General features: G+C 51.7%; 3 protein-coding genes across 4 annotated transcripts; 2 read left to right on the top strand and 1 right to left on the bottom strand.

Moving 5' to 3' along the window:
• The first annotated feature begins 3,528 nt into the window (after positions 1–3,528).
• On the top strand, positions 3,529–3,949 carry LOC133061261 (small ribosomal subunit protein uS10-like). Its single transcript, XM_061149250.1, has one exon. It carries the CDS (start codon positions 3,552–3,554, stop codon positions 3,909–3,911), a length of 360 nt encoding a protein of 119 aa, XP_061005233.1. The 5' UTR covers positions 3,529–3,551; the 3' UTR covers positions 3,912–3,949.
• Positions 3,950–4,846: 897 nt separating this feature from the next.
• Positions 4,847–10,483, bottom strand: RDH8 (retinol dehydrogenase 8). Its single transcript, XM_061149249.1, has 6 exons — positions 10,381–10,483; positions 7,626–7,787; positions 6,801–6,980; positions 5,718–5,811; positions 5,173–5,356; positions 4,847–5,062 (listed from the first exon to the last, which is right to left on the bottom strand). Exons 1-6 carry the CDS (start codon positions 10,481–10,483, stop codon positions 4,847–4,849), a joined length of 939 nt encoding a protein of 312 aa, XP_061005232.1.
• A 2,338-nt stretch (positions 10,484–12,821) lies between these two features.
• Positions 12,822–57,092, top strand: COL5A3 (collagen type V alpha 3 chain). 2 transcript variants are annotated; one of them, XM_061150256.1, is made up of 67 exons: positions 12,822–13,028; positions 16,973–17,131; positions 17,215–17,404; positions 17,480–17,636; positions 19,174–19,278; positions 19,589–19,741; positions 22,372–22,485; positions 22,591–22,737; positions 24,267–24,323; positions 24,396–24,437; positions 24,755–24,817; positions 25,318–25,392; positions 25,494–25,577; positions 25,945–26,001; positions 26,100–26,153; positions 26,673–26,726; positions 27,790–27,843; positions 27,926–27,979; positions 28,162–28,215; positions 28,789–28,833; positions 28,945–28,998; positions 29,196–29,240; positions 30,094–30,147; positions 30,285–30,329; positions 31,465–31,518; positions 31,620–31,664; positions 31,802–31,855; positions 33,544–33,588; positions 33,698–33,751; positions 33,890–33,997; positions 34,422–34,475; positions 37,867–37,920; positions 38,847–38,891; positions 39,072–39,125; positions 39,250–39,294; positions 39,695–39,748; positions 39,840–39,893; positions 40,144–40,197; positions 40,332–40,439; positions 40,616–40,705; positions 41,061–41,114; positions 42,176–42,283; positions 42,378–42,485; positions 42,569–42,622; positions 43,284–43,337; positions 43,960–44,067; positions 44,144–44,197; positions 44,554–44,607; positions 44,714–44,767; positions 44,895–44,948; positions 45,753–45,860; positions 46,525–46,578; positions 46,753–46,806; positions 47,078–47,131; positions 47,331–47,384; positions 47,794–47,901; positions 48,076–48,129; positions 48,801–48,854; positions 49,051–49,158; positions 49,425–49,478; positions 49,563–49,598; positions 50,022–50,075; positions 50,620–50,827; positions 50,911–51,023; positions 53,408–53,476; positions 55,745–55,984; positions 56,088–57,092. In XM_061150256.1, the coding sequence occupies exons 1-67, from the start codon at positions 12,941–12,943 to the stop codon at positions 56,232–56,234; spliced, it is 5,247 nt and encodes a 1,748-aa protein (XP_061006239.1). In that variant the 5' UTR covers positions 12,822–12,940; the 3' UTR covers positions 56,235–57,092. The 2 variants fall into 2 exon arrangements, with proteins under 2 accessions (XP_061006239.1, XP_061006238.1); XM_061150255.1 differs by having other exon boundaries at positions 16,970–17,131.
• Positions 57,093–57,455: the final 363 nt, after the last annotated feature.

Below are 57,455 nucleotides of genomic sequence, written 5' to 3'. Positions count from 1 at the left end.
TGGAGTGGTTTGCCATGCCCTCCTCCAGGGGATCTTCCCGACCCAGGGATCAAACCCACTTCTCTTATGTCTCCTGCATTGGCAAATGGGTTCTTTACCAGTAGCGCCACCTGGGAAGCCCAATGTTTATTTATCTATTTATTTTGTCTGGCTTCACCAGGTCTTAGTTGTGGCACATGGGATCTTTTAGCTGTGGCATGAGGGATCCAGTTCCCTGACCAGGGATCAAACCTGAGTCCCCTGCACTGGAAGATGGATTCTCAACCACTCAACCACCAGGGAAGTCCCTCACCTATTATTTTTAAAATTTAATTTAATTTAAAAATCGACATAGGAAACTCTATACAATGCTGTGTAATGACCTATGTGCTTAGTTGCTCAGTTGTGTCTGACCTTTTGTGACCCCGTGAACTGTAGCCCACCAGGCTCCTCTTGTCCTTGGAATTTTTCAGGCAAGAATACTGGAGCAGGTTGCCGTTTCCATCTCTAGGGGACCTTTCCGACTCAGGGATCTAACCTGGGTCTCTTGCTTTGGCAGGTGGATTCTTCACCACTGTGCTGCAGGAACAGTGGTTAGTATGGGCTCATACTAACCTTTATAGACATAGAATCTGAAAAAGAATGGGAAAAAAATTAAAAAATAAAAAAGAATATGTATATGTATAACTGATTCACTCTGAAGTGCGGCAAAAACTAACACAACATGTAAACACAACATGTAAACCAACTGTGTTGTTGTTTAGTCACTAATTTGTATCTGACTCTTTTGTGATCCCTTGGACTGTAGGCTGCCAGGCTCCTCTGTCCATGGGATTTCCCAGGCAAGAATACTTTAGTGGGTTGCTGTTTCTTTCTCCAGGGGATCTTTCAGACCTAGAAATCGAACCTGCATCTCCTACATCTCAGGTGAATACTATATTCCAATAAAAACTAATTAAAAAATCAGAATTCAGGTCACGTGAGATGAAATTACCGGGATGAAAATGGAAGTGTTAGTTGTCCAGTCATGTCCAACTCTTTGCGATCTTATGGGCTGTAGCCTGTCAGGCTCCTTTATCCATGGGATTTTCCAGGCGAGAATACTGGAGTGGGTAGCCATTCCCTTCTCCAGGGGAATCTTCCCAACCCAGGATGGAACCTGGGTCTCCTGCATTTCAGGCAGATTCTTTACCATCTGAGCAACCGGGGACGTCCACCATATGCATGTGGGGATCATGTGCAGCATGATGGGGATCTTAGTCCCCTGACAAGGGGTCGAACCCTCGTCCTCTGCAGATAGACTCCAAAAATTTTTTTTTTAAATTGAGATATCATTTATTTGCCATAAACATTGTCTTGTTTAAGTGCACAATTCTGTGGGTTTGGGTGGATTCATAATCTTGTGCAACATCACTGTTATCTACTTTCAGATATTCTTTTGCAGGTATTTCAACATTGCTTCGAAAATCCAGTACAGAGGAAGCAGAAAGGAGGAACTGATTTGAAAAAATATTGAGTAGCCGCTGCACTGACTCAAAGAGATCTCTTCTGAGGGTCCAGGATTTCTCTTTTCAGTTTCCCTTTTCCTAGAAGAAGTTCTAAAGACTAGCACAGACCCAGTTGGATGGCCTCAGACTAGATTCCTGCCTTTCTCCACTCCTCCCCTCTGTCTCATGAAACTGGGGATATTCTGAGTGACTCCATCTCATAAGGCTGCCGAGCAAACTTTAATTAAAAAACTTTGCCTGGAGCCTGGCATTCCAAGCTGGTTATTGAACCCAAAACCACAAGTATTCCAAGTGAAATGAAACAGTCCAGAGGACCTGGTTTCAGCACTTTATTGCTAGTCTTGCTTGGTAGAAGATGACACCAGGGGAGTCACCTGCCCAGGGCCACCCATTGAATGAGAGGCAAAGTCAGCATTTACACCCAGGGTCCATTTGCTTCCGAATTCTCAAGAGGAGGGTCAAGAAACCTGGGGGACACTTGTCTCAGGGTTCAGATGGAATACTCACTGGTTTAAAAAAATTTAAATTGTGGCAAAGGATATACAATACAAAATGTGTCATCTTCACATTTTTTTTTTTTTTTTTTTGGCCGAGGCATGCAGGACCTGAGTTCCCTGACCAGGGATCAAACCTGCACCCCCTGCATGGAGAGAGCATGGGGTCTTAACCATTGGGCCACCAGGGAAGTCCCTCTTCACTATTTTTAAGTGTATAGTTGACTAGGTTTTTAAAAAAATGTACTCATTTATTTTTGGCTGTGCTGCATTCATTGCTGCGTGCAGCCTTTCTCTAGTCGCAGTGAGCAAGGACTCCTCTCTAGTTCTCTCTAGTTGTGGTCCTTGGGCTTCCCATTGCAGTGGCTTCTCTTGTAGAGCATGGGCTCTAGGGCTCTAGGGCTTCAGAAATGCTGACTCCCAGGCTCTAGAGCACAGGCTCAACAGCTGTGGCACACAGGCTTAGTTGCTCCGTGGTGTGGGGGATCTTCCCTAATCAGGGATTGAACCCATGTCTTCTACATTGGCAGGCGGACTCTTTACCACTGAGCCGCCAGCGAAGCCCCTACAGTTCATTAGTGATAAGTACATTCACACTGTTGTGTAACTGTCACCACCATCCGTCTCCAAGAACTCTCTCTTCATCTTGTAGAATTGGAACTCTATCGCCATTAACCACTAACTCTCCATTCCCCTTTTCCCAGCCCCTGGCACCCACCATTCTACTTTGTCCCTTTGAATCTGACTCCTCTAAGGACCTCATATAAGTGGAATCATACAGTATTTATCCTTTTGTGTCTGGCTTCTTTCACTCAGCATAGTGTCCTCAAGTTTCATCCATGTTTTAGCATGTGTCAGAATTTCCTTCCTTTTTAAAGCTGAATAAATATTCCATTGTATGGATGGATCACATTTTGTTTATCCAGTCATCTGTTGATGGACATTTGGGTTGGTTCCACCTTTTGCCTATTGTGGACAATGCAGTTCTGAACATGGGTGTACAATATCTCTTCAATTCTTTTGGGTGATACCCAGGAATGGAACTGCTGAGTCATATGATAATTTCATTTCATTGTTTGAGGAACTGCCATATCACTTTCCATAGTGGCTGCACCATTTTACATTCTTACCAACAGTGCCTGCCTAATGCCTAATGTGCGATGTGCTCAGTTGTGTCCAACTCTTTGAGACCCCATGTACTGTAGCTTGCCAGGCTCTTCTGTCTATGGGATTTTCCAAGCAAGAATACTGGAGTGGGTTGCCATTTTCTTCTCCAGGGGGGTCTTCCCGACCCTGGGATTGAACCTGAGTCTCCTGTGTCTCCTGCATTTCATGTGGATTCTTTACCTGCTGATCCATCTGGGATGCCCACCAACAGTGCACAGGGTTCCAATTTCTTTACATTAATGCAAACACTTGCTATTTTCTGGGCATTTAAAAAAATGTAGTCCTCTTTGAGGAAGACGCGGTCACTGCTGCAGCGGAGCTGAGTGCCCCCCGGTCTTGTTCCTGACTCACCGCTGTTCGCTCACGCCGAGGAACAAGTCGGTCAGGAAGCCGAGCCGCAACCATGGCCTTTAAAGACACCGGCAAGACTCCCGTGGAGCCAGAGGTGGCCATTCACCGGATTAGGATCACCCTCACCAGCCGCAGCGTGAAGTCTCTGGAGAAGGTGTGTGCTGACTTGATCAGAGGCGTGAAGGAAAAGAATCTCAAAGTGAAAGGACCAGTTCGGATGCCTACCAAGACTCTGAGAATAACTACAAGGAAAACTCCTTGTGGTGAAGGTTCTAAGACTTGGGATCGATTCCAAATGAGGATCCACAAGCGACTCATTGACCTGCACAGCCCTTCTGAAATTGTCAAGCAGATCACTTCCATCAGTACTGAGACAGGAGTCGAGGTGGAAGTCACCATTGCCGATGCCTAAATCAATCTTTTTAATAAATCGATAATCAGTTGTTAAAAAAAAAATGTAGTCATGCTAATAGGTGTGAGAAAGGCCCTATTTCTTTTTAATGTTTTTATTTATACATAAGAAATTGAGCTTTATTACTTACAGTGGTTACTATTAGTTGCAAATATATATTTTATGAAAAAATATACATACATTGCTGATGTGTTTGCAAACACATTTTACTGATGGAATGCGTGCATGCTAAGTTGCTTCATTCATGTCCAACTCTTTGTGACCCTACTATGGATTGTAGCTCGCAAGGCTTCTCTGTCCATGATGATTCTCCAGGCAAGAATATTGGAGTGGGTTGCCATGTCCTCCTCCAGGGGATCTTCCCAACCTAGGAATTGAACCTGCATCTTTTACATCTCCTGCATTGGCAGGCAGGTTCTTTACCACTAGCGCCACCTGGGAAGCCCTCCTGATGGAGTATGTGACCAGGAAGTCTGGAAACCCCTTAGTCAAACTAGCTTTGAGTGTGTGTGTAGAAGGGGAGGAGGGATGGGGATGTCTGGATCATTCCTAAATCCCCAGACTGAAGATAATGAAGTCCAGAGGTTGACTGAGACAGCCTGTTTCATCCTTCAAGGTCCAGGGACAATGCCCCCTCCTCCAAGAAGCCTTCCTTGCCTCCCGGACACAGGTCCAGCTCTCTGATCTGGGCTCCTCAGCCCAGGATGCCAGGATCCCAGGGTCCGCTCTCTCTGCTCCTAGCCTTGACCACAGAGGGGTCTGTGCCTGGAGGCTGGGTGCTCTCTGGGGTTCCAGCAATGCCCAGACACAAAAATATGTCAGGCAGAGTTTGTTGAATGAATGAATGCATGAGTGAAGGGTCGTATATCCAGAGAGGGGTGTGAACTAAAGAGGCTTGGTTGTTGGGGGGTGAGGAGGGTTGGGTGAGGCTCTGTTCATCGGGGCCACACTGGGGTGCGGAAGCAGCTGCAGGCCAGGCACCGAAGGCCAAGCTTGAGGAGGCGTGGCCAGCGGAAGAGCAGGCGGTGGGAGGTTCGCACATACAGGCTGCCGGAGGGATCCATGGCCTTGAGTGCGGTCAGTGGAGTGTAGCGGGTGTTGGTCTGTCGGCGCAAGGGTGGTCTGGCCGAGCCGATGACCTTGACGATGACCTGTGGGGTGGAGCCCTGAGCTCTGGGGCCCAAGGAGGGGCAGGGTTTCTGTAGGGAGGGGCCCCCTCACATACCTGAGCCACGTCTTGGGGCTCCGGGCCCCACCTCACCTTGGCTACATCCTGTGGGCTCTGTCCCACGTTGTGAAAGAGCTCCCTGGAGGCTGGGAGGTACAGATCTCGAAAGTAGCTCAGGGTGTCAGGGTCGGTGCCTGGGAACTCGGCTGTGGAAACCTGCTCTAGGAGCTTGCCTTCAAATTCTGTGATAACCGGGCCTGGCTCCACCAGGGAGATGCTGAGAAAAGGGGGAGGGGAGAGAGTCTGGTGCCCCCCAAATGCCGGATACCCCATTTTGCCTAATACTGTCTCTCTCTCTCTGGGGTTTGTTTTTTTTTTTTTTTTGTGGCTGCATGGCATGTAGGATCTTAGTTCCCTGACCAGGGATTGAGCCCATGCCTCCTGCATTGGAAATGAAGTTTTAACAAACTGGACTGCCAGGAAAGTCTCCAATACTGTCCCTCTTTTCTCCTCACTTCTCCATGTCTCCCATTATTTCACACCTCCTTGCTCCCACCCATCTCCTCTGCTGCTCCTCTCTCCTTGTCTGCCCCGCCACTGCCTCCATCCTCCCATCACTGTCCAAATGCCCGCCTCACAAGATGTTGAACTGTAGCAGCTGGACAGCCAGACTTTCGAAGAACCCCTCCATGGCAAACTTGGAGGCCGCGTAGACTTCGTTGAACGCGACACCTGAGAGGACGGCAGGAAGGCGGGCCCTTTGGGGGTCTGGGGGGTGGGCTTGGTGGGTCCAGAGGGATGGGGTCTTGGGAGACAGAGCAAAGAGGATTTAGGGGTCAGAGGATACCTGGGGCCAATGTGATAGGTGTATGGTAGTGTGTTATGGGACCAGGTAGGGTCAGGATGAAGTTGGGGTGCCTCGTCCCACGTCTTCCTTGCAGTGTTCCATCCATCCTTAGTCCAGGGAACTCTCCTATTTCCCTCTATCCTCTAAATGCTTGGGCCGCTTGGTCATGGGATTCCTGGGGTCCCCAAGGACAAGCCCCACTCACCAGGGTCTTTATTGGCCCCTGTTGAACACTGAACGTGTCCCCCCCAAAGTCAGGGAGTGTAGCTGGAAGAGGGGCCAAAGAGCTGGGTAAATGTAGATTTTCCATGTCAGGGTTACAAGTAGGGTGGATTCCTCAGAGGGCTGCTGGCGCGAGGGGCAGCTCCAAGGAAATTTCCAGGGAGAGGAAGGAAGTTGAGAGAGGCTTGAGGAGGAAGGAGCCAGGCACAAGGATGGCAAGTAGGTGGCCTCCATAGAAGGCCCATAGCAGACATCTCTAGTCAATCACCACTCTCTTTCCTGCAGGACCTCAGGGTCCCAGATCTAGACATCTCTGGGGTCTGGTGGGGTCTGGCAAGAAGGAGTCTCAGGAGGAGTTCTGATGGTTCCTTTGAGTTTTGTGGGATGGTTGGAAGAGATTTTCGGAGGTCTCCAGAAGTGGGGTTGATAATGGATGTGGATGGTCACTGGCAGCATGTATACCAGCCCTGTCTACTCCCGTACCATGGTAGACATAATTAATCTATCCCAGAACTTTTTCCTCCTGAAGTTCAGTATTCTTCTCAATGCAGGCCTATTTAGGGAATATGAGTTAAAACCTAGTTGCCATCCTTCCAGCGGGGGGAGGGTCAGACACTGGGAGGATTCCCAGCATTGGATCCTCAGGACTCACCCTGCAGCCCCATGACGCTGCTGACCACCACGATGTGGCCCTGTCGCCTTCTCTTCATGCCAGGAAGCACAGCCTTGACCAGACGGACAGCCCCAAAAAAGTTGGTATCAAAGATATTCTGCATGGCAGCTAGGCTGAGCCCTTCCAAGGGCCCCACCAGGCCCACTCCAGCATTATTCACTAAGGGGGGTAGGGGTGAAGGTTACTTTGAAGTCCCCCAACCCTTCTAGGGTCACTCTCCCAGGGACTCTTGCTAAATCGTCCCACCCCTCCCCCACTCCAAATCTGGGGTTAATCCAGGGTATCTAGGGCGGACAAATGTGGAGCCTTGAAAATCTTTAAATATGGTTTAGCGTTTGTTATAGGGGACTCTTAACCCTGGGTGGGGAAGAAGACTGCTGGGAACAGCCTCCCCTTCAATGCATGAGCAATTCAGCTCTGACCCCAAATTGCATCAAAACAGCCACATCCACCCTCCTTAGAGGACCATTTAGGGACCATGAGTTGCTTCTTCATCATGCTCCTTTCCCTCAATGATTCATCAAATTAATTCCCCCAACCACGTATGGTTTTCTTCATACATGAGAAGTTCCATTCAAAAAAATCCACCCTATTCCCAGGTCTCAATTTATTTTTTGTATCTCTAATAAACTGAATGGTAGCCTGGGCTCTTAGCCAACTGGTTTACCCCTTCTGTACAGAGTCAGCGGTTACTGGTGAAACAAGAGGGCTGGTTCCCAGACACTGGAGAGGGCTTGCTGTGATTGAGGATCTCTGCTTAGGCCACAGAGGAGGAAAGTGGCCCCAGGGGATGCTCAGACTCACCAAGCACGTCCACTTCCCCTCCCTGGATGCAGCTGAGACACTGGGCCACTGACTCGTCACTGAGCACGTCCAGCTGGGCCACGGTGAGGGTCTGACCCAGAGCCTCCCCAGCAGCTGCCTCCAGTGTCCCCTTCTTTCCCAGGTCCCTCATGGTGGCCACCACTGGGAACAGAGAGCAGAGCTGGAGCAGGTACTGGGTTCCTTTACCCTATGAGTGAATGTCCATGTTCCTGTGATACTGCATGAGGAATGTCACAGAGGAATGGAGACCCATAGGTTTATACATCTACATTCACCATACAATCACAAGTGCATACTTATGTACAGACATTTATATGTACCTCCATCCATCCATCCATCCATCCATCCATCCATTCATCTAGCAAACATGTATTGAGCATCCACTCTACCCTATGCCTTATTCGAGGTGCAGAGGCTATGACATGAAATAAGATAAAGTGCATAGCTATGTGGAATTCAAAACCAGTAGGTAAGACAATAAAATAAACATAGAACAGATTGGTTTGAGGAAAGAAATGCCTGCACATCTAAAGTCAACATATGCCTGTTATACAGAGTGAAGTAAGTCAGAAAGACAAAAACAAATGTTGTATATTAATGCATATATATGGAATCTAGAAAAATAGTCCTGGTAAACTTATTTGCAGGGAAGGAATGGAGACACAGACTTAGAGAATGGACACAGTGGGGGAAGGAGAGGGTAGGGAGAATTGAGAACGTAGCATTGACATATATACACTACCATGCGTAAAATAGATAACTAGTGGGAAGCTGCTATATAACACAGGGAGCCTGGCCTCCATTCTGTGATGACTTAGAGGAATGGGAGTGCAGAAGGAGGGGATATGATATAATTGTGGCTGATTTGCATTGTATGGCAGAAACCAACACAACATTGTAAAATCATTGCACTATGCTAAGTCGCTTATTGCCCAACTCTTTGTGACCCCATGAACTGTAGCCCGCCAGGCTCCTCTGTCCGTGTGATTCTCCAGACAAGAAGACTGGAGTGGGTTACCATTTCCTTATCCAGGGGATCTTTCTGACCCAGGGATTGAACCCGTGTCTCTCACATCTCCTGCATTGGCAGGTGGGATCTTTATCACTAGTGCCACCTTTTCCAATAAAAAAATAAAGTCAACATATGTGCAGATATGCACATGTAAGTATGAATAGCCACATTTACATCATCAGCATAGATTCCAATTTATTGAACGCCTACTATGTGCCATATACTATGCTAAACATTTTTAAATAAGTGCTAACTCTAATCCTCACAGGACTCCTATGATTAGGTCTTTGACTTATTTTCCAAAGATGGCCACAACATCTTTTATTGCTCATGCTCTTCTAGAATGTAGCTTCTTACCCAGCAGGACATGAAATCTGATTCTTGAATCCTGTGACTAGCTGGGAACCAATAGGCTGTGGTAAAAGTAACACTGTGTGGCTTCGGAGATTAGGATGGAAAAGATGTTGCAGTTTCTGCCTTGCTTGCTGGAATGCTTACTCTTGAAGCCTTTAGCCACCCTATAGCAGCCCTGTCCTGAGGCCACCATGCTGGGAGGAAGCCCAAGCCAGCCCAGAAAGAAAGACCACATGAAGCAGCCCTGAGATGGCTGGAAGGGAGAGAGATGTCTGCCCAACCCTGACTTGTTCCAGTCTCGTCTGTTCTCATTGTGGCCTTTGACCTTGAGCCTGAACTGCCCAGCTGAGCTCTTCCAAGTTCATAACCTTTGTAAATCTCTCAAAAAAGGTGATTGCAGCGGTTGTATGCCATACATTTTGGGGTGCTCTGTTTTTACCAGTAGTAATCAGAACACATAGATAATATTATCCCCATTAACTCACCAAGTCTCAACAAAATGAAGTTTCTTGCCTAATTTATCCTTGTTGTTTAGTTGCTAAGTCAAATCTGACTCTCTGAGACCCCATGGACTGTAGCCCGCCAGGCTCCTCTGACCATGGGTTTTGCCAAAGTTGTGCATGTCTCTAAGACAGCAGAGCCCTGGGAGAAGCAACCTTGCCAAGTGGGGCAATGTCCTCACCCTTGCATCCTTCTATTAAGTAATGGCCCTTTGGCTGCTTCGACTCTAGTGTGCTCTGGGTCAGAGGTTCTGGGTGGGGTGCAGATTGGGGCCATTGACTCCAGAGCTGTAGAAGGCCAAGTCTTTAGACCTACAGCTGCGCCCCGCCCCCCCCACTCCAAACCCCCAAGGTCAGGGTCACTTAAGAGGCTTATCACTGAGTAGTAATCTGGGGAGGGGTGGGGGAGGGGAATCTTCAGGGAATGCCTAAGTGAAACCTCAGAGAAGTCCTCCCCAGCCAGCCCTTCTAAAAATATCACACACACGCATCCCACTTCCTTTATTTTGCTTCTGACCAGTCAGCACTGGCCATATAATGCAATTAAAATATCTGTCTAGTATTTGTCTTCCCTCTCCTCCCCCACTACATCACTGCCCACAGCAGAGATCTTTGTCTACTTTTTTTTTCATAGCTGTATTTCCACACCTAAACCCTGAGACCCAATAGGTGCTTTCTTTGGATGGGGGATGATTCACAAGCAGAGGTGGGAAGGGGGCCTCTCGGTGTTCTGGGGTCTCCCCAAGCTCACCAAGGCAGCTGAAGGCATGGACTAGTGGAAATAGTGCGGGGAGAGCTGAGGGGTCCTGGGAAGCCATACCCACTCCTGTCTTTCCCGGCCTGTCCTCCCCACCCCCAGGCCCCTTACCCTGGTAGCGCTGCCTGGGGTCATGAGCCAGCTGCACTGCCAGCTCCAAGCCAATCCCAGAGGAGCATCCTGAGATGAGTACAGTCCGGGGTGCACCGGCCATGTTGATTCTTCCCCGGACGCGTGACCTCCACTGGCCAGCACCTGACTCCCGCCACCTATCATCCGCTCATCTGCTCTCTCCTAAGCACCCTCCACCTGGTCCCCAGCAGCATGAAGGAACCCTGGGATTCCTCAATTATGAACTGACCTTGCACAGGCAGCCACGGGGTGGGGGGGCGTGGGGGGGCGAGAATCCCTTAATTTCAATGCAGTCCTTTCTTTTTATCTGTCAAGTATTTCCTTTCCTCCCCAATACACTCATAACTGGGGGCTTTTGTTATGATGATAAGTTAATCAGGGCTGGGGGGGGGTGTTTGGGGTGCATGGGAAATGAGCAGGGGTGTTCTCTGGCTGTTTCTACCCTAGGCAAAGAATCTCTGGTGGAGAGAGTGTGGTCCCAGAAGGGTCCTTTCAAAGAGAGAAAGGGCATAGAAATGGCAGAAGATGGGGTTAGACTACAGGAAGAACTTCCCAACAAAAGAGGGCAGGGCAGGAGCTTTCAGCTAGGGAAGTCTTAGTCTCCGGAGTCCCTGAAGAGAGAATAGAAGTGACTTGAGGAGATTCCCTCTCCTCCTCCCACTCAGGGCCTCCCCACCCTCAGGCCAGATGGGTCCCCACCCCCTCCTCCCCAGGGACACACAGTCTCTTTGTCTAAGAGTCAGAGGCCGGGAGGGAGGCTTCTCCCTCTTCCCCATGGGGGGAGGGGCGGGGCAGTTCAGGGCCCGGGACACGCCCCTCGGGTTCCTCCCTGCGGAAGCTCTCTCAGATCCTGCCAGTCTGCACTTGTTCATTTGCACAGAGAGCTCCGCCTGACCTGTGCGGAGCCGACCACACTAGGGTGGGGGAGAGTTCCCAGTGGGGTGAAGGGAGCGTTCTGCCTCACCCCAGGAATGGCAGGGGTCCACCCCTCCCTGCGGCAGTGCCCTGCTTGAGGGTAGGACCAGACTCCCTGATTTAATGGGGAAATGTGTGAGGATTTGGGGGTTTGCCTGGGACATCCCGCTGGGACCTGAGTCTGGGAGAAGAGCGCCGAGGATGAAGGTGGGGGGCTTTATTTGAAGATTAAGAGTTTGGGCTTCCCTGGTGGCTCAGACAACAAAGAATCTGCCTGTGATGCAGGAGACCCAGGTTTGACCCTGGGTCAGGAAGATCCCCTGGAGAAGGAAACGCAACCCACTCCAGTATTCTTGAGTGGAGAATTCCATGGACAGAGGAGCCTGGCGGGCTACAGCCCATGATGTCTCCAAAGAGTCAGGCGTGACTGAGCACACACAGAGGGGAGGCAGGGAGTGAGGCTGGTACCTTATTGTGGGGTCAGGCAGGTGGGTGAGGATTTAGCATCAGGCTGGGACCCCAGCTGGGGGCCTGACTGAGACAAAAGATTTGGTATAAAGCTCTACCCTCTAATTCCAGGCCCTAGATGGAGGCTGCAGGTTTGAAAGGGACTAAGGTCTTCAACAGAGTCTGTTTGGAGAAAAAGTCTGGGACCCTGGAATTTAAGGCTGGGTGGGAGTGACCCTACTCTGCTACTGTTATTGTTCAGTCGGACAGTTGTGTACGACTCTTTGGGACCCCATGGACTGCAGTCCACCAGGCCTCCCTGTCCCTCACCATCTCCTGAAGTTTGCCCAAGTTCATGTCCATTGCATCGGTGATGCCATTCAGACATCTCATCCTCTGATGCCCTATTCTCCTTCTGCCCTCAATCTTCCCCAGTATCGGGGACTTTTCCAGTGAGTCGGCTTTTCACATCAGATGACCCAAATCCTGGAGCTTCAGTTTCAGCATCAGTCCTTCCAACGAATATTCAGAGTTGATTTCCCTAAGATTGACGGGTTTGATCTCCTTGTTGTCCAAGGGAGTTTCAGGAGTCTTTTCCAGCACCACATTTCAAAGGCATCAATTCTTTGGCATCCTGCCTTCTTTACCATCCACTATCACAACTGTACCTGACCACTGGGAAGACCACAGCCTTGGCTATACGGACCTTTGTCGGCAGAGTAACGTCTCTATTTTTCACTGCACTGTCTAGGTTTGTCATTGCTTTCCAGCCAAGAAGCAGTCGTCTTCTGATTTCATGGCTGCAGTCATAGGGCCAAGTGCCATGATCTTAGTTTTTTATAATATTTAGTTTTAAGCCGGCTCTTTCACTCTCCGCTACTGTGGGGTGGGGCAAAAAGGGCCCAGCTCCCGGCCCAGGGCTCCACCCTTGGCCGGCCAATCAGCGCTCAGCACAAACTTTCCCAATTCCCCACACCAGCTGTCAGCTGCCCCCCCTCCCTTGAGCTCCGCCTGGCCCGGCGCTGGAGCGCAGGGCGAGGCCAGGGCGGGGTCTCGGGCAGTCTCCTGCGGATCCCGAGTGGAGTCGGCAGCGGAGGGACTGCACCAAGCCGGAGGAGACGCCGCGCCCTACAGCCGCCCGGGCTGGTCCCCCGCCTTGAGTGTGGGCCCCGCCGGGATGGGGAGTCGCCGGGGCCCGGGCCAGCCGCGGGCCGGCCTCTGCCTGCTCCTGGCCTCTCTGCAGCTTCTGCCCCGGATGCAGGCCGGTGAGCCGGGAAAGGGGAAATAGGACTTGGAGTGCAGGGTCCAGCGAGGCTCCCAAAGACGCCGCGGAGTGGGGAATGGGGGCGGGGTGCGCGTTGCGTGGGGCGCGAGTGTTTGACTCTGGGCGGTTTGCGGGTGTGACAGTTTGGGGGGGCATGGAAACCTGTGACCCTGTTTCGTGGTGCGTGCAAGGGAATGCATGCAATTTATAGGTATGTGTGCGTGAGCAGCCATGAGCTTGGGGGCATTTAGAGTGAAATTATGTGTGTGCTCGAAGTGGGAGTTGACGATTGTATGGATATGGGTGATGGGATGATCCCTGGGCGAGTCTGTGATTGAACTGTATTGCGAGTGTGTGTCTGTGTGTGGGGCTGATTTTAAGAATAACCGCGCGTGTTATGCGTGTGATTGTGTCTCTGGGTGACCCTATGAGGGCTGTGGTTGTGACTTGGGGGATAAATAGGTAAATAACTGCCCATGAGGATCATTCTAAGGGGGATGGTGGGTGGGGACTTGTAGGGGAGAGGGTTGACCTGGGATTCAGAGCTCCCTTGGCGGCTCCCCAAACGGCTTCACTGTATTCTTCCTCTTCCTCTTTTGACCCCAGTTAGCGCGCGCCCACCTCCTTTTCCCCCCATCCCTGCCCCCTCCCCCACCCCGCGCTCCCCAGAGCCGGGATCAGCACCATGGACAGGGCCTCGGGAGGGCCCTGGGGAGGGGCGAGACGGGGCGGGGCTCAGGGAAGGGAGGGGCGGAGTGCGGGCCGGGTGGTGGGGGGAGTGGAAGTTGCTTTCCTAAGCTGAGCAAGCCTCGGGTGTTTTTCCCGAGGAATTTCTCAGGGCCCCCCCCAGGGGGTCCCGGGGGCCGCCGGACGGGTGAGTCAGCGCTGACGCACGCCCAGCTGTGCGGTTCTGGCAGGACGCCACGCCCCGCCCCTCAGGGTTCTGGGTCGGGGGCGCCCTGGGCTCTGGGAAGGTCGTGGTTCTTCAAGTGTGATTGAGGGGGCTTCCCTGGTCTAAGATACCCCAAGTCAGGCCCTACCGGTAATCCTCCACTAACGCAGCCCACCCCCCACCCGAGCACCCTGGCCCCTCCAACTTTCTAACTTTTTCAGCAGTTCGGAGAGATCCCTGCTCACGCGGATAATCCCAAATTAGCCGATGCCCCATTCCCACGCTCACACATCCACACAGTCGTGCGATCTCAGGCACGCATTCCGAATATAAGGCCCTGGGGACACCAAGAATGTTAAACACCTGGTGCCCATGCCCAGGCAACCCCATCAGCCGTCCGCACACGGCCACAGCGTTTGTCACCTGCCTACGCTTTCAAACGCTCACACGTTCTTCCACTGGCATCCACACAAAGCAGCAAAGTGTTCCCAACCAGTCACCCACTCGTTGACTTGGCTTCAGTCTCACAGATAACCCCACGCCTGCATCTCGCTCGAGTTTGAGCTATGACAATCACAGATTTCCCTGAATCACCTGCAGAACCTCTGACTCACTGCTGGGACCCCAGAACAAGTCAAAGAACTGCACCTAAACACTCCATCATAGGCCAAATACTCTCAGACATAGACATATCACAAAGCGCACGGTCAGCTAGTCCCTGGACCATACAGAGTCATACACATGCTTGCACAGTCTCACCCACATACACTATAGCACGTATACACATTTGCACATTCATATCTAAGCTCCCCTACGCATCTGAGGGGTCCCAGCCATGTCCCAGTCTGATCCCTGCCTGCCTCCCTCCACATCCTAGACCCCGCCAGCATCTCCCTGGGGTCCTCACAAGCACCCGGGAGAGTCTGTGGGGAGAAGGGCAAACTGGGTGCTTGACAGACCCCCAGTTCCTGGCCCTGCAGGCAGAACTCAATGCCGCTTGTGTATTTCCTTGTCAGCAAGCCAGCCATGAAAAGAAAGGGCAGTTAGTTTCTGAAAGGCCATGACAGAAGGAACACAGATTGAAGGAGGAGACATTTGGGTTACATGATGGGGAAGACATTTAAAACGTGATTGAGCAGTTGGTCGAGGAGGAATCCTCTGAGTCCGGGTGAAAGGAGAGGCTGGGAGAGCCACACTGGGTGGATCATGGATCTCAGCCCTCCCTGGGGCTTCGGCCTGGAGAGAGGGCAGCTGGGCTGATCATTCCACCCAGGAGTGACCCTTGTGGTCAGAAGAGCCTGGGAGTCCAGATCTTAGCCCCAGGGGGCTGTAACCCAAATACCTCTTAATGACAGCCCAGCCACAGAACAGGCAATTCAGGCAATTAAAGTTGGGGCTGGTGGAAACAGCAGAGTTGGTGGGGAGTGGATATGGGGGGAGAGAGAGAGAGAGAGAGGAGAGAGATAGGGAGAGTAATCCACACACAGAGATAGAGAGAGGCCAGAGAAAAACAGATGTGAGAACCAGGGAAGTACCAAGAGACAGAGACAGAGAGAGCTAGAGAGAGAGAGAGCGTGAGTTAGCGAAAGAGAGAGGGAGAGGGACTGATTCAGGGCTGGACACAGAGAGTGGGATGGGGAGAAGGCCGGGAGGGGGAGAGAAGGAAAACTAGCAGAAGAAGTTTGGGGCGAGAGAGCCGAGGTTGGAACAGGGCTCTGCAGAGTCTGGTGAATGCAGGATCTGACCCAGGAGGAGCGGGGATGGGAAGCCCACATCTGAGCCCTGATCTCCCCCAAGTCTGGCCCCTCATCCTGGCTCCCCAGTGGTGAGCTCAGCCGAGCCGCCCCCGGGGTGAGGTCATGGCAGATTCAGCAGAATCTGGCTCCTGCCAAGAGGCTGGGTCAGGGGGTCAGTGGGGCAGTCTGCTGAGGGGAGGGGGATCAGGCAGGGGCTTTGGGCCCAGGGGAGGACCCCGCCCACCCTTGCCCAAGCCATGTGGTTCTACTTAGCACTGGCCAGGCTGCGCCGGGTGGGGCTGGCAGGACAGCCTGGGTTAGGATCTGATTGGACCAATCTCTTCCTTTGCTGGGATGAGAGGGAGAGGGTCAGAAGGAGGAAGTCAGGAGGTTATCAGGGAGAGGTTGTCAGAGGAGAGATGGTCAGAGAGGGTGATAAAATGGGAAGGTCATGTGTTGGAACAGACTGGGATAGGCAGAGCAAAGAGGTCGGGGGTAGTCAGAAGGAGATGGTCAGGGTCAGGCAGAGAAAGGTCAGAGGGCATGGCCAGAAATCAGTGGGGATCAGATAAAGTGTGGTCAGAGGGAAGAGATCCAAAGTGGCAGTGGTCAAAGAGAGGAAGTCCTGGGTGATGGTGGTCAGAGGAAGAAGCCAGGAGAGGTGGTGGTCAGAGGGAGGAGATCATGGGGGAAGATGGTCAGAGGGAGGAGGCCGTGGGTGATGGTGGTCAGAGGGAGGAGATCATGGGGGAAGGTGGTCAGAGGGAGAAGGTCATGGGGGAAGGTGGTCAGAGGGAGGAGTTCGTGGGTGATGGTGGCCAGAGGGAGGAGGTCATGGGTGAAGGTTGTCAGAGGAAGTCATGGATGAGCGTGGTCAGAGGGAGGAGGTCAGAGGGAGCAGAGCCAAGGGAAGAGGTGGGAAGAACATACAGAAGGAGCCCCTCCTCTCGAAGCGGGTTTCCCCTGGCAAGGGGGCTTCAGGCCTGGGAAGCAGCCCCAGGGACCTGGTGCGGGGGAGTGTGGAGAGGGGGACTGCCTGGCTCTGGGGCTCAGGCCAGGAAGGTTTGATTCATCCCAGAACTAGGTCAGCTTTTTTTTTCTCTTCTCACCAAAAACCAAGGGAAAAAAACAGGAGTCAACAGGCTGATGAGGCCGGAACAGCTGTGCAGGGGTGAGGGGAGCATGGGTCCCAGGCCGGCTCCTTCCCCCTGACCCATAAACACTGTTGGGGGTGCGGAGTCCTCCAAACTGGAGCTGCTCACACAGGGTCCTGGGCTTGTTCTGACCGCCCCGCACCCCGCCTTCTTTCTCTAGCAGATCCTGTGGATGTGCTGAAAGCGCTGGGCGTGCGGGGGGGCCAGGCTGGGATCCCTGAGGGACCCGGCCTCTGCCCCCAGAGGGTCCCGGAGGGCGACCGAGCATTCCGGGTGGGCAAGACCAGCACACTTGGTGTCCCCACGCAGGAGCTCTTCCAAGGTGAGTCAGGGACAGAGGGGCTGTGGGTCATCCTGGGAGCTGGGGTCACAGCATGAACTGCCTCCTCCCCTCTGCCCTCCCAGATGGGCACTTTCCTGAGAACTTCTCCATCCTGATCACTCTGCGGGGCCAGCCAGCCAACCGTTCTGTCCTTCTGTCCGTCTACGATGAGGGCGGCATCCGGCAGCTGGGCTTGGCCTTGGGACCAGCTCTGGACCTCCTAGGTGATTCCTTCAGCCCCCTCCCCCAGCAGGTCAACCTCACGGATGGCAGGTGAATATGGGGAGGGTGGGGGGTCCCGGGAGGGGGGGTGAGGAGCACCCGCCCACTGAGACTGTGCGCTTGCAGGTGGCATCGTGTGGCAGTCAGTGTGGACGGTGGGATGGTGACCCTGGTGGCTGATTGTGAACCTCAGCTCCCCATATTGGCTCAGGGACCTCGATTCATCAGCACAGCGGGACTCACTGTGCTGGGGACCCAGGACCTTGGAGAGGAGACTTTTGAGGTAGCCTTTCAGGGATTGGGCTTCCCTCATAGCTCAGTTGGTAAAGAATCCGCCTGCAATTCAGGAGACCCGGGTTTGATTCCTGGGTCAGGAAGATCCGCTGGAGAGGGGATAGGCTACTCACTCCAGTATTCTTGGGCTTTCCTTGTGACTCAGCTGGTAAAGAATCCGCCTGCAATGTGGGAGACCGGGGTTCGATCCCTGGGTGGGGAAGATCCCCTGGAGAAGGGAAAGGCTACCCACTCCAGTATTCTGGCCTGGAGAATTCCATGGACTGTATAGTGCATGGGATCGCAAAGAGTCAGACACGACTGAGTGACTTTCACTTCACTTCACTTCAGTGATGGGGAAACTGAGGCAGAGGGCTGAAGGGAGGTTTGTCTGCAGCCTGAATCTGATGAAGAGATAAGAGAAGGGAACTATCCAGCTTCAATTCAGCACCAGGAAGCTGAGAGAAGGAAGCCCCTCGCGTCGCAGTGCATCTTTGGTGTGTGTCTGTGAGACTGTAAAACAACGAATCCATCATTTGAGATGGTGCATACTAGGCTTAGGCTTCCCAGACGGCACAGTAGTAAAGAACCTGCCGGGCAATGCAGGAGACAAAGGAAATGTGGGTTTGACCCCTGGGTCGAGAAGATCCCCTGGAGGAGGAAATGGCAACCCACTCCAGTATCTTTGCTTGGAGAATCCCATGGACAGAAGAGCTTATCGGGCTATAGTCCATGGGGTCACAAAGAGTTGGACATGACTGAAGTGACTTAGCATGCACACACATACTTGGCTTATGGTGGGAGGATAAGATTGTGATGTGTGACCATGCTGGTGGTTGTGATGGTGCGTGTTGCCAGCAAGACACGGTGTCCTGAGGCTCTGTGACAGATGTGTTTTCAACGAAGTGATTGTTATGTGTGTCATAAAAATCCAGGGAACTCATCATCTGGTCTTCTTCTTTTTCTAAAAAAAAAAAAATGTCTATTTTTATAGCTGTGCTGGGTCTTCGTTGCTGCTGTGGCTATACTCTCCAGTTGCAGCCCATGGGCTTTTCCTTGTGGTGGCTTTTCTTGTTGGGGAACATGGGCTCCAGGGCACGTGGGCTTTAGTAGTTGTGATGCATGGGTTTAGTTTCACTGCAGCATATTGCATCTTCTTGGACTAGGGATTGAACCCATGTCCCTTGCATTGGCAGATTTTTAGCCACAAGACCACTAGGAAAGTTTTTGTTTCCCTTCTTATCCCTGGTAACTTGAAGGGTGCCTGACACACAGTAGGTCTCACCATGTGCCTGAGAAGAAAGGAACAAATGCGCCTCTGATGGGACAGACATTGTGGGGTATGGCTTGTGGTTTGGCATCACCCTGATAGAATCTTCCTGCTCTCAGTTTTGGGGTGCAGAGGGATTTCTGGGGCCGTGGTGGGGCTATCCTTTCCTTATACTTAGTAGTGGTGATTTGAGTGGAAAAACACGAGACCCTGATGCTTGGAGTGGGGATTGGAGTCAGCCTGTGGACCCCTTAGCCAACCCCCACTCTCTCCCCAGGGAGATGTTCAGGAGCTGGTGATAAGCCCAGATCCCCAGGCTGCCTTCCAGGCATGTGAGCGATACCTTCCTGGCTGTGATGACCTGGATCCAGCAGTCACCACGGTGAGTACGGGGCTTGTCCTGAGGTCACTGGCTTAGACAGCCCTGGCTCCAGGTCTCAGGAATAAGTGAATTCTGAGCCCTGTCCATGGGGCTCAGTAACCCTTGCCCTCAAACCGTTCCTAGGCATGAATGACTTTGGCCTTCAGTCACATAACTGACCGTTGGCCCCAGATCATATATTGACCTCGACCCCAGTTCCCTGGCTTTAAAACACAGGACCAATGGACCATGTGCCAGCATGACCTCCGGTGATCTGAGTGATGGAGCCTCCACTCAGGGACCCTGGATCTGATTGGAATCCTCTCCCCAGGTCCCTCAGGGAGAGCCAGAAACCCCTCCCCCTAGGCGGAAGGGGAAAGGAAAAGGGAAGAAAAAAGGGCGAGGTCGTAAGGGAAAGGGCAGGAAGAAGAAGAACAAGGAAACTTTGGCTGTGAGTCCACCTCCTGGCTCCCTGGAGAACCAGGTAAGGGGTCTGCTCTTTGACTGCCCTGCTTCTGGCCTCTGATCCCCACTGATCCCTTATGCCTCATCCAGGGTTCCCCCCTCTGGTCTCCAGTCCCTGACCTTTGACTTCTCTCAGCTGACCAGTCACGGCTGGGGAGGTTGATCCTGTCTTAGCAGCTTTCTCATGTCTTCCTCCCAACCTCCAGTTCTGGGGGTGGGGGTGCTGGAGGGAGGGGGCACACCCAGATGAGTACGTTATTATTAGGGGGTTCTTGTGAGGGCTACTGTTTAAGAAGAGCCACTAGCTGGGTTCAATGATGAGTTTGTTGGTGCATCATGGTTTGGTGTTGGACTGGTTGGGGCTATTCAATGAAGGGTCACTCACTGGGGGGACTCATTGGAAAAGACCCTAGTGGTGGAAAAGACTGACTGAAGGCAAAAGGAGAAGGGGATGGCAGAGGATGAGATGGTTAGATATCATCACTGACTCAATGGACATGAATTTGAGCAAACTCCAGCATATAGTGGTGGGTGGAGCTGCCCGGTCTTCTAACATCCATGGGGTTTCAAAGAGTTGGACATGACTTGATGACTGAACAGCAACAATGGCCGTTAGGGGCACTCCATTTGGATTCCCTGATAGAGATTACTGGTTGAGATGGGTTACTGTAAGGAGATATTTATTAAGGTTGATGTTTGGGGGTTTCTAGTCGGAGGTCATTCTTGGAAGCCATTGATGGAGGCCACTGTTGGTGTTATGGTGTCACTAGTTTAGAGCTCATGGTGGGGGAGCGTCATTGCTGAGGGTCACTAATTGGGGAAGTCACCAGTGGGAGAGAGACCATTGATTAGAAAGCACTAGTGGGGTCACCAGTTAGAATCACTAGTTGGGGAGTGATTTTGGGGGGATCACGGATGACATAATTAATTTGGGAGTCCCTGATGGGTAATTATTTGGGAAGTCATTGATGGGTCATTGGTTAATGAAATTACTGTCTGGGGGGGGGGTCATTGGTTGGAGAGCACTAGTTGAGTTCACTTGTGGGTATTTGTTGTTGGAAGATCACTGGTCAGGAGGATTCATTGTTTAGGGGGTCACTGGTTAGTACTTCTTGTGGGGGGTCATTGGTTGGGGAGGACACTGAAAGAGTAACTGGTTGGGGTCATTAATGGACGTCATTAATTGGGGGGCCAGTGATGGGTGACTGGTTATAGGAATACCTGGTGGAAGATCAATGATACAGATTATTAGGAGGTGTTTTGGTTAGTCATTGATTAGGATTCTTAATGGGGGTCACTGATCACAGATTATTAATTAGAGGGTCACTAAATTGGGCTTCCCAGATGGAGCTAGTGGTAAAGAATCCACCTACCAATGCAGGAGACACAGATTTGATCCCTGGGTTGGGAAGATCCCCTGGAGGAAGAAATGGCAACCTGCTCCAGTATTCTTGCTTGGAGGACCCCATGGACAGGGGAGCCTGGCAGGCTACAGCCCATGGGGTCAGAAAGAGTCGGATACGACTGAAGCGACTTAGCATGCATGCATGCAATGGGTCATGACTGTGGGAATAATTGGGGGCCATCGATGGTGGTCATCAGTTGGCAGGGCCACTGTGTAGGTGTCCCTGGTGGGTGCCCTTTGTTGGGGTCCTTGTTTGGAGGGTCACCGATGGCATTACATCTGTTCTCAGCATCAGTGTGGAGAAAGAGATTAGCACTTCAGCCTAGAACAGAGATGCCAGGACTATTCTACCCTTCCTCAGCATCAGCCCTTCACCTGGGCCCCCACCACCCGCTTTGCACCCTGACCCATTTCCGTTGCAGCTGTCTGGGCCAGCAGGAGCTCAAACTCCCGCTCTGACTGCAGGCTGGCTGGCTGACCGCTGAGCTCTGCCTTGGGAGCGGACACATGGGCTAGGCTTCCGGGAGTCTGGCCCTGAGTGCTGGACATTGACCTTGACCACTGGGCTTTGGCCAGCCCCGTCTGTCCTCCACATACGAGGGCTCCCCCTGCTGGCTGTCCTCATCCAGCCAGCACACCGTGGCCTCCACAGGCCTGCGGGTGCCCTATACCCCTCTGATGTTTTCTGAGAACCCACCTCTGTCCCCCTCCCTGGACTGAGTGCTCTGGGAGACAGGGTCTGTCTCTTCCTTCACCTCTCTTTTGCCTTTCTTTTTTTTTAAAAGTATCTTCCCTTTTCACCTTAAAAATTATTTATTTATTTGTTCACGTGCCTTGTCTTAGGCTTCCCTGATGGCTCAGATGGTAAAGAATATGCCCAGAATGTGGGAGACCTGGGTTTGATCCCTGGGTTGGGAAGTTCCCCTGGAGAAGGAAATGTCAACCCACTCCAATGTTCTTGCTTGGAGAATCCCATGGACAGGGGAGCCTGATGGGCTGCAGTCCATGGGATCGCAAAGAGTCAGACACAGTTGAGTGACTAACACTTTCACTGTCCTAGCTGGGGCACATGGGGTCTTTCTTAGTTGCAGCATGTGGGGTCTAGTTCTCTGACCAGGGATTGAATCTGGGCCCCCTGCATTGTGAGTGCAGAATCTTAGCCATTGGACCACCAGGGAAGTGCCCTCCCTTCCACCTTGATTGTCCTGGCCCCAGACCTGATACTCTCTCTGTCCTTCCTCCAGACCTTCACTGATGTCCCCAAGACAGAGTCACCAGAACCAACTCTGTCTCCAACTCCCATGCCTATGGTCATCACCACAGCTGTGACCTTTGGTAGCAATGTCACCATCCTAGAGGTTGGTGGGAAGTGGACGGCGCTCGAAGGGAAGGTCCTGGGGTGGTGGTGGTGGCAGACAATGAAGAGGTCAGGGGCAAACTTTGGTCTGTCCCAATGTCCTCAGGAGGCCCTGGACCCTGACAATGGAACTGAACTGGAGACCCTGGAGACTGAGTTAGCCAGAGAAGATGAAGAAGAAGGTGGTCCCACCATGGGCCCCCACTTCCGGGCAGCAGAACAGTCATGGGATACTGAGTTCCAGATCTTTCCTGTAAGTCTGGGTGGCTTAGGTGCAGGGACTCCTTCCTGGAGCCACATTCTCTTTTTGGCTTTCTTTGATCTTGCCTAGAATGCCTTCCCACCACTGCAGTGCAGTTGACAAATATTTATCTACAGATACTGTGCTAATGTGACAGGCATTGTGCTAATGAATGGCTCTGTGGGTAGGGTGATTCATTTGGCTTTTAGTCTAGGCATGATGAGAAGCCCCTGGAGAGGGAACATGTTTTCAAAGCTCTCTCTGGTGCTGAATAGCCTATGGACTGTAGGGGGAGCCAGAAGGGCAGCAGGGAAACTAGTGGTCTATGCAAAAGGAGAATCCCACGGAGAGAAGAGCCTGGCCCGCTACAGTCTACGGGATCGCAAAGAGTAGGACATATCTGAGCGATTAATACACACACACATGCAAAATAGGAAGTGGTAACCTGGATGGAGTGGTGGTCATGGCGGGGGCAGGGGGGGTGGATAGAGACAAGTGGACTGATTTGAACCATGCCCGATTTTGCTCTTGCTGCTGAAGGTGAAGAAAGATGCTAAGGTGACTGGGTAGATGCATGGTGGCCCCACTGAGTAAGATGGGGAAGCCTGAAGGAGAAGCAGGTGGAAAGTGTCAATGATCTTATTTTGGATGTGCTAAATTGGCTACTGGGCTTGCCTGGTGGTTCAGTGGTAAAGAACCCGCCTGCCGGTTCAGGAGACGCTGACTCAATCACTGGATTGGGAAGATCCCCTGGAGAAGGAAATGGCAACCCTCTCCCATATTCTTGCCTGGAAAATCCCATAGACAAAGGAGCCTGGTGGGAGCTATGGTCCATGGGGTCCCAGAGAGTCATACTTGACTGAGTGATTAAGCAACAATGACAAATTGGCAATCCTCGTTCAGTTGTCAGTGCAAGTGATTGGTTAGAAAATTCTGGAGCTCAAGGGATGGTCTAGACTGGAGATAAAGACTTAGAACTCATTAGCAGAGAGATTCTATCTATAGTCCAGGGATTGGAGGAGATTGTCTAGAAAAATACTGCAGATAGGGAAGGCATCTAGGTTCTAGCCTTGATATTGGACAGGGAAGAAGGTGAATAATCCTAACCATCTTACCCTGAGTGCTTGTGATGTGCTAAGCATTGTTTTAACTTCTTCATCCTCTCGTGGGATGTATAGAGTAGGCTTTGACCCATGAACTTTGCAGGTGAGTCTGCAGGAGTTGAATAAGTCTGCACAAGATGAATAAGTTGAATAAGTGAGAGGCAGTTCCAGGATTAAGATCCCGCAGCATGCCCCAGAGTTCATGGTCTTCACCTTGCTGCAGCACAGTCAGCTCAAAACTGGAAGCTGAGCTGCTTGAAACATATTGGTTGAAGAAAGAACAACAGAGGCAGCTCAGAGAATGGACTCTGCATGCATGGACGCATGCATGGATGCATGCATGCGTGTATGTGTGTGTGTTTGGTGTGAAGTCAGTTAGCTGAGAGTTCTGTGTCTGAATTCCAGGCTCATCTCTTTTCTTTCCACCCCCTGCCCCAGGGTGCTGGGGAAAAAGGAGAAAAAGGAGAAAAAGGAGAACCGGCCGTGGTCGAACAGGTAAGGGGTCTGGGGCTGGCAGAGTTGCAGGGGTATGGGCAAGAATGGGGGTCACACTCCTTTCTCCCCCAGGGACAGCAGTTTGAAGGACCCCCAGGAGCCCCCGGACCCCGCGTGAGTCATGACTGCATTCCCCTCTTCTTGTCTTTTACTTCCAGTTGGGGTGTTTGATCTCCCGGGGTGGGGAGCTGGAGTGTAATGTTGCCAGATTGTTCAAAGACTGTTAGATATTTGAGGCTGAAAAGATGAATAAAAAGGGGGATTGAGAGGTAAAGTTGGAGCTTTATATGGGTCAGCATAGCATTGAGGGGCCAGGAGTGGCTCAGTGATGGGGTAGGAAGGTCAACATGGGGCCGAGGTCAGTGGTGGGCCACAAGTCTGCTTGGCTCAGACTGCGCTTCTCATGACCTCTGTTCCTCTGTCCACAACAGGGGGTGGTTGGCCCCTCAGGCCCTCCTGGTCCCCCAGGATTCCCTGGAGACCGTGGTCTACCGGTAAGAGAGTCTCTCTGGCATGTAACCTTCGGGGGAAGGGAGATTTCAAGCTGTGGAACTGAAGCTGGGAGCATGGCTGGGGCTGGGGACATCACCTTGGGGCTGGCCCTGACCCCTCCTGCTCATCTTTCTCCCCATTTGCTAATTGCCATCTGGCTCCTCTTCCATCCTGGGGGGTGGGGCTGTCCCCTGCTTTTCTCCTTCTGACTCTATCCTTGAGTGTTTCCCATCTCTTTCTCTCTGTATCTGTTTCCTCATCTCTCTTTCCCCTGTCTCCTTTCTGTTTCTCTCTTTCACTTTTCATTGCTTTCTCCCTCCCTCCTTCCATTTCTGTTTGTCTTGTCTTCTGTGTCTTCTCTCCCTGCCTCTCTTTCCATCTCTCTGCCTTCACCTCTGTCTCTCTGCCTCTCTTCCACTCTATTTCTCTCTGCCCCCTCCTTCCCCTATCTTTTGCTCCATCTCTCTATCTCCATCCCTCTGTGTCTCTCTTCCTCTCTCAGGGCCCTGCTGGCCTCCCAGGCATCCCTGGCATCGATGGGATCCGGGGTCTCCCAGGCACTGTGATCATGATACCGGTAAGAGGGAGACAGGCTGGCACAGCCTTGGGGAGTGGAGTCCTGACCCAGGACACGGGGACCTCTTGTAGAAGTTACCCTCACTACTAGTTGCCCTCTAGTTCCAGTTTGCAAGAGGCTCTCACAAAGGACCCCCAGTATCCTTCCAGCAGGCCCAGGCTCAGGCAGTCCTGCAACAGGCTCAGGTGAGGGGAGGATAATCCAGGGACTGTTGGGGGGCGGGGCTTCCCCATTGGCTCAGCGGTAAAGAATTTGCCTGTAATTTGGGAGATGTGGGTTTGATCCCTGGGTCAGAAAGATCCCTTGGAGAAGGGAATTGCAACCCACTCAGGTATTCTTACCTGGAGAATTCCGTGGAGAGAGGAGCCTGGTGGGCTACTGGCCATGAGGGAGCATGCTGCTGAGCACGCATGTCAGGAGGTAATGGGAGGGCATTGGGAGAATGACAAAGATGGGAGACAGTGAACAGTCAGGAGAAGGTGGATATTTAACTCTTGACGATTTTGTGGGGGTGTGGAAGACCTGAGGCTCTGTTCCCCTCTGTCTCTCCAGCTGTCTATGAAAGGCCCTCCTGGCCCGGTGGGGCTCACTGGACGCCCAGGCCCCGTGGTGAGTAAGGAGGCTGCATGGAAGAGGGGACACACCTGTGGAGATGACTCTAACTCAAACTCCCTCTAAGTACATGACCCTATCTTTCTTCCTCCAAGGGTCTCCCTGGGTATCCAGGTCTGAAAGGAGAGATGGGGGAAATGGGGCCACAGGTGAGATTGGTGGGGTGAGGGGCAGGGTGGGTGGGAAGGGTCTTCTCCCGCGGCCACAGGATAAAGTGCCAGTTGGGGAAAATGGCAAAAGGGCTGGTGATACACTTGGAATTACCGCCTTTTTTATATTTGAAATTGTGGGACTGGAGAGTCCCTTGGACAGCAAGGAGATCAAACTAGTCAATCCTAAAGGAAGTCAACCCTGAATATTTGTTCGAAGGACTGATCCTGAAGCTGAAGCTCCAATAACTTGGCCACCTAATTCAAAGAGCCAGCTCATTAGGAAAGATACTGATGTTGGGAAAGATTGAAGGCAGGAGGAGAAAGGGGCAACAGAGGATGAGATGGTTGGATAGCATCACAAACTTGATGGACATGAGTTTGAGTAAAATTCAGAAGGACAGTCCGTGGGGTCGCAGAGTCAGACACGACTTAGTGACTGAACAGAGCAGGGAATGACTTAAACCAAGTCCTGACTCTTTATTATTCTTTTTCTGCCTCCTTCTCTTTCTCTTCTAGGGTCCCCGAGGGCTTCAGGGACCTCATGGACCCCCTGGCCGAGAGGGAAAGATGGTGAGTGATTCGTAGGTCTTTAGGTCATCCCTTAGCCATCTCTCAGCACCCAACACGAGCCTTGGCTCTGTGCTCAGGGTCTGCTGGTGTCATTGTTGGGATCAGAACACTGAGGACAGGCAGTGGCGGTCCACTGAGGATTATGGACTGCCGTTGCCATCAAGGGTGACAAAGGAAGCTGGTCAGGTCACAGAGTCAGGGAGGACCAGCTGAGGAATGATGCTTGAGCTGAGATTTGAGATATAACCAGGGAAACAGGAGAAGAAGGGCATTCCAAGCAAAGGAACAGCACGGGCAAAAGGCAAGACTGGCCCACTGGGGGACATGATAATCCCAGACAGTATTAACATTTCATGGGGAACATACAGCAAGAAGATTAATGGAGACTGAAGATGGGGGCTTTTTTTTTTTTTAAAGCATACTCTTTCTTCTCTTTTTAAAACATTAATTATTTGTAATTTTTCTGACTGCACTGGGTCTTCGTTGCTGTGGAGGGCTTTCTCCAGTTGCAGTGAGCGGGGGCTACTCTCTAGTTGTGGTGCACAAGCTTCTCGTTGTGGTGGTGTCTCTCGTTGCGGAGCACAGGCTCTCGGGCCAACGGGCTTCAGTGGTTGTAGCTCATGGGCTCTAGACCTCAGGCTCGGTAGTTCTGGTACACAGGCTTAGTTGCACTGTGGCATGTTGGATCTTCCCGGACCTGGGATCAATTCTCAACCACTGGACCAAAAAGGAAGTCCTCTTTTTTTTTTTTAACATTTTATTTTTTGGCCATGCGGTATGTGGGATCTTAGTTCCCCAGCCGGAGATGGAACCCTTGCCCCCTGCAGTGGAAGCATGGAGCCCCAACCACTGGACTGCCAGGGAATTCCCTGAAGATGGAATTTTTGTGATGCTGGTAACTTGGACTAGAGAAAGGGCACTAGGGATAAAGACTAATGGATGGGTTTGAGATATACTTGAGAGGTTCAGTTAGTACATAGAGAAACCCCAGCACAGGGGGCTGCATGAGGAAGGTACTCCGTACATGGCAGTAGACATCTTGACCATGTCACCTCCCCCACAGGGCCGCCCTGGAGCAGAGGGGGCTCGGGGCCTCCCAGGCGCCACGGGACCTAAGGTAGGTGATGTGGCCAGGACTGGGACTCGGAGGGACTGTCGGGGTAGAGGATTCAAGGCTCAGATGGTGTCTCTTTGTGCAGGGCGATCGGGGCTTTGATGGCCTGCCAGGGCTGCCTGGTGAGAAGGGCCAAAGGGTGAGTGTGTGTGACGCCCCTCCCCCACATCCAAGCCCCCCTCACCAATACTCACCCTCAATATCAGAGCCTCCATCCCTGTGTCTGAGTGGTCCCCCCTCACACCCCTTCTCCCTTCCTTGGGGGCTGGTCTCTACCCCCATCTTTTGACTCTGAACGGCCCTCTGTGTTCCCCACTGCAGGGTGACTTTGGTTATGTGGGGAAACCTGGTCCCCCGGGAGAGGATGGGCAGAAGGTAAGTTTGGAAGCAAGTTAGGGGGTTTGGAAGCCAGAAAGCCAGAATGAGGGAAATAGAGCATTCAGGAGACTGGGGGAGGGGTGAAGATATGCATTGGAGAGTCAGGAGGTCCCATCAGGGCCTCAAAAAGACAGATGGAGAGTTGGGGGTTAGTACTAGAGTTACTGGGCTTCCCCTTTGGCTCAGCGGTAAAGAATCCACCTGCCAATGCAGGAGACATGGGTTCCATCCCTGGGTTGGGAACATCCCCTGGAGGAGGAAATGGCAACCCACTCCAGTATTCTTGCCTGGGAAATCCCATGGACAGAGGAGCCTGGAGACCGTGGGGTCACAAAAGAGTCAGACTTGACTTAGAGACTAAACAACAACTAGAGTTCAGAGGTGAGGCCCAGGACTGCAGGTCCAGGACTGGGGTCATGGGCCTGAATTTCAAATCACGTACACCCAGTTGGCTGGACTCTGCTGCAAGTTCTGACTCTGAGATGCACTGGAAGGGGCTGCCCAGATGAGGGAAGGTGATTCTCTGAAGGTTAAACCCCTGCCTCCCCAAGTGATGCCATTTTCCCACAGGGAGCAGAGGGACCTCCGGGGCCCACTGGCCAGGCGGGAGAGCCGGTGAGTATGAGGGACCCCTGGACTGCTTGTCCGACACAGAGGAGGGAGGCAGGCCTCCTCTGGCCTCAGAGCAGGGATGCTCGATTGACATTAGTTCCCGCTTCCTTGCAGGGCCCCAGAGGACTGATTGGCCCTAGAGGCTCCCCCGGACCCCTGGGACGCCCGGTGAGAACGTCGCTGTATTTCTACATCCCTGTTTGTCCTTGCCTCACCTTTATCTCCTCTGCGTGTCCATTCCTTGCTGCCTGGCTTCTCTGCCCACTCACCGTTCCCCGTGAGCCTCTCAGCGTCTCAGATGCAGGCTGAGACGCAGGCTGAGACCACGTGTGCCTGCCCTGGTCTCACACCCTCTCCTCCCCCAGGGTGTGATTGGAAGTGATGGTGCTCCAGGTGCCAAAGGAAATGTGGTACGTGTTCCGACACCTGCTGCTTTCTTTCTTTCTTGATTTTTGGCTGCACTCAGTCTTTGTTGCTGCATGGGCTTTTTTCTAGTTGCGGCAAGTGGGGGTTACTCTCTAGTTGTGGTGCACAGACTTCTCATTGAGGTGGCTTGTCTTGTTGCAGAGCCCGGACGGGCTCCAGGCGCATGGGCTGCAGTAGGTGCAGCACGTGGACTCCGTAGTTACGGCTCCCGGGCTCTAGAGCGCAGGCTCTATAGCTGTGGTGCGTGGGCTTAGATGCTCCTTGCCATGTGGGATCTTCCCAAATCAGGGATCCAACCTGTGTCTCCTGCATTGGCAGGTGGATTCTTTACCACTGAGCCACCAGGGAAGCCCCACCTGATGCTTTCTTTTAAATTAATGAATTAATTAAATTTTTGTTTGTGCTGGGTTTTCATTGCTGGGCACAGGCCTTCTCTAGATGTGGCAAGCCGGGGCTACTCTTCACTGTGGTGTGCGGGCTTCTCATTGCGGTGGCTTCTCCTGTTGCGAAGCACAGGCTCTAGACACACGGGCTTCAGTAGTTGGCAGCTCGCGGGCTCTAGAGTTCGGGCTTAGTACTTGTGGTGCATGGACTCAGTTGCCCCACGGCATGTGGAACCCTCCTGGACCAGGGATTGAACCCATGACCCCCTGCATTGGTTGGTGGGTTCCCATCCACTGTACCACCAGGGAAGTCCCCCTGATGCTTTCAGACACTCTGACCCTATGACCTCCCATATCCTTGGCCGCTCCCATGACCCCTTCTCTCATTTCAACTTCACTGACACCTCAACACCACAACCCTTCCAGCTTCACAGACTCCTCACTTTCTCCCCAGGGTCCTCCAGGAGAACCAGGCCCCCCAGGACAGCAGGGAAATCCTGGGTCCCAGGTTTGAGCTATTTTTCCAATAAGGGGGGGTGGTGGTGGTGGTCCATAAAGGTCACAGACCATTCCTAGCTTCTCCAACTTCTGCACCCACTGTCTCTTTCTAATGCTTTCCCCCTCTCTCTTTTAAAATATCTCCAGGGAATTCCCGGCCCCCAGGGACCCATCGGCACTCCTGGGGAGAAGGTGAGTGACAGCCCTCCTCCCCCATTGTGTCTTCTTCCTTCAACTCTGCCTGCAGGAAAAACTTCCCATTGGGCTCCTTTTGTAAGGGGCCATGGATAATGATCAATTGCAACATTCCCTAAACAAGCTCAGAGTAACCAAGTGTTATTGTTGGAGAAGGGCTGATGGTGAGAAATAGACCTTCACAAAGTTTAGAGTACAAGGGGATATTATCAAACACGGGGGAATCTCTCAGAAGCCAGAAAGTATTACCAAGATTCATGGGCCAAGAAATCCCTTTCTCTGGGGTCTTGCAGTGTCATCTTTGTTCTTCTGCATGTCTGTTTCCATCTCCCCTGGAAGACAGGATTGTTTCTATATACATCTTGAAAAAGTGAAAATGTTAGTCGCTCAGTCATGTCTGATTCTTTCTGACCCCATGGACTGTAGCCCACTAGGTGCCTCTGGCCACAAGATTCTCCAGGCAAGAATACTGGAGTGCCTTGCCATTCTCTTCTCCAGGGGACCTTCCCAACCCAGAGACCGAACCCATGTCTCATGCATTCCTGGTGGATTCTTTACCATCTGAGTCTGTTCTTACTGCAGCTTCTATTTCTACACAATCTTGTGCTGCTCTGTCACTATTTCAGTCCCCAGCTCCTTAGGATCTTACAGTTTCTTTACCCAAACCCATCTGATCATAGTTTCTATGAGGCAAGGTGTCGCCTCCCCCAAAATTTCAGCAGAGAGTCTGACTGGTTTAGCTGGGCCAGGATCCCCTCTCTGGATTCATCAACTGTTTGCACAACATAGAGGGGTCACCACATGCCTGTGTAGACCCACCCCTCTTTTGTGGAACTATGGGTTGAAGCAGCTTCTAAGGAAGAAGTCCCCCATCCCAGCATGCCTCTCACACTGTTTTTATATCCCTTGCCTGAATTATTCCAGAAGCAGAGGCTTTCTGAGGCACAGAGAGGGGAGGCAGCTTGTCCAGGGTCATGCAGCAAGTTTGGAATTGCTGAGAATAGATTTCTTGACCAGTAGGATCTGCTTTTTCTCTAACCTTGAGGTAGTTGCATGTCTGAGTAGGGATGTTCCTGGTGGAACGCCAGGCTCTGAGACCCTGTATCTCTCCCTATTTTTCTTCTTCTTTCAGGGTCCCCCTGGAAACCCAGGAATTCCAGGCCTCCCAGGATCTGAAGGCCCTCCGGTGAGAACTAGATTCTGGGAGAAAGAGGAAGGAGAAGGGGGAGGCTTGGGAGTTTGGATGGCAAATCAGGTCTTTGACAACTCAGAATGTCTTTGTCCCAGGGTCACCCAGGTCATGAGGGCCCAACAGGAGAGAAAGGGGCCCAGGTAAGTGACCTGAAGAGGGGCTGATTTGGGGATGGGGGTTGGCAGGCAGAGCCAGGAGTCTCATGAGAAGAGGGATGAGGGCGCTGGGAACATGGAGGGGGAAGAACAGGTTGACACTGATCTTATCTCCATCTCAGGGTCCAGCAGGGTCAGCAGGCCCTCCGGGCTATCCTGGACCTCGGGGTGTGAAGGTAAGTGATGCTTGGGGCCTGCAGTTAGGGTTGATTCATCAGCACTGACGTTGGGAAGCCAGCTCCATCAGACACTTCTACAAGCATGTGAGAGAGGAATCAGCCTGCCAGGCAAGGTGCGGCGGGACTGACCCTATGAAGTAGGGTGTGTGCTACTTTGAAGCTGAACTGCCAAAGGGTAACATTACAGCATAGTTGTCACTTTGTAGTTGAGAACAACGAGCTGAACCCATTTCACTGTTAAGTGCCCACACACATCCCCAGGTCAACACATTATAATCAAGCAGCGGGTTGTTTTAAAAGCTCAAATAGATAGCCAGTGGGAATGTGCTGTTTGCTGCAGAGAGCTTAAATCAGTGCTCTGTGACAACCTAGAGGGGTGGCAAGGGGTGGGAGGTGGGAGGGGAGTTTAAGAGGGAGGGGACATTTGTATACCCATGGCTGATTCACATTGATATATGGCAGAAACCAACACAACATTGTAAAGCATGCATCCTTCAATTAAAAATAAATTAATTAAAACAAACAAAAGCAGCAAAAACTCAAGCCAAGAGCCATACAATCTACAAGCCTAGAAATGCTAGGAGTGGTTGAGAGCTGTACTGAATAGAGATTCACTGTTGACCAGCTGTGGGGACACTGTAATTAAAATCTGTGTGGTAGCTAAGTCCAGTTACCTTGTAGCCAAGTACAGGTATCCATTACCTGTAGTCTAAGAACAGAGTTTGGTTGTAGCCAAAAGCCAGCTCCTCACATTTTTGCATTATAGACAAGCTTAGTTACCTTATAACCGAGGAGGTGTAGTTATGTTGTAGCTGGCCACGAAGTCCTGTGGGTGTCCAAGCAGAGTTCCATCGAAAGTCAGGCATGGTTTTCTACACAGAGTTGAAGGCTATGTTTCGGCTGAGTCTAGTTACATGATAGCCATGGTCAGAAAACAATTGTGGTCAAATTCGGTTACACTGTGGTCAATGAATTGCCCTGTGGCTAGAGACAGTCCTGATATTGTCAAAACACATAGTTACATTGTATCCAAGTATAACTTCATTGTAGTCACTGAATTCCATTATAGTGTGTCTCCCTGTGGCTGGAAACAGTCATGCTATTGTCAAAACACAGTTATAGTGTATCCAAGTACAATTTCATTTAACTCACAGAGCTCAGTTTCGCTGTAGCCAAGTGCAGCTTTTCTTAAGGCCCAAGCCAAGAATTCGGTGTGAGCAGCATCTGGGCTTGCGTTGAGCAGTCTCGCTGTAGCCAAGCACAGACTCCCCTTGTTGCCAGGCACAGAGTCGCACTGTATCCAGCACAATGCGAAACATTCCTTCGCCTTTAGAATGAAGCTGGGTTCTGGAATGTTCATCCTTTTTCTCCTGCCAGAAGGAACTGTGGACACAGTGTCCCTAGGAGATGGAAATCAATTACTTGGAAATTTGGCCTTCCCTTCACACCCCCACACAGATGACCTTGGGAGGCTGCCAGTGAGAAGGGGCGGGGGAAAGGCAATCTCATGCACACCATTCTAGTAGATGTTGGGGCAAGATAATTTTCTCTGGGACTGCTCCCTACCCCCTCCCTCTAGTCCTGCATCCTCTTGGGATTGTCCTGGCTGTTTCAGGCAGAGGACTGAGTTCAGGGCCCTTCTTAAGTGGGGGCAGCGTGGGGACTGAGAGCTTCTTTCTTTTCAGGGAACCTCTGGCAACCGGGGCCTCCAGGGGGAGAAAGGAGAGAGGGTGAGAAAGAAGGGGGTTCCTTGGGCGAGGGGAACCCTAATAATGGGGCTCTGACTCTGCCCTTTCGTGAAAGCCTTGACTTCTGATCTCTGTACTGTCTTCCACCCAGGGAGAGGATGGTTTCCCAGGCTTCAAGGGTGATGCGGGGCTTAAAGGAGATCGGGTAAGATGATCTCCAGAGGAGCGGTCTGGTGAATCTGGGGGACTTGGGAAAAAACAGGGAGGAGGTGAACTGGGGCAAAGACAGGGGGCAGGGGTGACAAAGAAGGACTGATATCAGGGTTTCTCCTTTCTGTTCCAGGGGCAACCCGGACCCCCAGGTCCTCGGGGAGAGGATGGTCCTGAAGGGCTAAAGGGGCAGGAGGGGCTGGCTGGTGAGGAGGGGCCCCCAGGCTCAGCTGGGGAGAAGGTGAGTGGACCTGGTCACACCCCTCTAGTCTTTCCCCAGCTTCCTGCAGTCAAGATGTTCCTTGGCCCTTTGCCTTCAGCCTTCTGTTCTTTTATCTCCAACTTTAGGAAGCTCTCCACTTCTTCACTTCTGCAGCTCAGGATGATAGAGCAATGCCACCCACACTATCTTATTTATATCCCTGTAACCACTACAGGCAATAGACATTTTTTATCCCCATTCTACAGACAAGTAAACTGAGATTTGGAATGGTTGAATGAGCTGTCCAAGGACATGCCCCTAGCAGGCAGGGACCAGGAATTGAACCCATGTTTCCCTGGATCCTACCTTCCTCCCTCTGCCACCATGCCCCAGCCATTCTGCCCTTCCCCTACTGACCCCCAAAATTGCAACCTCTGACTTTTTCCCTACAATCTCTCTGCAGGGCAAGCTTGGAGTGCCGGGTCTCCCAGGTTATCCAGGACGTCCAGGCCCTAAGGTCAGATGCTAGGAGGCGGGTGGTGGGCAAGGGTAGGGTTTAGAGACTGATTAACATCTAGGGTTCTAGGCTGTGGCCTGGGGGTGTGAACTGGCCACCTCATGGGGCACTGAAAGTAAGATGTGGGCTTTGGCATCAAACTTAGGCTCAAATACCCAACCTTATCTGCTAAGTGGCCTTGGGTAAGTCACTCCTCACCTGCTAAGTGACCTTGAGTAAGTCACCCCCTAATACCTGCTAAATGAACTTGAACAAGTCTATTGAGCCATTTTCTCAGTTGCAAAAAGAAGATACCAGCAGTAGCTACCTCATCAATTTGATTATAATAATGTTGATGATTTTGGTGATAATAAATCTGTAGGACCCTTCTTACTGGTATGATTGAGGTTGGCTCAAACAGAAAGTCAGTAAGGAGAATCATAAAAAACATGCAGCTTACATATCTTGAATTAATTATAACTTAGAATGTATTTATGTAAAAATGTACATTTGGCTGCCAATGTTTTGATGGATGAGGCTATTGGTAAGACATGTCTTTCTGCCTAAGCCACACCCGTATTACATCACTGACGATTTGTAGTTTTTGTTTACATAAAGCAGAGCAGAAAAATCAAAGACATTTAGAAGAAATCCGAGCACAGAATCCTCGAGTTCCATACTTTTGGCGTCCTGTTCTGGCACAGTTATCTTGCGTTTGTGTGTGCTTCAGTTGTGTCTGACTTGTTTCAATCCCATGGACTGTGGCCCACTAGTCTCTGTCCATGGGATTCTCCAGGCAAGAATGCTGGAGTGGGTTGCCATGCCCTTCTCTAGGGGATCTCCCAGACCCAGGGATGGAACCCGCCTCTCTTATGTCGCCTGCATTGGCGGAAGAGTTCTCTACTACTAGCGCCACCTGGGAAGCCCTATAGTTATCTTGCTCATGCCTAATTTGACAGTGATTTTTTTTAAATTGCTTTCCTTTATATTAAGTCTTTTCCATCTCTCTCTCTCTCTCTTTTTTTTTTGGGTTGAGCTCTGCGGTTTGCAGGATCTTAGTTCCCAGACCAGGAATTGAACCCAGGCCCTGAGCAGTGAAAGCTTTTCATCTTAACCACTGAATTGCCAGGGAATTCTTGTCTTTTCCATGTAACTTTGATTTTAGAGATATCTTTCTTTTCCCTTTCTGCATTTCATCAGTTTTCATAAGCTTTCATTAAATCACATGAGTCCACTGGCAAGGGTAACTGCTATAAACAGGTTTGGGAATTAACTCAAGGCACCAAAACTCGGAGCAGAACTCAGCCTGTTGGAGCAGAAATTCCTGGGAGTTCAAAGAAATTCAAAGGCTCATAGCCAAGACAGAGCAGTGTGCCTTGGGCATCAAGTAATGAACACATTACAGGAGGCCAGATGTATCAGTTAAGTTGAAGTCAGTTTTGGGTTGCTAGAATAAAAATGTCTTAGGCTGGATGTTTTAAACATAGAAATTTGTTTTGGAGGCCAAAAATCTGAGATCAGAGCGCCAGCATGGTTGGATTCTGTGAAGGCTTTCTTCCTGGTTTGTAGATGAACATTTTCTGTCTTTGTCCTCACATAGCGGAGGAAACGGCCCTGATGCTGGGAAAGACTGAAGGCAAAAGGAGAAGGGGTCGGCAGAGGATGAGATTGTTGGATGGCATCACCGACTCAAAGGACATGAATCTGAGCAAATTCTGGGAGATAGTGAAGGACAGGGAAGCCTGGCATGCTACAGTCCACAGGGTCACAAAAAGTTGAACGTGACTTAGCGACTGAACAACAACTAAGGAGAGAGGGAGGAGACAGAGAGAGAGACAGACTGAGAGAGATACAGTCCCCTTTCTTTAAAAAGAAAGGAGACTTTTTCTTAAAAAAGTCTCCTTTCTTTTTATTTTGTATCGGGGTATAGCCAATTAACAATGTTGTGATAGTTTCAGGTAAACCATGACGGTAAACCATATGTATGACTCATATGGTCATGACGGTAAATCGTATGTATGACTCATATGACTCAATCATACATATGCGTGTATCCATTCTCCCCCAAACTCTCCCCTCCCATCCAGGCTGTCACATAACATTGAGCAGAGTTCCCTGTGCTGTACAGTCGGTCCTTGTTGGTTATTCATTTTAAATATAGCAGAGTGTACACGTCCATCCCAAAGTCCCTAACTATCCCTTCCCCCATCCTTCCCCTGGGGCAACCATAAGTTGGTTCTCTAACTCTGTGCATCTCTTTCTGTTTTGCAAGTAAGTTTATTTGTATCATTTATTTTCAGATTCCATATATAAGGGATGTCAGACTTACTTAACTCAGCATGTCTAGTTTCTTCTTCTTATAAGGACACTAATCCTATTTATGAGGCCCCCAGCCTCATGACCTATTTACTTCCCAAAGGCCCCACCTCCAAATATTATCACACTAGGGATTGAAGATTCAACCTATGAATTTTTAGAGGACACAAACATTCAGCCCATAGCAGTTAGTAATCGCATGAATAACAATGACAATTAACATGTCTTGAACTCATACTGTGTGCCAAGTACTTTGTAACAAAACCAAAACTAAACAAGACACTTTCTACACATATCCCATCTGGGCTAACCAGAACCTTGTGAAGGAGGTATTGTTCATATCCCCAGGCTACAAACAAGGAGACTGGTGCTCAGAGAGGTTAAGCCATTTGTCTAGGGCCACACAGCTAGTCCAGTGATGGATCTAGGATTCAAAACACAATGGGGGGGTGGGGTGGGAATGAGATGGGATATTGGAGCCTATGATGTCTCCCCCCCACCCCCAGCTCAAGGGAGGATGCCTCCAAGATGGGCAGGAAAACAACTACTGGAGTCAGTTAATAAGTATTGAATAAGTGCCCACCATATGCCAGGCAGTGGGGATTAGGACCAGAGCATTATGTCCTAGTCATTGAATAAGTAAGTAGATGAGCAAGGTCATTTCAAGACAAATATTATAGGGGAAACAAAATAGAAAAATGTGTTAGTGTGTGATTTGAGGATGGGGTGGCCAGGATGGTGGTGGGAGGCTTCTTTGAAGGAGGTGACATCTGAATGAGATCTAGATGAGGAGGGGATCTGAGAGAAGAGAATTTTAGGTAGAGGCAGACAGTGCAAAGGCCCTGAGGCAGGAATGTACTGGTATGTGAGTAGCATTAAAGAGGCCAGTGTGGCTGAAAGGAGTGAGCAAGAGGAGAGAGGAAGAGAGGATGCCTGAGGGCTGTCTTGGAGGAGGCTGGGACTTGAGGGACCAAAGAAGCCTCTGGAGTCAGTGACTTGGAGATGCCTGAAAAGATGGCATGGCCAATTGGAGGGCTAACATTGCCCACCACCCATTCCTCATCCCCATTTCTTCTCTCTCACTCTCTTGATTCAGGGGTCTATTGGCTTTCCGGGACCCCTGGGACCATTAGGAGAAAAAGGGAAGCGGGTGAGTCATGATCTAGGGGTCAAGGGGGAGGGGAAGGGCTTGCAGGAGAGGACGGGTGTGTGTGGCTGTGTGTGACAGCAGGTGGGGCCCTAGGCAGTTGTGTCTATGTCTGGAAGCACGTGTGTGCACACACATTGCCACATGCAATGCAGGCACATGTAGGTGATCCCACCTGCACTGCAGCATGCATGCCCGTGTGTCCATGTGTGCGTGTGCATCCTACATGCCCTTCAGTGCAAATCAGGTGGGGCCTGGATGCTGCAGCCTAGGGGCTTGTGACTGGGTGAACAAGGGCACCAGCTGCATGTATTTTGTGTGACTGTGGGCATAAGTGTGTGAGAGGGCATGTCGATGTGCATGAAAGAATAGGGAAACACACATAGGTGTATGTGTTTCTGTGCATCTGAGGGATTGTGTATACATGCATGCGTTGTTTGGCTATGTGTGCACTGTAGCTATGTAAATGGATATTGTGTATATGCACCCATCATGTATACTACTGTGTTTATCAAGACCATGTCCTCACATGAGCCCATGTACATATGTGTTTATTACGCTGGGTAGACACATGGGCAAGAACATATTACATGACAAGCTCCATGTGTCATCTCGAAGCTGTGGTCACCCCTTGCATGCCATGGTGGTACATAATCCTGTATGCATACCATGCAGCTGTGATAAACAGGTGTCTGTGTGAGTGAACATGCTTCTAGGTGTGGACTCTGTAGGTGCAATCATAATATAACTGGGTGTCTGTCATCTTTTCATAGTTGGGTGTGTAAGTTGTGTTTATGTATTTGAGTGAGTGAAAGGCTTGTGAAAGATGTCTGTCTTTCCAGGTCTCTGACTGGGTGTATTTGTGTTTCTATCCTGTCTTTGCACCATCACCACCTCCTTCTTCCCCCTCACCCCAATTTATATTCTAGGGGAAGGCCGGGCAGCCAGGCCTGGAAGGAGAGCGGGGACCACCAGTAAGAAAATGGGGACAGGGCCGGAAGGATGGGCGATGAGGGGAGAGGTGGGTGGGAAGAGAGTCTCGGCATGTCGGTGGTCCTTGGGTGGTCACAGAGAGAATGGCCCCTAAGGACTCCGCCTCATTTCCTGGGCTCCCCCACCCTCTCCCTTCTAATCTTTGCTTCTCTTCTCTTCAGGGTGCCCGTGGAGATAGAGGACAACCAGGGGCCACGGGACAGCCAGGACCTAAGGTATGGGGAGGATGGGTGGTCAGGCACCCCCACGCAGGCCTTCTGGTTCAGGCTCCCCAAGTCCCTTCCAATACATCCCTGTTGAGTTTGTTTGGCAGCCTGAGTCTAATTCATTCTATCCTAGGGTGATGTGGGCCAGGACGGAGCCCCTGGGTTCCCTGGAGAAAAGGTGAGTGAGTGAGTGAGTGTGTGTGTGTGTGTGTGAGATTCTGGGTGGGAGACAAGCCCAGAAGGTAGGGAGACATTACAATGCAGAATGCAGAAAGAGCCTCTGATATCCGAGAGCTGTGAGTTCAAGTCTTAACTTTGCTGCTCACCTGCTCTCTGACCTTGGCTGAGTCACCTAACCTCCCTGTGCCTCAGTTTCTCTCTCTACCAAATGAGAATAACCACAGTCCCCCTCCCAAAGGGCTGCAGGGGCAAATGAAATGACTTCCTGCAGGTAGAATGCTTGACCCCATGCCTGGCCTGCAGGAAGCACCCAAAATGCTTGTTGTCATTAGGTGGGACTCAGAGGGAGGCGGAGGAAAGCAGAAAGGATGCTCTAATGATTTCTGCTTCCGTTTCAGGGCCTCCCAGGTCTGCAAGGTCCTCCTGGGTTCTCTGGACCAAAGGGTCCCCCTGTAAGTGAGCGGATCCTGCTGGAGGGAGGGGGAGCCAGGCAGTGGGGAAACTCCTTATTGCTCTTCAACTCTCTCACGCTTTGTCCCTCAGGGTCCCCAGGGGAAAGACGGGGTACCTGGACACCCTGGACAGAGAGGAGAATTGGTGAGCAACCCTTTGACCTCTGACCCTGGACCCCTGACCCTATTGGGCTCTTCATTTCTTCCACTCCATGATATTTTTTTTTTATTTATATTTTATTAAAAAAATTTTTTTTTGGCCACATCTTGTGGCATGTGGGATCTTAGTTCGCTTACCAGGGATGGAACCTGCACCCCTTGCAGTGGATGCTCAGTCTTAACCACTGGAGCACCAGGGAAGTCCCATGACACCTTCTTTCAATGCTTCTCCTCAGGGTTTCCAAGGTCAGACAGGCCCACCTGGACCAGCTGGTGTCGTGGGTCCTCAGGTCAGAGTGGATCCCACAGGTCTCCCCAGTTTTGCACCAGTTCGGGGATATTTGGGGGGAGGGGAGGTGGTGATCCCAGACAGAACCACTACCCGAGGCCACCTCCATTCAAGATGAGCCTTCTTCTTCTCCAGGGAAAGACAGGAGAAGCAGGGCCTCTGGGTGAGAGGGGACCCCCAGGGCCCCCTGGACCTCCTGGTGAACAAGGTCTTCCGGGCCTGGAAGGCAGAGAGGGGGCCAAGGTGAGACCACCACCCCATGGGACATCTCGGTTGAGTGATCCCAAAGATCCTGGAATGGCCTCACTGTCATCTCCAGGCTCAGCATCAACCCTGGGGGAGAGGGGACCCAGACTCACAGATTGAGGGGAGATGCCCCCTCTTCCACAGTCTGACTCCCCTCCCCTGGACTCCTGCAGGGGGATGTGGGACCACTGGGAACCCTTGGGAAGGAAGGGCCACCTGGACCCAGAGGTTTCCCTGGTCCCCATGGAGCCCCTGGGGACCCGGTAAGTATGGTTTGCATGTGCCCGGAAGGGCTGTGAAGTGGAGAAAGAAAGAGGGTCTCAGGAGGGACATGGCCATAGCATCCTGACTATGGAGAAGGAGGGATGGATCCCTGAACCTCAGTGCCGGGAATGGGGTGGGAACTCTGAGCCCCCCAGAGTAAACTCAGGACCTGGGGGCACTTTGGGGGGGGTCTCTCTCTTTCTGGGGAAGCAAGTCATGGGGGCTTATGGATCTTAGTTTCCTGACCAGGGATTGAGCCCAGACTCTCAGCAATGAGAGCACAGAGTCCTAACCACTGGACTACCAGTGAATTACCTTTGGGGGTCTCTTGACTATGAATCATCTCCTCCTTAGGGACCGACTGGTTTAAAAGGTGACAAGGGACCCCCGGGTCCTGTCGGTGCCAACGTAAGTATAAACCCATCTGCTATGGGGGGTGGGTAGGGTGGAGGGGTCTCAAGATATCTGGGAAGCTGGGTGTGGTCATGATCATGTCCAGCTATTTTGGGAACCAAACAGGCTTGAGTCACATTCCTGTCTGCCACTCACTGGCCAGGCAGTCTATCATTTCACCAGCCTCAGTTGGTTTGTCTGTAAAATAGTCCCATCTCTAGGTTGTAAACCTCAATTTGATCTGTCCAACACATACTTACTTGCATGCCAGACCTTACCGTTTAAATGTGGGCTCTAGTTCCCTGACCAGGAATCAAACCTGTGCCCTCTGCATTGGAAGGGCAAAGTCTTAACCACTGGACCTCAGGGAAGTTGGACACGAGCCCCTTTAAAAACCTCCTTTCTCCTCGAGCTTACTACTATCTAGTCAAGAAGACAATGGATCAGCGGCGGTGAATGCCACAAAGTCAAATAACACAGACCAGTGGGGAGCAGGGGAGAGCCCTTAAGTAGTCTGGCCAGGGGACTTTCCTGGAGGTGCAGTGGTTAAGGCTCCATGCTTCCAGTGCAGGGGGCGCTGGTTCAATTCCTTGTGGGGGAACTAAGATCCCACATGCCACCCTAAGGTACCAAAAAATAAAATAAATAAAAAAGCTGACTAGGGAAAGTCTCCTGAGAAGATGACATTTGAGCTGAGACCTGAGGAAAGAACCATGTGGTTGGCTAGGAGAAGAGTGTGTGCCAGGCAGAGGGAACATCATGTGCAAAGTCTTGAGGCTGGAGGAAGCAGTAAGGGAGGCCGTGTGGCTGGAGGGAAGTGAGTGGGAGGAGGTGAGGGCAGGGAGGAGATGGGGGCAGGTCGCGCAAGGCCTTGTGGGGAGCTTTTTTTCTCCAAGTGAGGTGGGAGCCGAAGAGGTCACGTGCTCTGACTTGGATGTTCACAGCGCCCTCTGGCTGCTGTGTGGGAAACAGCCTGGACTGGTGGTAACCACCTAACTCAGGCTGCTTGCAAACCCTCCAATAAATGAGATCTCCTGTTATTGCTATCATTCCTGACCCTCCACCCCTGTTTTCAGGGATCCCCTGGGGAGCGTGGTCCTGTAGGCCCAGCAGGGGGCATTGGGCTTCCTGGTCAAAGTGGAGGCCAAGGCCCTGTGGGCCCCACAGGCGAGAAGGGTTCCCCGGTAAGTTCCTGCCCCCTCCATTCCTCCCCAAGGACCAGCCCTCCACATACCAGGACCGCATTTCTGCCCTGACTCTTTCTACTCCCCCTAACAGGGTGAACGTGGCGCCCCTGGCCCCACTGGTAAAGATGGGATCCCCGGGCCCCTGGGGCTTCCTGGACCCCCTGGAGCTGCGGGGCCTTCTGGCGAGGAAGGAGACAAGGTGACAGAGAGGCAGAGGGAGGGGTTGGGGGAGGACAGGGGAAGAGGGAGGCTGGGTCATCCCTCATCCTGTTTCCTCTGCAGGGAGAAGTGGGTGACCCCGGTCACAAAGGCAGCAAAGGAGACAAGGGAGATGCGGTGAGTGGGGGACCCCAGAGAAGGAGCTGGTCTTTGGGGAGGGCTAAAAGGGGTATTGAGAGAGTGGGCAGGGGGGTTAGGGTGGGTCATGGGGTTTCCTGCCTTCTTGAGCCCCATCTTGACACTCGCAAGTAACAGAAGTCACTTAAGCTACCCAGAATAAAGGGGCCAACTGTGTTCCCAACTGCCCTCCAGGAATTCAGTCTCAGCGCCCATTACCCAGAAGCCAGCTCAGTCCTGGGAAATTGATGGGACTTTGGGGCCAACGTTCTGATGGGCCAAGCTTGTGAGAGATGCTGTGTCTGATCCTATGAGTTGGTGGCTAGGAAGACAGGGTTGTGGGGAGGGAAATGCTGTTTTCTCATGGGGTGGGCAGTGGACAGGGGTGCAGTGATTGATGTCACTAGTTTTTCCCCTTCATCTTTTTTTTCCAGTTAAAAAAAATTTTTTTTTTAATTTATTTGGCTGCACTGGGTCTTAGTTGCTCCTTATGGGATCTTTGATCTTCGTTGTGGCCTGTGGGATCCAGTTCCCTGACCAGGGATTGAATCATGACCCCCTTGGGAATGCAGAGTCTTAGTCACTGGACCACCAGGAAAATTCCCCACCTGCGACCTTAATCTTAATCCTGAGGGTTTCTTGACTCTATTCCCTCCTCCAGGGCCCACCTGGACCAACAGGGATACGGGGTCCGGTGGGACACCCAGGCTCCCCGGTGAGTACTCCCAGCTTTGTGGCCCTCCTCTGGATCCCTCATGGGAAGGGACAGTGTTCTCCACTGTGAACAGGCCCCAGTTCAACCCCAACCCCTACCCCTTCGTGCTAATGCTTAATTCAAACTCACCCCAGAATCTGACTCAGTCCTGACCTCAAACCCCAAACTCCATCACAGCCCTAATTTTAATGCAACTTGTGACCTTAACCTCAATCCCAACTCAGACCTTATCTTCGCATCCAGCATTAGCCGAACCTGACCCAGTCCTACCCTTGACCCCAGTCCAGACCCACCCTCCAATACTGACCCCAAACCTGAGCTCCAATTCTGAATTTACCTCAGACCTGAGCTCAAGCCCAACCCTACCTTTCAACCCTACTTGGACCTTAATTGACCTCAGCTTGACCCTGACTGTCCACCAAGGCTCATCTCAAAACTTTGACTCAGTCCTAGGTTTCATTCCTAAACCCTGACCCTTAACCTGCACCCCTAGCTTCAGACCCGACCCTGACCCTCCCCAAACTTCATCTCAACCTTGAACTTCCATCCTGACTTTGACCTTGAGCCTAACGCCAACCCTTGACACAGACCCTAACTGTATCCTGCCCTGACCTCCTTCCAGGGAGCAGACGGGGCTCAGGGACGCCGGGGACCCCCAGGCCTCTTTGGGCAGAAAGGAGATGATGGAGTGAGAGGCTTCCCTGGCATGATTGGCCCTCCTGGCCTACAGGTGGGTGTCAGAGTTTGAGGGTATGGCCTCTGGTCCTCCCCACTTTGTGCCCCAATTTTGCTTCTTTGCTCCACAGGGAATGCCAGGCCCTGCTGGAGAAAAGGGAGAAGTTGGAGATGTAGGGTCCATGGTATGAACTATGGGGGAAATGGGAGGGGTGGTAGGGTAGGGTTGGCCATCAGATCGATTTGCAGGGTCACGGGGCACATTGTTTGAAGGATCACGTGGGTCACCAGTATCAAGGGTGGTGTTTGTGGTTTGTTGTTGTTCAGTCGCTCAGTTGTGTTGGACTCTTTGTGACCCCTACGGACTGCAGAACGCCAGGCCTCCCTGTCCTTCACTGTCTCCCTGAGTTTGCTCAAACTCATGTCCATTGAGTCAGTGATGCCATCCAACCATCTCATCCTCTGTCGCTCCCTTCTCCTCTTGCTTGGAGCTTTTTGAGGGGCCATGAGGTCACTGGATGCTATTCTGACTGTCCCATAGGGTCCCCACGGAGCTCCAGGCCCTCGGGGTCCCCAGGGCCCCAGCGGATCAGAGGTGAGGACTTGGGGGGAGGGCCTCAGGAAGCCTTAGGACACCATGTTCCCAAGAAGGGGCTGTTGGAATCCCTCCATCCCACCTGTACCCCTCGTTGTCTCTCCAGGGTCCTCCAGGGTTGCCTGGGGGAGTTGGTCAGCCCGGCGCTGTGGGTGAGAAGGTAAGAGAGAACCAGGGGCTGCCCAGGGTCAGGGAGGCTCAACCAGTCCTGCCTGGTTGCGGGGGGCGGTGGCAGTTCTGGCTGCCAGGAGGGGGACCCCTCCTTACTTCCACTTTGCCTCCCGCAGGGTGAGCCAGGAGAGCCTGGAGACCCAGGACCCCCAGGGACTCCAGGCACCCCAGTGAGTGATTTTGTTCTGGGCCCCTGCACCCATCTCAGGGAATCCCTGACCCTTGGGCATCTTGGGCCCCTGTGACCTCTGGGCAGCCCTAGGTCACTCATGGACCCAGACCTATGGGCATCCCCAGTTATCTTGATGACAGAGACCTGAAAGGTGTCAGGGTTGCTACATCAAGTTCTCTAGGTTGTATACTGGGCAAGGGTGCAGGGCTGAGGGGGCAGGTGGGGCTCAGACCTAAAGCGCAAGCCCTGGCTTGAAGATGAGCTGCCCAGAGGGGATCTCTCTTTTTTCCTTTTAAAAATACTGATTCATTTATTTGTTTGGCTGCGTCCAGTGTTAGTTGGGACACAGGAGCTTTGTTGGGCCATGTGCGATCTTTCCTTGGGGTGCACAGACTCTCTAGTTGTGTTGTGAGAGTTCAGTAGTTGTAGCATGTGGGATTAGTTGCTCCACAGCGTGTGGGATCTTAGTTCTCTGACCAGGGATTGAACTTGTGTTCCCTGTATTGCAAGGCGTATTCTTAACTACTGGACCACTAGGGAGGTCCTGGGATCCCTTTTCTGATTCACCCCAGAGTGGCACATGGGTTAGCCCAAACTTGTCCATGACCTCTGGTCAACTGGATCACCCTGATCCTTGACTCCTATAAATCCTAGATTCCTCTGACCCTTGGGCAGTCTAGGCTACTTTGACCCCTAACCCCAGGAAAGTCCCAGGCCACGCAGATTCCTTAGTTCAGGTATGCTAACCTTGACCCCTGGAGAGTCCAGGCTACTCTGACCTCTGACCTCTGTTTCTGCAAAGGGCCCCAGAGGAGAAGTTGGTGAAAAGGGGGATGCAGGCCCATCTGGGGCTGCTGGACCCCCAGGCAAGAAAGGCCCCCCTGGAGAGGATGGAGCAAAGGGGAACATGGTGAGTCCTGGGGCACATGGAGGCTGAGACCTGGGGAGGGGCACATGTATCAATTCGAACCTGCTCCCCAACTTCCAGCCGGGGTCCTGTGTGCTGATTCCACAAGCAATTCCACACTCAACCCACAAGGGGCTGAGTGAATGAATGACTGAATGAAAGAATGAATCAGTGTAAACATACAGTGGTAATGGGTCATGGCAGCAGGAGAAACTTGCTGCCACAGGGAGTCATTCCAACAGTGCTGGAAAGGTCAGAGTTGAAACTGATGAGGGATCAGGGTTGGCTGATTGGGATTTGCCATCAGGGCAGAGGTTAAGCCCCTCCTGCCATGGCGATGGGGCTCAGGGACGGCGGGAGGGGCTTCAGAGTCTGAGGGACCTTGATTTGAATTTCAGCACCTCACCCCTTCCCGGGTCCTCTCTCTGATTTTTATCTGTGAATCCCAAGCTGGGAGGATGCAGTGTAATGATTCATGGAACATTTTTAGCTCCCATTAAACACCAGAATGTTCCTTCTAGCAGGGCTGAGGTTTTGTGTTTTCTTTACTAATGTATCCCCCGCAACCAGAACTGTGTCTGAGGACAGCTAAATGAATGAATAAATGGATGAATGGATGAATGCTCCATCATTCAGAGATACGATTTTTCATCTTTCTGTGTTCCAGGGCCCCACAGGGCTCCCAGGAGACCTAGGCCCCCCTGGAGACCCTGGAGTTTCGGTGAGCGTGACCCCCCTTCCTCAAAAGCCCAGCGTATTCCCTATTCTGTCCCCAATCTCATCACAGACCTGGGCAATGTCGATTAAACAAAAAACCTCCACTTTCCTCCAAGCATCACCCCAACATTCTCCTGTGCCCTCATGACCCCACCCAACTTCATTCCCCCTACCACAGGGTCAAGATGGTCCCCCAGGGGAGAAGGGAGACCCTGGAGATGTGGGGGGACCGGTGAGTAGGGGAACAGAGGAGGTGGTGCCTAAAAAAGGGTGTTGGGGCAGGTGATTGGGTGAATTGAAGGCCAGGAGAATGGGTTAATGAGGTCCCCAGGGCTCCCAGAGATGCATCTACTTCGTACCATGAATGTGAGCAGCTTGAAGGAGGAGGCAGGGGGAGGGAGGGATGGCTGGTGCTGGGGTGATGTTTGGGGAAGGCTGTCTTCCCATCAAAGGCATCCTGAAACTGTCATCCTTGACTCCCGTGCTGGTTACAATCTCCATAGGGTCCACCTGGTGCTTCTGGGGAGCCCGGTGCCCCTGGGCCTCCTGGTAAAAGGGTGAGTGATGATACCCCACCCCAGGCTCTAACTTGGTTCCACTCATTCTCATAGGCCCCCCTTACCTCCACAAGGCCCCCTCATACCTGGAGGCCCCCACTCATCCCTACAAGCCCTCTCCACTCACCATCACAACCCCCACTCAGCTCACAGCCCTCTACTCAGCTCACAGCCCCCTACTCACACTTTCTCCCCTCAGGGTCCTTCTGGTCGCATGGGTCGAGAAGGCAGAGAAGGAGAGAAAGGTGCCAAGGTGAGTTCCCCCTGGCCAAGAGAAGATCCTTTTATTTTTGGCTGCGTTGGGTCTTCATTGCTGTGTGCGGGCTTTCTCTAAGTTGCAGCAAGTGGGGGCTCCCCTCTAGCTGTGATGCTCAGGCTTAGCTGCCCTGCAGCATGTGGGATCTTCCCAGAGCAGTGATCAAACCCGTGTCCCCCGCATTGGCAGTGAATTCTTAACCACTGGACCACCAGGGAACTCCCAGGGAGCGGTCCTTGTCCTGACCCGTTGGTCAACAGTTGGGCCAGCAGAATGGGGAGGGACCTGTGACCACCACAGTTGCCCCAGTTTCCCCCCACTCCCTGACGGTTCTTGGCTGGAAGGTCAGGAGGCAGGCTGCCCCTGATTCTCTCTGCCTCCTCCCTTCCACCTTGACCCTTTTCAGGGGGGACCAGGTCCTGATGGGCCCCCAGGGAGGACAGGCCCAGCGGGGGCTCAAGGGCCCCCTGGACGTGTTGGACCTGAGGGTCTTCGTGGGATCCCCGGACCTGTGGTGAGTGGACTGGGAACTGGGATGGGGTTGGGGGTGGGATCAGGCCCTCCCTCTGTGCTCGCTTCTTGTAATTTATCATCACAGCTGGGAGGAGCTGACCCTGGTCGGGGTGGGAGCGGGGCGCCACACGGAGTTCTGGCAGAGTGTAGCCCCTCATGTTCTATTTTGCCCTAGGGTGAACCAGGCCTCCTGGGACCTCCTGGACTGTTAGGCCCTCCTGGTCCCCTGGTAAGAGACTTCTTCATCCCTGAGGTCCCAGCACTGAGAATCACACTGGCATCCATCCAGTGACCATCTAGTGATCTTGGGTACCGATAGTGCAGACTGACCCCTCACTGACTATCCTTCTGATGGTCCACCCTGACCAACTATACTAACCATCTCTTCAGATCACTCATCTTGGTGGTCTACACTGACCAAACTGACCATCTGTCTTAATAGTCTACACTGACTACCCACACCGATGTTGACTACAGATCATTCATCTTGGCCATCCTCCAAAAAAACCCTCCATTCATCTCTCATCATCTCTCTTCTCTCCTGACCATCCCCATGACCACTTCCCTGGTAATTCCATTTGAAATCTAGATAATTTCCCGTTTGACCATCCCCCAGTCACTCACATGAGGCTTTCTGTTTGAGACTCACCAACTGACCCTAGGGCTTCCCAGGTAACTGAAACAGTGAAGAATCTGCCTGCAATGCAGGAGACCTGGGTTCAGTCCCTGGGTTGGGAAGATTCCCTGGAGGAGGGCATGGCAATCCACTCCAGTATTCTTGCCTAGAGAACCCCGTGGATAGAGGAGCCTGGTGGGCTACAGTCCGTAGGGTTGCAAAGAGTCAGACACCACTGAGTGACTAACACTTTCTCTTTCAACTGATCCTAACTCTCCTTCCAGGGGCCCTCTGGCCTCCCAGGGCTGAAGGGAGATGCTGGCCCCAAGGGGGAAAAGGTAAGGATGCCTCTTTTTATTCTTCTTCTCCCCCAGCTACCTCCTTCTCCTCCACCTTTACTTCCCTCTGTAGCCAGAGGGCTAGGAGATTGGGGTCTCCTCTGCTCCCAAACTCACTACCCCAAGGCTGGAAGGGAACAGTCTTTCAACTCCCCATCCCCATTCTTCCCCCACATGTGTCTTTCATATCCTCCAGGGCCACATTGGATTAATGGGTCTCGTTGGCCCCCCTGGGGAGGCTGGTGAGAAAGGGGATCAGGGGTTGCCAGGAGTGCAAGGCTCCCCTGGCCTCCAGGGAGAACCGGTGAGTGTGTCTCCTGCCCCAAGAGGGAAGATTGTGTTCGAAGGGGTTGGGAAAGCAGAAATGGGGCTTGATTGGGTGTGGGGGATAGGGAAGCCTGGGTCTCAAACAATAGGGATTGTGTCTGGGGAAAAGGGGGGGCTCTATTTGGGGGACTTGAAGGTTGTTTCTGGGGTTGAGGGTCTTCTTTTGAGGGGACTTGTCTGGGGGATGTGTCTGGACCATATGGATGAACCCCATCAATGATGACTCTGATATCCTTTCCCCAGGGTTCCCCTGGTCCCATTGGCTCTCTGGGCCACCCGGGGCCCCAAGGCGTGGTGGTGAGTATGAGGAGTTTGTGGGGGCAGGGGGGTCACCCTGTTGGGCCATCCAGCAGTCCAAGCCCCCCCATCTCTACCCCACAGGGTCCTCCAGGACAGAAAGGCTCAAAGGGGTCCCCGGTAAGTAGTCACTGCTTCCTTGGGCTCTCACCTCCCAACTCCCCAGCCCCCTTCAATGTACCAGAACCCTCAATGCCTTTGGGTGCATTCATTTATTTATTCAGTCAGTCAGGCACTCGACTATTTCTTCAACACCTACCATTGTATTTTATCAAATCTCAGATGTCATCCATTGTAAGGTGCGCCATTGTTTTACGAACTGCTACAGGAGAAAATAGTTTTGCCAAGTAAATGACGACTTGTCATAGATGTTAAGATGTTGATTTCAGAGATGTTCAAATATGGAAAGAAAAATTGCATTTTATGCTTGGGGCTGAAAATTGCACGTCCTTCCTCCAGTGGGGTGTGTGTGTGTGTGTGTGTGTGTTGGCAGGCAGGGGTCTCCACAGACAGAGTTCACACCCAAGTGACTTCTCCCTACAGGGATCCCAAGGTCCTCGTGGAGACACCGGCCCCCCAGGTCCTCCTGGTCCCCCGGTAAGTTCCCCGTGGGGCTCTGTCCGACTGTCTCCCCCGGTCCCTCAGGGACTGGCAGTGGGCAGAGCACACACCATGTGTTCGGGGATTGCAGGTGGAAAGGGAGGTGGCTCAAAAGCTGAAGGAGGATCTGGGCTGTGTGTAGGGGGTTGGGGGGACCTCCATGGGGGCTCTGATTGGATTTTGTCTGTCCATCTCTCTGGCCTTTCTCGGTCTCTACCTCAAAACGTTGTTTCACTGTTTTATCTTTGTTTTTGTCTTCCGGGTTTCTCTCTGTCTCTCTCTCCTTTGCCTAACTGTGGTTCTGGCTCTTATTTTTCCTCTCTCCACTTCCCATCTCTGAGCCTTTCTGTCCGTCTCCTTCCCGTGTCTCCCTCTGTCGCTGATTGTCCATGTCCCCGCTCTCTGTCTGTATCCCTCCCTACCCTTTTTCCTCTCCTCACACCCGTGTCTTTCTGCCTCCCACATCTCTCATTTCTGCCTGTCTCTCTCCCCGTCTCTTCCTCCTGCCGTCCTCCTCTCCTGCATCCCCACCTCTGCCCAGGGTCCCTCTGCGGAGCTGCACGGCCTGCGCCGGCGCCGACGTTCCCTGCCGGGCCTGGGGATGCCGGAGGGCGGCCTGGAGGAGGTGCTGGCCTCGATGGAGTCTCTGAGCTTCGAGATAGAGCAGCTGCGGCGCCCTCCCGGCACGGCTGAGCGCCCCGGCCTCGTGTGCAAAGAACTGCACCGTAGCCATCCGCATCTGCCCGACGGTGAGGTCCCGCCCTCCCCCGGAGGGCGGGGGGCCGTGGGATCCAGCCCCCGGCTCATCCTCTCCCCACTGGCTCTGCGGCAGGGGAATACTGGATCGATCCCAATCAAGGCTGCGCGCGGGATGCGCTCAGGGTGTTCTGTAACTTCACGGCAGGAGGAGAAACCTGCCTCTACCCAGACAAGAAGTTTGAGATCGTGAGTACCTGCGTAGGGGGCTGGGAGGGGTTGGTGGAAGGAGGGGCTCGAAAATATCTCACTCATACCTCACCGCTCCCCAACCCCGCCCCACACCAGGAGTTGACTGGGATTTTATTTTTCCTTCAACCGACGTCTGTTGAGCACCTTCTGTATGCCAAAGTCCTTGAAATGCTGGGGTTACAGCAGGGAATCTAAAACAAACAAACCAAACAAACTTAAAAAAAAAAACTGCTTTGCTTTGCTTTGTTTTATGGAGCTCATTTTCTATGGGGAAAGACAGATAAGAAAAAATAGTAAAGAAATCAATAATAGCGGTGCAGCTTGCAATAGTGGGATATATGAGCCAGCCCTAAGCACTCAGCTGCATTAACTTACTGAGTGCCAGCCACCGATGCGGTCATTCCATTATTATCCCTAAAATAGATAACCAACAAGAACCTATTGTACAGCTCAAGGAACTATACTCAACATCTTGTAATAATTTATAAGGGGAGAGAGGGTTTCCCTGGTGGTTCAGTGGCAAAGAATCCACCTGCTAAGCAGGAGATCTGAGTCAGATCCTTGGGTCAGGAAGATCCCTAGAAAAAAAAATGACAACCCACTCCGGTATTCTTGTCTGGGAAATCCCATGAACAGAGGAGCCTGGTGGGCTGCAGTCCATAGGGCTGCAAAAGAGTTGGACACAACGGAGAGACTAAACAACACCAACATCGGGGCAAAGAATCTGGGAAAAAAAAAAATGTGTATAACCGAATCACTTTGTTGTATACCTGCATCTAATACAACATTGAAAATCAGCTCTATTTCAATTAAAAAAAAAATAACAATTCCATTATCATCCCGCAGATAGGGAAACTGAGGCATGGAGAAGGACAAGATTACCCATGACCATCTGGCCCTTGTCTCAGCCCTTAACCACCCATATACACTGCCTCCTAACCTGCTCTCTTATAGGTCCCATGGGGTCACTGCCCTCCACCTGGTCCCCCAGAAATCCTGGGGTTCTCCATCAGGGACCCTAACAGTCTCTGACACCAAGAACCAGGCTCAGCCGTAGAGAGCAGTGGGTGAGAAGTGAGCCTCTGGACCCTGGGCTGCTTGGGTCGGAATCCAGATCTGATATCTCAGTTTTTCCATCTTTGTAAAGTGGGGGCTGAAGAAAGCGTGTAACTCACAGGGTAGCTGTGCAGTCGTGGGACCAGTACACATATCAGATGCCACTGATAAAGCACTGACTGTGTGCCGTGCTGTTAATACCTCCTGGGGCTTCCCTGGTGGCTCAGACGGTAAAGAATCTGCCTGCAATACAGGAGACCCAGGTTTGATCCCTGGTTTGGGAAGATCCCTGGAGAAGGGAATGGCTACCCACTCCAGTGTTCTTGCCTGGAGACGTCCATGGACAGAGGAGCCTGGTGGGCTACCGTCCATGGGGTTGCAAAGAGTTGGACATGACTGAGTCACTTGACTCACACTTTTTGTTAATATCTCTGCTGCAGGTAAACACTTAGTGAGCATAGGGCCTGCAAAAGTGCACAGTAATGTTCTTCTTCTTTTTTTAATTAATTTACTTTTGGCTGCTCTGGGTCTTCGTTGCTGTGTGTGGGCTTTCTCTAGTTGTGGTGAGCGGGAGCTGCTGTTTGTTGTGGCACACAGGCTTCTCATTGCAGTGGCTTCTCTTTCTGAGGAGCATGGGCTCTAGGCGGACAGACTCAGTAGTTGTGGCCCACAGGCCCGTTAGTTTGGCACACAGGCTTTGTTGCTCTGCGGCATGTGGCATCTTCCCAGACCAGGGATTGAACCCATATTCCCTGCCTTGGCAGGTGGATTCTTAACCACTAGACCACCAGGGAACTCCCAAGGGGTGTGTTGTTAAAACATCACCATTGGACACCCAAGGCTTCGATCCTCAGGGGGCTTCGAGGAGAGAGTGTAGGGCCGGCTCCTGGGAGTTACCTCACCTCGGGGGAGGGGTGGGAGCCGGAGCATTTATTCACCAGCTCTTGTCAATCATCAGTGGAGGCGACCTCAGAAGCCAGAAATCCCCAGCCTCTTGGATCTGTCCTGGGCACCAGCCAAGCCCAGTCCCACAGCCAGAGAATGGCCTAAGAGTTCCTGATATTTATAGTCAGTAGATTTCTTTTTATTCATTTAGTTGCACTGGATCTTAGTTGCAGCATGTGAGATCTAGTTCCCTGACCAGGGATTGAACCCAAGCCTCCTGCAATGGGAGTGCGGAGTCTTAGCCTCTGGACCACCGTGGAAGTCCCCTACAGTCAGTAGCTTTCAGTGTGGGGTGGCAAATGCAAAATTGACATGTTGCCAGCTCCCCCCCCCCCCCCCCATCCCAGGGCACCTGTTACACCCTTCCCTCTGTCCCCCAGGTGAAACTGGCCTCTTGGTCCAAAGAAAAGCCAGGTGGCTGGTACAGCACATTCCGTCGAGGGAAAAAGGTGAGTTGCCTGCAAAGCCAGGGTGGGGATGGTATAAAAATTGGTGTAAACCAGCATGGGGAATTGGAGGAGGCGAGATGAACAGGATAGCCTCACCTCTGGCTTTATGCTGATCATAGGCTTGCAGGGGGAGGGAGGCGGGTGTGGCAGCATCAGATGTGTGATGTGGGGGGACACACAACGCATGGTGGTGATCTAAAGGCAGTGCTGGGAGGACCTGAAGGCTTCCTGAGGGAAGTCACAGCTCAGCTGAGGTCTAAGGAATTAACTGGTTTGCAAGTTTGGGAGGACAAGGAAGGGTGTTCTGGAGAGATGGGACAGCATATACAAAGGCCCAGAGTCAAGAGAAAGCTTGGTAAATTAAAAGAAAAAGCGACTTGCTCTGCTCTAGAGAGAGCGAAGGGGAATGTGGTAGGAGAAGAGGTTGGGGAGGTAGGTGAGAGCTAAGACCACCTCCTCAGAAAGACCTATAGGCAGTAGGGAGCCATGGAATGTGTTTAAGTGAGAGGGACCGAGATTCAATTTCTATGACAGGAAAATGCCTCTGGGCTGCTGGTGGTGGTTGTGGGGAAGTTGGAGGCTGGGAGACCCAGGAGGAGACTGATGTGTTGGTTTAGAAAGGCAAGGAAGGGAAGAGGCTGCAGCTAGTGGCATGGGGTATGAAGAGGAAGGAATGGCTTAGAAAGTTATCTAAGAGGGCAAGTCAATAGGACCTAGTTAATTGATGAGATGGCAAGTCAATAGGACTTATCAATAGTAATTGATGAGATGGAGGGGAGGAAAGGAAAGAGATAGAGATGATGCTCAGGTTCCTGGTTTGAAGAACAGATGTCTAGTGAGATTCTGAGATATATAAATGGGAAGAGGATCAGGTTTAAGCTGTAGTGGGGGATCTTGGGTCCATTTGGGATTTGTTTATGTAACATATATGTGTATGCTAAGCACTGGGAACACAGCAGCAAAGAAAACACAGTCCCTGACTTCATGAAGTTAATATTCTATTGGAAATGGGACCAAGGAAGCAGACAGACAATAACCAAGGAAGCAAAGCTACCATATAATGTCAAGTGGTATATGGGTTTGGGTTCCCCTAAAACAGACCCGAGACTCAATTGTGAGGGGTTTATCTGAGCTGTGAGTCCAGAAAACATAAATCAGGAAATGTGAAACGATACAGGGAAGAGAAGGAAGCCAAAAAAGATGTGTTACCGGGCTAGTTATCTCAACCCAGTGATAACTTAATAATATATTTTATATAGCCCAATATATCCAAAATATTGTCGTATCAATATAAAGATTACTGAAGCATTTTCAACTTTTTCCCTGTGAGTTCTTCAGAGTCTGGTGCATATTTTACATTTATAGCACATCATGATTTTGATACTAAATCTCCTTGGAAATACTTAGATTGCATAAAACCTGCAGTTGAAAAAGTAGATTTGCATCTTCAAGTTGTTCCAAACCTCAGTTTTCTGATAAATGGATTGAGGCTCAGGTGTTAGTTATAAATTAAATAAAGTTAAACATTTTTTAATTAAATAATTTAAATAGATGGACCCAGAGGTTATCATACTATGTGTAGTAAGTCAGAAAAGACAAATATTGGATGATATTGCTTACATGTGGAAGCTGAAATATGACACAAATGAACTTATTTACAAAACAGAAATAGACTCACAGACATCGAAAACCAACTTATGGTTGCCAGAAGGGAAAGGGAGAAAGGATATATTAGAATCTTGGGATTAACATATACACACTATACACTACTATGTATAAAATAGATAAACATCGAGGACCTACTGTATAGCACAGGGAACTATATATTCAGTGTCTTGTAGTAAACTGTAATCGAAAAGAATGTGAAAAAGAATATATATATGTATATATATATGTGTGTGTATATCTATATACATATATATACACATATAACTAAATCACTTTGCTATACGCCTGAAACTAACACAGCACTGTAAATCAACTATACTTCAATTTTTAAGAAATAAGTGCCCCCCCCAAAATTAAAATTTAACCAACAATGTGAAAAGTCTCTCAGTCCCACCAGCCACAATTCAAGTGCTCAATAGCCACACATGCCCAGGGGCTTGCAGGAGAACCGGGGATGAGCAGGTGGCTGGTGGGGCAGCCAAAGAGGAAGACATGGCAGAAGGGGCGGGTGGGCAGTGGGTAGAGATCCTGGGAGGCGGGGACCTCAGAAAGAGTCGAGGCGCATGACACATCCTCACCCCCTCTTTGTCCCACCCCCAGTTCTCCTACGTGGATGCTGATGGGGCCCCCGTGAGTGTGGTACAGCTGACCTTCCTGAAGCTGCTGAGTGCCACGGCCCGCCAGAGCTTCACATACACCTGCCAGAACTCAGCCGCCTGGCTGGACGAAGCTGCAGGTGACCACAGCCGCTCTGCCCGTTTCCTCGGGGCCAATGGGGAGGAGCTGTCCTTCAATCAGATGGCAGCCGCCACCATCAAGATCCCCTCCGACGGCTGCAGGGTAAGGAAGAGGGCAGGGACTGGCCAGATTGGGGGTGGGGGGGGAAGCCTGTGATTACTCCCCTTCCCCTGACTCACACACCATCCGTGTCTTCCCGTGCCAGCTCCGGAAGGGACAGTCGAAGACCCTCTTCGAGTTCAGCTCCTCCCGAGTGGGATTTCTGCCCCTGTTGGACATGGCAGCTGCTGACTTTGGCCAGACGAACCAGAAGTTTGGGTTTGAACTGGGCCCTGTCTGCTTTAGCAGCTGAGAGCTTCGGGGGCCGGGAGGGACAATGAGGGGCCACATTTGGTGCTGAGGCTTTGAAGCCGTCGTATTTATCGTCTCCTGGGACTGTGTGGAGCCAGGAAACGGTCTGCTCATCACGGTCAAACAATATTCCTTCTCCATTCCGGGAGGGTCTGGGGGCTGGACTACCCTGGTCCATGGGTCGGGTTTCTCTGCACTGCGCCCCGGCTGGCATAACTGTGGTCTGGCTCTTTCTCCTCTCGGGGCCCACCCATCACTCATCTCCCTCCCCTGGCCCCCCCCCCCCCAAGCAATGAACTTCTAACTCAGAGCTGATGAATGCCCCCACCCACGCCTGCCTCCCACCCCCTCAGTGCTCCCGACACCTTTGGTGCTACCTTCCCCATAGTTAAGCACTGGATGTCTCCTGAACCCAGACCGGGATCCCTTTGCTCACTTCCTCTTTTCAGCTGGGTTCGCAGTGAAGGGACTGATGTCAGACTACGGAGGGAAGTGGGACTTCCCTGGACTGAGCTGTGTACTCCTTCTGCTGCCTCAGCCCAGCTCTGAATACTGTCTCCCTCCTTGCCTCCCCAAATACACCTTGCCAGTCCAGGTGGCCTGGGGACCAAGACGGCAGGTGGGGGGAAACCAGGATTCTAATGGTGCTGCCCTATTTATACCTGGGTCTGTATTAAAAGGGAGAATCCCCTCTGTTGTATATTTAATCTGCTTCCTCCTTAGGGAAGGCTGGGATATGATGAGAGAAATTCTAGCGTGATCCCCATCCCCCCACCCTAACTCCCCTCCCACCACCACCTGCCCCAAGCCATAGGGCATAATTGGCATCTCAAGTCTGAGAATAAATCAGTGAACTGTGTCCTGTCTGTGTCTTTCTTTCTTTTTAAATTTTCATTTATTTATTTTTAGTTTTGGCTGCCCTGGGTCTTCATTGCTGTGCACGGGCTTACTCTAGTTGCAGTGAGCAGGGGCTACTCTCCAGTCATGATGCCTGGATTTCTCATCACAGTGGCTTCTCTTATTCCAGAGCATGGACTTTAGCGCACACAGGTTCAGTAGTTTTGGCTTCTGGGCTCTAGAGTGTGACAGCGTGGGATCAGTAGTTGGGGTGCATGGGCTTAGTTGTCCCGAGTCATATGGAATTTTCCCAGACCAGGGATAGAACCCATGTTGCCTGCGTTGCAAGGCAGATTCTTAACCACTGGACCACCAGGGAAGTTCC

Source organism: Dama dama, chromosome 9 (assembly GCF_033118175.1).
Source record: "Dama dama isolate Ldn47 chromosome 9, ASM3311817v1, whole genome shotgun sequence".
In the NCBI taxonomy this organism is placed as follows: domain Eukaryota; kingdom Metazoa; phylum Chordata; class Mammalia; order Artiodactyla; family Cervidae; genus Dama; species Dama dama.
The sequence above is the reverse complement of the archived record's forward strand: the minus strand, read 5'-3'. Positions and strand labels throughout refer to the sequence as shown.

Bases quoted from the DNA above. Each gene is read 5' to 3' on its own strand.
- LOC133061261 (XM_061149250.1), top strand. From the start codon at position 3,552: ATGGCCTTTAAAGACACCGGCAAGACTCCCGTGGAGCCAGAGGTGGCC.
- COL5A3 (XM_061150255.1), top strand. From the start codon at position 12,941: ATGGGGAGTCGCCGGGGCCCGGGCCAGCCGCGGGCCGGCCTCTGCCTG. The intron at 25,578-25,944 runs GTGAGGGGAGGA...CTGTCTCTCCAG, and splicing joins CAGTCCTGCAACAGGCTCAG to CTGTCTATGAAAGGCCCTCC. The intron at 46,579-46,752 runs GTGAGCGTGACC...CCCCTACCACAG, and splicing joins CTGGAGACCCTGGAGTTTCG to GGTCAAGATGGTCCCCCAGG.
- RDH8 (XM_061149249.1), bottom strand. From the start codon at position 10,483: ATGGCCGGTGCACCCCGGACTGTACTCATCTCAGGATGCTCCTCTGGG. The intron at 5,357-5,717 runs GTGAGGCGGGCA...CCCTTTTCTCAG, and splicing joins CTGCTACAGTTCAACATCTT to CATCTCCCTGGTGGAGCCAG. The intron at 5,063-5,172 runs GTGAGGTGGGGC...TCCACCCCACAG, and splicing joins GCCCACAGGATGTAGCCAAG to GTCATCGTCAAGGTCATCGG.